This window comes from Theobroma cacao, chromosome 5 (genome assembly GCF_053813885.1).
Source record: "Theobroma cacao isolate CCN51 chromosome 5, ASM5381388v1, whole genome shotgun sequence".
Taxonomy (NCBI): Eukaryota; Viridiplantae; Streptophyta; class Magnoliopsida; order Malvales; family Malvaceae; genus Theobroma; species Theobroma cacao.
The window spans coordinates 30338730-30401844 of NC_142643.1; the positions used below are offsets into that span (position 1 = coordinate 30338730).

At 32.7% G+C, this 63115-nt stretch overlaps 1 protein-coding gene and 3 long non-coding RNA genes across 4 annotated transcripts; 1 reads left to right on the forward strand and 3 right to left on the reverse strand.

The window, feature by feature from the left end:
• Window positions 1-7418: 7418 nt before the first annotated feature.
• Window positions 7419-8741, reverse strand: LOC148762550 (uncharacterized). The gene is made up of 3 exons (XR_016026255.1): window positions 8615-8741; window positions 7885-7958; window positions 7419-7547 (listed from the first exon to the last, which is right to left on the reverse strand). It is a non-coding gene; the product is annotated as an uncharacterized LOC148762550 (long non-coding RNA).
• A 2715-nt stretch (window positions 8742-11456) lies between these two features.
• On the forward strand, window positions 11457-13123 carry LOC148762551 (uncharacterized). Its single transcript, XR_016026192.1, has 3 exons — window positions 11457-11504; window positions 12323-12392; window positions 12960-13123. It is a non-coding gene; the product is annotated as an uncharacterized LOC148762551 (long non-coding RNA).
• Window positions 13124-44719: 31596 nt separating this feature from the next.
• On the reverse strand, window positions 44720-46541 carry LOC148762552 (uncharacterized). The gene is made up of 3 exons (XR_016026473.1): window positions 46423-46541; window positions 45690-45773; window positions 44720-44821 (listed from the first exon to the last, which is right to left on the reverse strand). It is a non-coding gene; the product is annotated as an uncharacterized LOC148762552 (long non-coding RNA).
• Window positions 46542-50791: 4250 nt separating this feature from the next.
• AS2 (Lateral organ boundaries (LOB) domain family protein) lies at window positions 50792-53967 on the reverse strand. The gene is made up of 3 exons (XM_007028369.3): window positions 53572-53967; window positions 52423-53121; window positions 50792-51062 (listed from the first exon to the last, which is right to left on the reverse strand). Exon 2 carries the CDS (start codon window positions 53104-53106, stop codon window positions 52456-52458), a length of 651 nt encoding a protein of 216 aa, XP_007028431.1. The 5' UTR covers window positions 53107-53121; window positions 53572-53967; the 3' UTR covers window positions 50792-51062; window positions 52423-52455.
• Window positions 53968-63115: the final 9148 nt, after the last annotated feature.

The window sequence follows — 63115 nt, forward strand, 5'->3', positions numbered from 1 at the left end:
AATTTACCACTCAATGAAATAGTAGTAACATTTTTGATTAAGATATCATCAAAACTATTGAGGGATTGTATTTATAAAAATACTTCTCTTTTCCATGAAATTGTCTTCTTTTTGTAAAAAAAGAAAAACCCATGTGCCGTGTGTACTAATGGGACATACAATATGAAAATGAAATGATGCACACATATACAACAGTGACTAATGCCAATCAATTATCCTCCTTTCATTCAAATTAAGTTCAACTCAACTCCAATTAAATAAAAATAGTATAGATCCTCACATTCAAATTAGTGCAAATGTGATTCAGTCACCAAACTTTACAATATCTTTTCACATACTATGCTTTGTACCGAATATTCTTCAAAATGAAATAGCAAAAGCACTTCATAAAAGAATCTGACATTAATTCAAAGATTCTTGATTTCTTGCTTGGAAAATAAGCAACACAGTATCCTTTAGAACTTAATTTTGTTCTTTCTTTGTGTCTATGCAATGACCAGAGGATTTGCAAGGAAGTTTACAGTGATTTACTAAGCTAATTTATTCATTAAATTATTTGAAGCAAAATCACAATTAATCACAAAATCACAACAATTAAATAGAAATGTTGTTGCCTGAAGGATTTGAAGCAACTACCTCCACTGTGGACGGCGGAGAGAGAGGGGCAGACCCACTGGTGAGCGGCTGAGAGAGAGGGGCGACCCACGGGCGAGCAGTTGAGAGAGAAGGGCGACCCACGGGCGAGCGGCTGAGAGAGAGGGGCGACCCACGGGCGAGCGGCTGAAAGAGAGGGGCGACCCACGGGCGAGTGGCTGAGAAAGAGGGGCGACCCACGGGCGAGCGGCTGAGAGAGAGAGGCGACCCACGGGCGAGCGGCTCAAAGAGAGGGGCGACCCACGGGCGAGCGGCTGAGAGAGAGAGGCGACCCACGGGCGAGCGGCTGAGAGAGAGGGGCGACCCACGGCTGAGAGAGAGGAAGATGACCAGCTGAGAGAGGAGATGAAGAAGGAAGAAGGATGACTGGCTGAGAGAGGAGATGAACAGGAGGGAAGGGTGGCTGATAGAGGAGAGGAAGACGGTCGGCTGAGAGAGAATATTAATTGGGGGAAGGTTGAATCTGCTGAGGAAGATGGGGGAAGGAGGAAGAGAGAGAAAAAAATAGTTTTTATAGGGATAAAGTGGTGATTTAATTAAACAGTTGAGGGTATTATAGTCAAAATACAATTTAAACTTATTCCCCCGGTCAGAGAATAGATAATACCGGGGGGAGAGCGGGTATTAGCCATTCCCACCGATTCAGCCATAGTTGAGGAATTTCTATTCCTCAGAATGCCTATTCCGCCCTCTTGTTTGACAACCAAACAAGGGAAACGGAATGGCATGGGAATAGAGGGGGAATGGCTTAGCCATTCCCCCAACCAAACATGCAGTCAAGACTTTATCTTTAGCTAGTGGATATGCACCACTTTACATTAGTTACATTTAATTCTTGAAAAATAGAATATATAATAAGTCAATCTCTCACAAAACCTCATCTTTAGTTAGCTGAAATGCAACCTTTTACATTAATTACATTTAACACTAAAAAATAATGAGAGTAATAAATAACGAAATAAAAAAATTATTTTTTATAAATACTCATATAAAAAGTCAAAAAAATCTAGAACATCAACCGTGACAAGAAATAAATGTAATCCAAACCCAACCCAGACTTCAAAGACCCAACTACAAACCAATTCCATTAGACCTTAAGTCCATGCCCCCAACAACCACGTGTCAAACCAAGAACCCTATCAAGTGTCAAGTCAAAAACCCTTTGGGACTTCTTTTAAATATAACAAATCTTTTTTGATCATTGATAATTTTCAATACCCAATTTGTTGTAAAAAGCTTACATAAGATTATTTATTAGCTTAAATAAGGCGCCTACATGCACGTAAGTGTTTTTTTTTTTTTGCATAGTCAAGTTGATTTAGTGATCTAAAATGCATGTAAGTGTTTTATTTTTTTTTTCATAGTCAAGTCGATTTAGCTATATGAGGTTGTATAATCAGTTATGTACTTGTTTGCTGATGATGAAACAAAAGAGTGTATCTATACAAATTATAATACTTCTTTTTATTATTCATTTTTCTCTTAACTTTTTTCTCTTACCTTTTTGTCATAAATTTTAGATGCTAAGGTAGGCTTGAAATGGGGTATTATAGTAATATCAAATTTTATACATGTTTAAGAGAAAAAATTTTAGATGATAAGATATACTTGAAATGGGGTATTTCAATAATATCAAATTTTACGTGTGTTTAAGAGAAAATATATTTTTTAGTTATTGAATAAAGTAAAAAACTTTGAAAACACTCATTTTAAAAAATTTATAAGACTGATAGAGCAATTAGCCTTATCAAATAGTTAAACTAGTATAAATATGGATTTTACTTATAACTGAACCTCTTACAAAGTAATTGGCTATTGGATTTGGGCTTTTTAGTTGATTTACTCCTTTGGCTTCCTTTACATTGCCAAGTGTCAAGCATATACGTTAATTATTGAATTACTTAACTATACATATAATTGCAATTAATAAAATTATACTATAAATTAAGTGCTCTAGTGCAATTAGTAATAAGAAAAGAAAGCATATACAGTAATTAATAGATTGAATCTTGTGAACTAATATATTCTTTTCGTTTCATTTTCTTTATTTATATCTTTTAGGAATATAGCATAAGTACGTTTATTTTATTTTTTAAATATTTAAAATTATTTTTCATGATTTTCTTTTATATTTTGACATTAAAATTTATGGAACATCAAAATTATAAAAATATAAAAATATAATACTAACTACATTAAAATAATTTTTTTACATTTCTCGGAAGTCAAATAAAAAAATAATTTTAAAACTTAACTGATTCAATATACTAATGAATGAAACAGAAAAAGAAAGAAGAAAAGAAAGAAACAAAAAATAAGGTAAGTTTGCTGGTGAATGAATTAAAAATTAAAATAAAGAGTATGAGGAAAACACGTGAACCATGCCAACTTAGACAAAAAACCAAAGCAAAATTAATGATAATAAAATCATTAATTGAAGTTTGAGTGGTGATGTAACAAAAATCACCAATGCATGATGGAAGCAAAACCTCCTGAGACATAAAACAATACTTTACATTGCCAAGTGACAAGCAAGGAAGCCCTTTGGGGCTTCCTTTAAATATAGTTATAGATGAGAATGATAGTAATCAAAAGGGGTGAACTGAAATTAATTTTGCTTCGTGTTGAGTTTGGTTAAATGTATATAATAGCAATAATCTTTGTAAGCTGCTTACAAATTGGGTGACGTCCACACTTTGTGTTAGATAGTTTGTTAATGTTGGGGAAACTTGTGACTAAAGAATTATAAATAATCACCTCATTAAAATATAACTTTTGAAAAGTTATTAGATATAATTATTAAATAGTTATATTGTGAAAGGAAACAACTGTTTAAAAAGTTATATTATAAAAGGAAACAAGTCTTTTCATATTATTTGAAGAGTCATATTATTAAAGGTTACAAGTCTTTTAATTGAAAGACATATAGGTTGGTTTATTATATAAACAATGTTCTTATTCTGTCAATTTCACAATTCTGATAAGTGTGTTAAGGATTTTCTTGTATCTTGGAGGTTGAAAAAATATCTTAAGGAAAGTGTTAATTCACGCCCTCAACGTCATATTCTTCCTTCTTCTCAAAATATTCTTCTTCTTCTTCTTCTTCTCAAAATTTATAACAATCTTAAGGTACTTTTTTTTTCAACCTTTTTCGTAATTATTTCGTGATGAAGACTGAGTTGGATTCAAGTGTGAAGGTTCACTTCTAAAATCAGGAAGTGATCAAACTCGATAGATTCGACGGAACAAATTTCACTAGATAGAGGGATAAGATGGTATTCTTATTAACCACATTAAAAATTTATTATGTTCTTGAGACGGATCAACCATCAAATCCAAAAGAAATCACATCAATAGAAGCAACATCTTCTAAAAATATCGTTGCAACAACAACTGCTGCCGCAACCACTACTAATATTAACATGGAGAAACAAAAACATGATGAGTTTATATGTCGTGGATACATTCTTAATTCTCTCACTGATCGTTTGTATGATCTCTTCAGACATAAGACTTCAGCAAAAGAAATCTAGACTGCACTTGAGTAATGTACAAAAAGGAGAAGAAAGGTACGGATAAATTCTTGCATTGAGATACTTTGAGTTTACCATGATGGATACCAAACCAATTATGGACCAAGTACATGAGTTACGAATTTCAGCCTCTAAATTAAACGAATTGGAAATCAAAATTCCTGACTCACTTCAAGTAGGAGTAATTTTATCCAAACTTCCACCTTCTTGGAATGGATATAAAAAGAAAATTTTGCACTCTCTGAAAAGTTTTACTATTGAAGAGTTTCAAACTCGTTTGCATATTGAGGTAGAAAATCATGCTAGAGATGCACTCATTCTTAGGTTAAATATAAATTTTGCCAGTGAAAAAGAAAAGTATTCTGGAAAATTAAAAAGAAATAGAATCCAGAAAACAGACTTCAAGAAATATAAAAGTGATAAAATGTGCTATTATTGTGAAAAAAAAAGGACATTTTATCAAGGAGTGCAAGTTCAGAAATTCTGGAAATCTTAAAAACAAGATTACTGCTTTTAGTTCTGGAAACAAGGTAAACCTTGTTGAACATGATGTTAAAAAGCTTGTTGTGATGGTGACTGAAATACATATTGGAATGGTTACCATAGTAAATATGGCTACTATAACAAAACATTCATAATGGTGGTTAGATTCTGGTTTTACTATTCATGTTTGCAATGTCAAAAGACAGTTCAAGAGTTATGAAGAACTCAAGAGACCGGAAGAAATTCTAATGAGGAATCATAATCTTGCTAAGGTGCTTGGTAAAGGAATGGTTGAGTTAAAATTTGCCTCAGGGCAGAAATTAACTTTACCTAACGTATTCCATATTCCTGAAATTAAAAAAAAATCTTGTATCTGCACATTTATTGTGTAAGAATGGTTTTAAGATTGTACTAGAATTTGATAAGGTTGTAGTATCAAAAAATGCTATATTTGTTGGAAAAGGATATTCCTGTGATGGAATGTTCAAACTCAGTATCAATGAAGTGAATAATTCTTTTGTGTATAATGTTGAGCATTCTTCTAATTTATGGCATGCTAGACTAGGTCATTTAAATTTTCAGTCTTTAAAATTTATGTCAAAACATGGTTATATTTCATGTCAAAAAGATAGTTTTGAAAAATGTGAAATTTGTGTTGAGACAAAAATGACTAAGAAACCTTTTCCAAAAGTTGAAAGAAAATCATAATTATTAGAACTTATACATTTTGATATTTGTGAACTAAATGGTTTACCAATAAGGGGAGGGAAAAGGTATTTTATAACATTTATTGATGATTATTCTCGCTTCACTTATGTTTATTTAATGAAAACAAAAGATGAAGCATTTGATAAATTCAAAGAATTTAAAATTAATGTTGAAAATAAAAAAGAAAAGAAGATTAAAATTCTTTGAAGTGATAGAGGAGGAGAATATTTTCTAGACTCGTTTTCTCTATTTTGTAAAGAGAATGGAATAATTCATAAAAAAAATAGATCCTTATGCACCCTAACATAATGGATTAGTTGAAAGAAAAAATAGAATGTTAGTAGATATGGTAAATAGTATGTTGTTAAATGCCAAGGCTACTTTTAATCTTTGGAGAAAAGCACTTTTAACAGCATGTCATATAAGTAATAGAGTTCCTTTAAAGAAATTACTTATGACACCATATGAATTATGGAATAATGACAGAAAACTAAATTTGAATTATTTTAAAGTGTTAGGGTGTATAGCTTATTATAAAGTCACGAATCCTCATATGACGAAATTAGGACCTAAAGGTATTAAATGTATTTTTGTTGGTTATGCACAAAATTCAAAAGTATATAGATTATTGGATTTAAATTCTAATGTTATAGTTGAATCTATACATGCTGATTTCTTTGAAAATAAATTTGTTTTTAATTCTATTAATTTTGAAAAAGAAAAGCAAGTTGAAATGGCTCTAATAGTTGGTGAAAAAAGAAAAGAAATTAATGAATGTATTGAGCTAAGAAGAAGTCAAAGATTGAGAAAAGAGAAACATTTAGATTCTGATTATGTTTCTCCAAATTAATTATTTTCTAGTTGAAGGAGATAGAACCAAAATAATAAATAAAACACCACTTCTACTAAGTGTAGATACAGACCCCAAGCTTTCAATGAAGCAATGTCTTCAAGAGATGCAGCTTTTTGGAAAGAAGCTGTAAATGATGAAATGGACTAAATAATGTCTAATAATACATGGGTCTTAGTTAATTTACCTTCAGGTTCTAAACTAATTGGATGTAAATGGGTGTTTAGAAGAAAATTTAATACCGATGGTTCTGTACAAACCTTTAAAGCAAGATTAGTTGTTAAAGGTTTCAAACAGAAGGAAGGCATAGACTATTTTGATACATATGCTCCATTAGCTAGAATAACATCCATTAGAACTGTCACGACCCGGAACTCCCATCGAGCCCGTGACAACTGCCGCGATGTCCCGATAGGCACTCATTACCCCGAATGCCGATCGAAACCCCGCAAGGCTTAGCATCAGCTTCCGCATCTCCCCTGTGAGCGACAATTATTAAATCTCACATTTCAAGAAATTATAAGTCATTTCCAAATCAAAACAATAAAATATTACTTTATGGCTCACAAGGGCATTTTCGTCATTTTTCTTCGAAAATACCGAAACTCGCCAAAAATATGGTATAAAAGCTAAATATATTAATACATACTTTAAATCAAATAACTGAAGAATAAAATTACTTTTACAGTGACACGTGGGTCCCCAATTGACTAAGAAGATGTAGGGCTACGAACCCTTACTTTCTAGGATGTAACTCCGAGATTAATTCTCGTCTTAATCAACTATCAACAAACTGTCCTGAGCTTGAAAAATGTATAGGAAGAAGGGGTGAGATTTTGTAATCCCAGTGAGTAAACAGATACAATCTAAAGTATCTAAAGCCGAGTAAATGGAGACAATAAAATATCCCATCCCAATATGTATTTCATAACTTAGAAATTTGTTCCATCCCATGAAAACAATTATAATTCAATTAAAATGATTTTCAAGGCTTATGTTTCTCATAAAATTTGGCTCATGCCAAAATTCATCCTCGAGGATACTTGATCGTCATCAAAGCATCCACTCGAGTCCGCCAAGGCTGTTAAAACTACTTATTCATATAAAACAGTTGTCCCTTGGCGTTGGCTGAATCTCACCTTCACGTGGTGGTAAAGCGTGAAGTGGACTCAAACCCCTCCACAAGAGTTATCCTACGCGTCTCTCCCACAGAAGTAAAATAAATTAGCCGGGTTTACCGAGCCCCTTTAATAGGATGGTCTACGGAAACCCGCCACTGCAGTGTAGGTCAGCCCCACCATAATCATAAAATAGTTTAACTGCATAACAAGGTAATTTTTTTATAATAACTAATTTGCACGGCAAACCATAATTCATGTAATTTCAATACAATAAACCAGCCAAGCATGCTCACACTATCATAAGCCATTTGAATTAAAAATACAATTCATACTTAACAACCACAGTCTCCATGTACTCTATTTAAAAAAAATAACATTCATCATTAATTTCAAACAATTTATAAAACCATTTTATAAAAACACATTTATTTATAAAAAACACGAAATTTATCCTTTTTAAATCCATTTTTCATAAAATTTATAAAATTTCATAAAAACTACCTTAGATAAATTAAATGATAATAAGTTTACTCACAGTATTAGGAGTAGAAATGCTCCTATCCTACACCCTCGGGTGTAGTCTCTTACCCGAAACAATTGACTCACCACCTATCCATAATCCATGACACAAAATTCAATAAATTGTATCAATTTATCATAAATTATTTCAGGCTCTTATCCATGCGTATGCACTAGATAGGGTTTGAAATGTCTGGACAATCGCTTAATTGCGGTGTTCGACCTAACTCGCCTATACACGGTGTAAATTCCTAAAATCCCCAATTTAACTCCAATTCCATCCATTTCAATTTCAATTATCCAATTATATCCACAATACCTCAATGACTATGAATTTGGTCCAATTTATCAGTCCGAACTATAAATTACACTTTTACCCCTAGTGGGTAAAAATTTCAATTTATTGCACTGAAAATTCCCATTTAATTTCCAACCTCATAATTCATCATTTTTCCACCTAATTCTCTTAAAATAAAGTCAACCTCATCCTCACATACCATTGGCTAGATTCGGCCTAGAGAAATTCATGGAGAAAATAAATATTTTTCTTGTTGTTTTACTCCTAAACATGTTAAACTAACACTAAACACTAACATAGCTCAAAATCAAATTTATCTAACAACTTTCTCTCTCTAAACCCATATGACCAGAATTGAAATCATCCTCAAATCACATGATTCAACCATGGAAAATGATGGGAAATGCATGGGAAAGGTAAAGCACAAGACAAATTTAAGAAATGTTACCTTTTTTTCACTTGATTTTTGAATTTCCACCTATTTTCCTTTAAATTTCTTGGCTAGGGTTTTATTTTCTCCTTTCTCTCTCTTGTTTCTTTCTTGGCCGAATGTTGAAGAAGAAGAATGGTTTATGGGCTGATTTTTTTATGCCTTTTTATTAGTTTAATGAAATAATATTATTTTATTCATTTTTTTGAATATTTTATTAATTTATTTTTTTTCTAGCCATCCACTTGTCCTACTTTTTCCACCATGCATTCCCTTTGACTTATCCAAGTCTTAAGTGAAATTTTCAGATTTTTTCAAAGTTTTGGTGGAGCAAATTTTTCAAAATTACACTTTTGCCCTTGAACTTTTCAAAAATTACATTTTTACCCCAAAAATTGAAAATTTGCCATAATGCATAATTTTCACTCTTCATACTCATTTCACACTCCAAATAATTAAATTTGATCAAAATCCTTTGAAAAATTAAATTTTCGATTTCGGGTGGTAAAATTACCATTTTGCCCCTATACTCTAAAAATACCGAAAACTCATATTTTTCACTGCTAAATCTTCTTATTGTACTTCAATAATCATGTCATACTCAAACATGTCAAATGGGGCTAAGAAAATCTTTTCAAAAAATTCTCATTTTTTCCTCAAATTGCAAAATGACCATTTTTCCCTTAACCGGTCAATTTTTCGGATTGACTCCAAATCGAACCTCGAACTCCGAATTACCATTTTGAGTCATCCTCAGACTGTGACATTTTCAATTTCACCTTTAAGATCTCGATTTTATCTTGTTCGATGTTTAATCGACTTAACTGTACTTCTAGGGGCAATATTGTCTTTTGTCAATTTCTCGGGCTTTCTCAATATACAAACATTCTATCGAGTATGTGAATGACACCGTAATTACTTTATAGAGCAGGGTTTGACAAGAACACTTATAGCATTAGCTTCGATCTATAAGTTACATATTTATCAAATAGATGTTAAAATGGCCTTTTTAAATGGTGATGTAAACGAGAAAGTTTATATGGAACAACCAAAAGGTTTTATACTTCCTGGAAATGAGAAAAAGGTTTGTAAATTGGTTAAATCACTTAATGGGTTAAAGCAAGATCCCAAACAATGGCATGAAAAATTTGACTCATCCATATTATTCTATGGTTTTAAACATAATGGGGTTGACAAGTGTGTTTACTCAAAATTTACCAAGGATTATGGAGAAAAAATATGTCTTTATGTTGATGATATGCTAATATTTAGCAATAACATGATCGACATAAATGAAACAAAGAAATACTTAACCTCTACATTTAAAATGAAGGATTTGAATGAGGTTGATACCATTTTGGGTATTAAAGTTAAGAAACATAAGCTAAGTAAGTACAATGTAGATAAAGTGTGATGAATACAAATGTCAAACCTTGCTTTATAAAATAATTATTACGTCATTTACATGCTCGATAGAATGTTTGTATATTTAGGAAGTTCGAGAAATTGTTAAAAGACGATATTGCCCTTAATGGTACCATTGAGTCGATTAAGCCTCGAACTAGTTCAAATAGGAATTTTAAGGTGAAATTAAGAGTTTCACAGTTCAGGGATGACTCAAAATGGTAATTCGGAGTTTGAGGATCAATTTGGAGTCAAACCAGAATTTTCACTATCTAGGGGCAAAATCGTAATTTTTCCACTCACGGATAAATTTTGAGATTTTGAGAGAATTTAGATCACATTTGACAAATTGGAGAATGGTATGAGTATAAGGGATGAAAAATATGTCTATGGGCAATTTTTCAGTTTTTGGAGCAAAAATGTAATTTTTCACTTTACGGGGGTAAAAGTGTAATTTTTAAAAATTTACCCCACCAAAACTTTGGAAAAGTCTAGAAATTTCATGGAAGACATGGATAAGTGAAGAGGATTGAGTGGTAGAAAAATAAAGTCAAAAAGATGACTAGAAAAAAATAAAATAATAAAATATTCAAAAGGTAAATAAAATAATAATATTTTATTAAGCCTATTAAAAGGCTTGAAAATTCCAGAATTATTCATTGGGAGGGTCAGCCAAAACCAGCAGGAGAGAGAGAGAAATAAGAACAAACCCTAGAGTGAGAAAATTCAAAGAAAAAGTGTGATTTTTTCAAGGAATCAAGTGTTTAAAGGTATGATTTTTCAAGCTTAGCTTAAGATTTATCATTTCCATGCATTTCTCCTTATTTTCTATGGTTAAATTATGTGTTTTGATGATGGATTCAAATCTGATCATATGGGTTTAGAGAGAGAAAGTTGTTAGATTAATTTGATTTTGAACTATGTTAGTGTTTAGTGTTAGTTTAGCATGTTTATGAGTAAAACAACAAGAAAAATATTCATTTTCTCCATGAATTTCTCTAGGCTGAATCTAGCCAATGGTGTGTGAGGATGAGGTTGACTTTATTTTAAGAGAATTAGATGGAAAAATGATGAATTATGAGGTTGGAAATTAAATGGGAATTTTTGGTGCAAAAAAATTGAAATTTCTACCCACTAGGGGTAAAAGCGTAATTTGTGATCCGAACTGATAAATTGGACCACATTCATAGTCATTGAGGTATTGTGGATATAATTGGATAATTGAAATTGAAATGGATGGAATTGGAGTTGAATTGGAGATTTTAGAAATTTACACCGTATATAGGCAAGTTAGGTCGGACACTGTGATTAAGCAAATGTCCAAACATTTCACACCCTATCTAGTGCATACGCATGGATAAGAGCCTGAAATAATATATATTGATTTGACACAAATTATTGAATTTTTTTGTGTCATGTATTGTGGATAGGTGGTGAGCTATTTGACACGGGTAAAAGACTACACCCGAGGACCGAGAATAGGAGTATATCTACTCCTAGTACAGTGAGTAAACTTACTATCGTCTTAATTATCTAGAGTAGATTTATTTAATTGTGTGATTTTATGAAAAAATGGTTTAATTGGAAAATTATTGTGTTTTATGGTAAAATGGGATTTTATAAAATAATTTTATAATATTTTTGAAAATTTAATAATGATTTCAAAAATAGAGTAATTGGAGACCTATACTATGATTGTGTTGTTTATCCATGATTTTACATTAATGGCTTATGACAAATGTGGGTATGACTGGTTATTTTTATGATTTTAAGAATATGTGAACTGCTTTATTTGCCTTGAATGTGTTAAGTGAGCTATGTCATACTATTGTGATTTTATTGGTTGGTGGATTATAAAGTGGGCACTGCAGTGACGGGGGTTCCGTGGGCCAGCCTAATTAGAGGGGCACGGTTCCCAATTATTGAGCTTACCTCGATTGGAGAGGCGCGTAGGATAACTCCCGAGGTAGGATTTGAGTACACTTCACGCTGGCCACCACGTGAAGTTGGGACTCAGCCAACGCCAAGGAACGGCTGTGTTGTCAGAGGTGAAATGTGTTTGTGTGTGTGACAATAAACAGCCTTGGCGGTCTCGGTAAGATGCTTTCGCGAGGTATCCCCGAGAATGGATTTTTGGCAAGAGCCAAGTTTTTGAAAAGTGCATAAGCCATGTTGAGTAATTAGATGAAATCCAATTATTTATATGGGTTGAGATGAATTATTTTAATTGTCTCCTATTACTCAGCTTTAGATTATTTTGATGATGTTTGTCTACTCACTGGGATTTTATAATCTCACCCCTTCTTCCTATACATTTTTCAGGCTCAGAATAGGCAGTAGACTGTCAATTGCATCGAGAAGTAAATTTCGGAGTTGCATCCTAGAAAGCAAGGTTATAGACTTAAACCTTCTCAGTTATTTGGGGGCTCACGTGTCATTGTAATTTAAATTGCATACTCTAGTTTTCTATATTATAGTATGTATAAATTTATTTTATTTTTATGTGCAGAAAATTAATTTTTTTTTATGTTTCAAAAATATACATATATATATATATATTGTTTTACATGAAAATAGATTATTTTAATTAATATTTTTAGTTTATTTTATTATTCAAAAAAAAAAAAAGAAAAGGAAAGAGAGAGAGGAATGGAAAAACTGGTACAAAAGCCTTGCGAGGTCTCGAAAGGCGTTAGGGGGAAGAATGTCTATCGAGGCTTCGCGGCGGTTGTCACGGGCTCGATGGGAGTTCCGGGTCGTGACAATTCGATTGGTATCAGAGCTTTTGGTTAACAAAGCATGGTTTTAAAGTTTTTGATTTTTATAGTTATTTTAAGAATTCACACTGACACTGTGTGGCCCCGGGTTGAGTTAAACTAGGTTAAGTTAAGTTGGGTTAGGTAGAGTTGCATGTATGTAGAGTTTGAGATTACTTAAACTTGCCTCGTTTCCTTTTTAGATTACCATGCCTCCTCGACGTGAGCGCCCACTCCCTACTAGATCAGCTAGGAGGGGCAGAGGTCGTCTTAGGCAGGGTCAGCCAGACCTTAGAGGAGAGGAATCGACTGTGTCTCCTTTTCGAGCAACACTTGCTGCTGAACCGGTCGAGATTCCTCCGCCACCTACTAGCATTCCTGCCGTGTCTCCTGAGGTAATTCAGGCAATGGCAGCCTTCTTTACCGCAATGGCTGGTCAAGCTCAGACTAGTCAGGTCCCACCTGTAGTGCCACCAGTTACTCCTTCAATTCCATTGGCACATGATGTCTCTATTTCTAAAAAGCTGAAGGAGGCTAGACAACTGGGTTGCGTGTCCTTTGTGGGTGAGTTGGACGCCACCGCAGCTAAGGATTGGATTAATCAGGTTTCAGAGACACTCTCTGATATGAGATTGGAGGATGAGATGAAGCTGATAGTGGCTACGAGGTTATTGGAGAAAAGAGCCCGTACATGGTGGAATTCGGTGAAGTCCCGTTCCACTATTCCCCTAACTTGGTCAGACTTTCTGAGGGAATTTGATAGTCAATATTATACCCATTTCCATCAAAAAGAGAAGAAGAGAGAATTTTTGAGTCTGAAGCAGGGGAATTTAACTGTAGAAGAGTATGAGACTCAATTTAACGAGCTGTTATCTTATGTGCCTGATTTAGTGAGGACTGAACAGGATCAGGCCGATTATTTCGAGGAAGGGCTCCGCAATGAGATAAGAGAGCGAATGACTGTGACAGGTAGGGAGCCCCATAAAGAGGTAGTACAAATGGCCTTAAGGGCTGAGAAGCTCGCAAATGAAAATAGGAGAATGCGAGCTGAGTTGGCAAAAAGGAAAAATCTGAATATGTCCTCCAGTCAGCCACTAAAGAGGAGCAAAGGCTCATTTGTTTCAGGGAGTGCTCCTTCTGTTTCGGTAACATCCTCTCGACCATCATTTTCACAAATGCAGCAGAGGCCTCCGAGATTCAGCGGATCTGCAGTGACTACTTCTGAAAAAAGTTTCGGAGGTTTTGATAGATGTAGAGAATGTGGAAGATTTCATGGCGGGGTGTGTTGGGGGCCTTTGCGATGTTTTCATTGTGGCCAGACGGGTCACTTTAGAACTAATTGTCCACAGTTAGGACAGGCCACTGTAGCTGCTCTATCTTCATCAACTCGTACGGACTTGCAGATGAGAGATTCCTCTGGAGCACAACCGAGACAGGGAGTAGCTATTCGGCCTGATGTGGAGAGTAACACCCCAGTATACCCACCTTCCAAACCACTGACTCGTGCGTCAACAAAAGTTTTTACGGTAATGGAAGATGAAGCACGAGTCCAACCTAGAGAAAGTGAATGAAAAGTTAGGTGGAAATGTAAGATAATGATAAGAGATGTAAATACTAAGTTCTGAGAGTGTAAATAAAGCTTTTAAGAATAATATAATAAATGAGTTTATGTAAAATATCGCTATGAAATTTTCTTAATGTATTGTGGAAATTGGAGTTCAGAAATGCATAAGACATGAAAGATGAATCTTTGAGGCATTGATGAGAATGAAAGTGCAACCCCACATGTGTAGGGATTAGTAATATGGGTAACTAAAGTGAAGAATGATCCTGAGTGGTTCAAGATTTAAATTTCATGTATGATGAGTGATGTAGGTAGAGCAACGAAAAGAACATCTCAATAGTTAAAGGATTGTGGAAGAATGCTCAAACGAAGGAGATGACATGAGATGTTGAACATTGGATAAAAGCTAATACCCCTATCTTTTCTTGGAGTTTGATAAGTGAAATTTTAGGGACAAAATTTTTTTTTAAGGGGGGTAGTGTTGTCAAACCTTGCTTTATAAAATAATTATTACGTCATTTACATGCTCGATAGAATGTTTGTATATTTAGGAAGTTCGAGAAATTGTTAAAAGACGATATTGCCCTTAATGGTACCATTGAGTCGATTAAGCCTCGAACTAGTTCAAATAGGAATTTTAAGGTGAAATTAAGAGTTTCACAGTTCAGGGATGACTCAAAATGGTAATTCGGAGTTTGAGGATCAATTTGGAGTCAAACCAGAATTTTCACTATCTAGGGGCAAAATCGTAATTTTTCCACTCACGGATAAATTTTGAGATTTTGAGAGAATTTAGATCACATTTGACAAATTGGAGAATGGTATGAGTATAAGGGATGAAAAATATGTCTATGGGCAATTTTTCAGTTTTTGGAGCAAAAATGTAATTTTTCACTTTACGGGGGTAAAAGTGTAATTTTTAAAAATTTACCCCACCAAAACTTTGGAAAAGTCTAGAAATTTCATGGAAGACATGGATAAGTGAAGAGGATTGAGTGGTAGAAAAATAAAGTCAAAAAGATGACTAGAAAAAAATAAAATAATAAAATATTCAAAAGGTAAATAAAATAATAATATTTTATTAAGCCTATTAAAAGGCTTGAAAATTCCAGAATTATTCATTGGGAGGGTCAGCCAAAACCAGCAGGAGAGAGAGAGAAATAAGAACAAACCCTAGAGTGAGAAAATTCAAAGAAAAAGTGTGATTTTTTCAAGGAATCAAGTGTTTAAAGGTATGATTTTTCAAGCTTAGCTTAAGATTTATCATTTCCATGCATTTCTCCTTATTTTCTATGGTTAAATTATGTGTTTTGATGATGGATTCAAATCTGATCATATGGGTTTAGAGAGAGAAAGTTGTTAGATTAATTTGATTTTGAACTATGTTAGTGTTTAGTGTTAGTTTAGCATGTTTATGAGTAAAACAACAAGAAAAATATTCATTTTCTCCATGAATTTCTCTAGGCTGAATCTAGCCAATGGTGTGTGAGGATGAGGTTGACTTTATTTTAAGAGAATTAGATGGAAAAATGATGAATTATGAGGTTGGAAATTAAATGGGAATTTTTGGTGCAAAAAAATTGAAATTTCTACCCACTAGGGGTAAAAGCGTAATTTGTGATCCGAACTGATAAATTGGACCACATTCATAGTCATTGAGGTATTGTGGATATAATTGGATAATTGAAATTGAAATGGATGGAATTGGAGTTGAATTGGAGATTTTAGAAATTTACACCGTATATAGGCAAGTTAGGTCGGACACTGTGATTAAGCAAATGTCCAAACATTTCACACCCTATCTAGTGCATACGCATGGATAAGAGCCTGAAATAATATATATTGATTTGACACAAATTATTGAATTTTTTGTGTCATGTATTGTGGATAGGTGGTGAGCTATTTGACACGGGTAAAAGACTACACCCGAGGACCGAGAATAGGAGTATATCTACTCCTAGTACAGTGAGTAAACTTACTATCGTCTTAATTATCTAGAGTAGATTTATTTAATTGTGTGATTTTATGAAAAAATGGTTTAATTGGAAAATTATTGTGTTTTATGGTAAAATGGGATTTTATAAAATAATTTTATAATATTTTTGAAAATTTAATAATGATTTCAAAAATAGAGTAATTGGAGACCTATACTATGATTGTGTTGTTTATCCATGATTTTACATTAATGGCTTATGACAAATGTGGGTATGACTGGTTATTTTTATGATTTTAAGAATATGTGAACTGCTTTATTTGCCTTGAATGTGTTAAGTGAGCTATGTCATACTATTGTGATTTTATTGGTTGGTGGATTATAAAGTGGGCACTGCAGTGACGGGGGTTCCGTGGGCCAGCCTAATTAGAGGGGCACGGTTCCCAATTATTGAGCTTACCTCGATTGGAGAGGCGCGTAGGATAACTCCCGAGGTAGGATTTGAGTACACTTCACGCTGGCCACCACGTGAAGTTGGGACTCAGCCAACGCCAAGGAACGGCTGTGTTGTCAGAGGTGAAATGTGTTTGTGTGTGTGACAATAAACAGCCTTGGCGGTCTCGGTAAGATGCTTTCGCGAGGTATCCCCGAGAATGGATTTTTGGCAAGAGCCAAGTTTTTGAAAAGTGCATAAGCCATGTTGAGTAATTAGATGAAATCCAATTATTTATATGGGTTGAGATGAATTATTTTAATTGTCTCCTATTACTCAGCTTTAGATTATTTTGATGATGTTTGTCTACTCACTGGGATTTTATAATCTCACCCCTTCTTCCTATACATTTTTCAGGCTCAGAATAGGCAGTAGACTGTCAATTGCATCGAGAAGTAAATTTCGGAGTTGCATCCTAGAAAGCAAGGTTATAGACTTAAACCTTCTCAGTTATTTGGGGGCTCACGTGTCATTGTAATTTAAATTGCATACTCTAGTTTTCTATATTATAGTATGTATAAATTTATTTTATTTTTATGTGCAGAAAATTAATTTTTTTTTATGTTTCAAAAATATACATATATATATATATATTGTTTTACATGAAAATAGATTATTTTAATTAATATTTTTAGTTTATTTTATTATTCAAAAAAAAAAAAAGAAAAGGAAAGAGAGAGAGGAATGGAAAAACTGGTACAAAAGCCTTGCGAGGTCTCGAAAGGCGTTAGGGGGAAGAATGTCTATCGAGGCTTCGCGGCGGTTGTCACGGGCTCGATGGGAGTTCCGGGTCGTGACAACAAAGATTTATACAATAAATAGGAGTGATAGCAAAAAGAATTTGAAGCTCCAAAATAGCTTAAAAGCTAAGTGGAAGGATGTGTTTTGCTTGTTCTAGCTTGGTTACTCTTTCTTTTTCTTCTATCTCTTCATAAGATTTGATTCTTAAGTATTTGATGTTTTTCTCCACTCTTCTAACCTTGTAAATGTGTTGGAGAAGTCTTTTTTTATAGTTAGAGAAGCTTTGGAGCTATTGGTGAAGGTTTGGTGAAGAAAATAACCATTTTTCTTTTTATTTTCATATGTAACGTCTAGTTCTAGACCAAATGTATCGATACATTTTAGAATGTATCGATACATTTTAGAATGTATCGATACATTTTGAAATGTACCAAAATGTATCGAAACATTTTGAAAATGTATCGAAACATTTTGAAAATGTATCGAAACATTTTGAAAATGTATCAAAACATTTTGAAAATGTATCTATACATTTTGGGCATAACCATTTTGTTTAAAATGAATTGATACTTTGAACTAAAGTATTGATACCTGTAGCTTAAAACATACAAAATTTATCTTTTTGAACCCAATTTGATACCAAATACTTGAACATTTAAAAATCAAATGCAAGGGAGGTTTAAAACTAATTTAAACAAGTTTAAAAACCATTCAAACAAGTCCAAAAATCATTCAAGCAATTTCAAAACTCATTCAAGTAATTTTAAAACTTTTCACATGGAAACACGTAGGATCTTCAAAACTTAATTAAACAAGTTTAAAAACTATTCAAACAAGGTCAAAAACTCATTCAAACAACTTCAAAAATCATTCAAACAATTTCAAAGATCATTCAAGTCATTTTGATCATTTTTCACATGGAAACTTATGCATTTCAAAAGCAAGTGCATGAAAGTTTTTAACATTAATAAACTAAGTTCCAAACCATATTCAATCAACTTCAAAAATCATTCAAACAAGTTCAAGGATCACTTAAACAAGTTCAAAGATCATTGAAGCAATTTTGATCACTTTTGTCACTTCAAAACTATAATCAATTTAAAGTTAATAAAGAAAACAAAAGCCTAGAAGAAAAATGCATCTTTTCACGGTGAGTAGATATATTGTTTTAAGCATTTTAATACGTAAAGTTAGCATGGTTTCATTGAATAGGAAATTGTGAGAGATAACTTTTCTCATAAGCCTAATTCAAAAATATCATTTATCATAATTTTAACTATTTTTAGCCAAATTTTGGCATGACTTAACAACAATGCCTTTTAAATAATTTCAGACAAATTAAAATGGTTTTAATTTTCTTTACCTCGCCATTTAGACAAAAATTTCAAAATTAAATCTCGATTTCACTTTCTTGCCAAATACTGTCTATCTCACCATCAATCTCTTTCTAGCTATCCCATAGAGTAGAGATGACATCAAGGTATGTGTTTTAGGTTCTTGGGTTTATTGGTTTATATCCATAGAATCCCAAAGTTAAAGGGTTGAAATTGATTAGACATATCTGTAAATTAGAACACTATATGACTTTGGTAACTTAAACCTGGTAGTGAGCAAGCAAATCAATTAGTTATTAGATATTGCACTACTGGTTTTTAGACGTTGTGTCATTAGTTTTTAGGTATTGGGAAACTGGTTTTTAAGCATTATATGGCTTAATCATTGTGTCTTTGGTTTTGAGGCATTGCATGACTAGTTTTGAGTCATTGCATGATTGATTTTTAGGCAATGCCTAAGTCATGCAATGCCTTAGTAACTAGTCACGCAATGCCTTGCTAAATAGACATGCAATGCCTATCAATCAGTCACACAATACCATATCAACCAGTCATGCAATACCTAAAAATTAGTCATGCAACGCTTAAAAACTAATCATGCAATGCTTAAAAACTAGTTACGTACTGCTCAAAAACCACCAAAACTACTAAATTGTATTTAACAAAATCAATAATTTCAAACAACGCACCATATTCCATTTAACAATATAATCAATGAATATACCTACTTGGCAAAGAATGCTCAAAATTTTCAAATGTTTTTCTTCATGTATCAAAAACCATTCCAAAATGCTTAAAATGCTTAAAACGCTTAAAGGTTTTTCTTCGTGTATCAAAAACAATTATGAAGGGTATTTTTAAAAATGGGTTGGTTTTATTAAAGGTAATTTTGTCCAAAATTAATTTCTCTTAGCTAAAAATAGTTAAAATTATAGAAATGGTTATTTCCAAAAATACCTTATTTATGAGGGGTATTTTTAAAAAGAACCCTTTCATTGAATGTTTGACTCACATGATTTAAATGTTATTTTTATGATTTTGAACTTTAGAACAAATTAAATGTTTTGTGAACTTTAAATCCAAATTCAACGTTTTAAGAATGGATTTCAAATACACACATACACACACACATTATGTAAATATATTTATTATGTAGTAGTTTTAACAAGGAGGGACAAGGCCTTTCAAATGGTTTCCTTCAAAAAGAACCCATGATAGTATGTTTGAACATGAAATCTATGTATGTTTAAGTGGATGCAAAGATGGATGTATGCATTCCCACCCATATGAAAATGAGATTAACAAGTTAGATGCACATGAGTATGTAAAGAATGATTATGAGTTTGATATGTGAAGTAGCACTATGTACAAGATGATATAAGCATAAGTATGATTATGAGTTACAGTGAAATGTGTTGATAAGTTTATGATGTTACATGTTATGGACAATGTTATATCCTATATGATTATGAGGGCCACAATGTGGGGCGTCGTACCACACACAGTTATATATAACCATGAGTTAGGGTGGAATACCACTTAATTTATATCGTAGAAAGTAGGGCCTTACCATTATTCTTAGTTGTCCTAAATAGTGGGGACTGTACCATTATCTTCAATTATCCTTGATAATGGGGATCGTATCACTATCCTTAGTTATTCTAAACAGTAGGAATTGTACCGTTGTCCTTGGTAGATTTCATGAGAAAGTTACTATGAATACAAATGTTAGATTGGTAGAAAGACTAGGTCTAAGTTATTTATTGAATTATGTGTTGAGTAGATGATGTATGGTAATATATGGTTGTGTCCTAGTGAAATCTTAGGTTACATGATTGTTCCTAAGTATAGAAAGTTGACCAATATTGTAAGATGCAGAAATTTTCCAAGAGTTTAGGTTTTTATGGAACAAGTATCAATGCCCCAAGGGAGGAATCGAAACCTTAGATATAGTATAGTTATTTTCCTTTTTATGATGGTTCCTTACTAGCTTTGACTTTATTTTAAATTAGAACTCTTATGTGACTTGTTTTCAATTAAAAATAATTGGTTTGAGTTGGAAAACAACTTTACTTCAAGGATTTGTGAGAATATATATTATCATAGTCAAGGTCATGTTTATGTTAAATTATGGTTTATGTAACAGCTCTTTCTTTTTGGTTTGTCTCTTTTGTGTCTGTTCATGGAGTCTTTAGGACTCAAGTAAGATGAATTTTTATGATTTATATTAAATTATGGTCAGACACTCATTTAATCAATTTTAATGAGTTGAAAAAAATTAAAATCAATTCATTTTTTGAAGTTGATAAAACCAATGCATTAAATGAGTAGTATTTTAACCAATTTTAACGAATATTTATAAATACTCATTACGGATCCTTTAATTCACCCTCACAATCAGTTGTGAAGATTCTTTCAATTGCAATGACTAGATGTTGAGACAGATACTTTTAATGCACATATAGACTCGTTATTTTCTTTTTTTTTCTTTGAAATGCCTCTTTCTTATTTACAATAAAGTTTTTAATATCTCCATTTTGGTTTGAATACTTAAAGATTTAGCATACTAATGACATTTATTAAAATAATATTTACGAAATATTTTTCATATTTTTTATGATTCAATTTTATGGTTTGACTTAATATATATACTTTTCAAAGGGTAAAATACTCCAACTCTCTTAAGTTTTAATTGAAATTCTAAGCGGGTCCATTAGTTTTCAAAATGAACACTCCGCCCCAAAAATACAAACATTGTTAACAGAAATTTGGAAAAGGCTAAAATGTCTTTTTTTTATTAATTTAAAAAATTATTATATATTTTAAAAAAATTTTAAAAAAGAGAAAGGAGCATTGATCGGGCTCCCCTTGGGGAGCACCAGAGCTCCCCATCTTGGGAGGTTTTTTTTTTAATTAATAACAAATAATAAAATTATATAATAGTAATTTTAAAAATTACTCAAGAGTAAAATTATCTTTTTACGCTTGCCATATCAACAAGTTGATGAAAATAACTCTCAAAATCCCTAGTTATAAAAACCCTTTGGAGCTTTCTTTTCCAAAAAAATAAGGCTCCAAAACGACGTAGTTTTAAGAAAAGAAAGAAAAAAAAAAGAACAAAAAAGAGAGAAAAAAAGAAGAAAAGAAACACAAGCAAGATATAATTATAAATAAGCACCTAAGCATTTGGCTCATTGGTTTGTGCTCGATCCCTTACCTAAAAAGCAAGGTTCGAATGCCCCTTGCCCCAATTAAAAAAAAGATTTAATTATAAATGAAGGTTCGATGTGGTGGTAAAGATCTTGGCATACGTGTAAGAGGTCTTGGGTTCGAACCTCACCAAAAGCATATTATGTTTTTAAGAATAAAAGTACCACATGTCAATGTCTTGATGTGCCATGTGTCAGCTCAAATCCAAAAAGTGACATGGCAATGCCACGTCAGTAACCTAGACTCGAAATGTGATGTGACACTACCACGTCATCATGAGGGTGACATGGCACTGCCACATCAGCAACCAAACCCACTTTATATGTCACATCAGCATCTAGTGCCATGTCAACATCAGTGTTGATTGATTTTGTCAAGCCCGGCTCTACAATATGTTTATTATGCCATTCATACATAAGAATGCATGTTTGCTTACTTGGGTACCTCGAAAATCGTTAAAGGACGGTAATGTACCAAATGGTACAACTAAGTTGATTTAAGCCTCGAAACTAGTCCAAATAGAGATTTTAAGATGAAATTGAGAATTTTAAAACCCCAGAATGACTTAAAATGGTGATTCAGAGTTCAAAGACCGATTTGGAGTCAAATTGGAATTTTCATGACCTAGGGGCAAAATGGTCATTTTGCTACCCGAGGTTAAGATGTGAGTGTTGGATGAAATTTTTGACTAAGATTGATCATTTGGAGTATAATTTGAGTTTGAGAAGTGAAAAATTTTAATTCTGACATTTTTTGAGCATAGAGGTAAAATAGTCATTTTGCCACCCAAGGGTAAAATTGTAATTTTACATCACTCAACACTTGTCCAACACATGGATGTTACCCAATATTATCATGGATAATTGAGGAAATTTATACGGTGGAGAGAGATTGCTTAATGGGTAAGTATGACACGTGGACCAATGGAATGGTGACACATGGTAAATTTTGTCCATTTAATATTTTCCTTTATAAAGCCAATTTGAACTCTTCCACTTTCATTCTTATGGCCGGTCATAGCAAGAACAAAGGAAGAAAAGAAGAACAAAAACCCTAGAGTGAAAATTCAAGAGAAAATTGGTGGATTTCAAGTAATCAAGCAATCAAAGGTAAAATTTTTTAATTTTGACTTATGATCTATCTTTCCTATTCATTTTTTTGCATTTTTCATGGTTGAATCACATGATTTCATGATGGGTCTCTTACTGGCTGAACACTTAGAGAGAGATTTTGATGCTTGATTTGGTTAGATTTCAATGTATTTTAATGTTTTTAGTTAGTTAGTGATGTGTAGCATGAAAAGCCAACAAGAAAAATTCACTTCCTTCCATCACCCATCATTGGCCGAATTCTCCATGTGGAATATTGATGATGTCATGACCCGACACTCCCTTGGAGCCCGTGACAACCGTCGCGAAGTCTCGATAGACATTCATTGCTTGGAATGTCAACCGAAAACTCGCAAGGCTCTTGCACAGTTTTTCACTTCCCCTTTGAGCAATAGTTACTAAATATCGAGTTTTAAGAGAATAACAACTATTTTAGATCAAAAACAATCAAAATAAAATTTTTGCCACACAGGGTTATTTTGGTCATTTTTACCCGAAAATTTCGAAACCTAATAAAAATGCAACATATGGTAGAAAGATATCCATTTTCGATCAAAAATAAATTTTTGTAATCTAAATCATCCATTTGGAGTGAAAAGTTAGCTAATTAGACTAAATAAAAATATTGGATAATATATTCCATTTTCTTATAAAACAATTTTTATAGAATTATGCATAAATAATTTTTGTAGCGTAAGAGCAAAATAAATTCATACACATAGTGATACAAAAAACCAGGTATTCAAAATTATCTTACAGTGGCATATGGACCCCGAGATAACCAAAAGTGTGCAAGAATGTAGACCTATAAAACAAGATATAATAGAGTTTGTACTTTTCATCATACCATAATCCACAACATTTTGTACTTGTTTCAAATCATATAAAACAACATATTTCATTATAATACACATCACGACTTATGATTTTCTTAAAAACTTGGCTCGTGCCAAAAATCATACTCGGTGATACCTTGGCTGAGGCATTCAACCGAGTCCGCCAAGGTTATTAAGTTAACAACTACTCATAAAAACATAGTTTAGCCATCCCTTGGCATTGGTAGAGTTCATCCTCAAGTGGTGGTTCGGCGTGAAGTGAACTCTATCGTACCTTAAGAGATATCCTTCATGCCTCTCATACTAAGGTAAATATAACGGGGTTTACCGTGCCCCTTTAATAGGTTGGTCCACGAAAACCCGCCTACTGCAGTGGCTAATTAAATAACCCACCAATCAATAAAATTTTGATAGCATAACGTGGCTAACATAATACTACCCAACTTGTCAAAGGAAAACAAACAATTTATATATTTCACAACCCAAAAACCAGCCACATATGTTATCACGTATCAGTTCATAAATCATCAATTCCAAACATAGGTACGTAAACTTAAATATATAGGCAACATCAAAGGTTCGTCTCGACATACTCACATTTTCAAAAAAACATTATTGAATTGTAAAATAAGTCATAAACCTTATTCCTTAAATCGATTATTAGTCATAAAACATAAAATTCATTAGGTTCAATATTCTTAAAATCATAAAAATGATTGTAAAAATACTCTAGATAGATAAGATGAACAGTGGTTACTCACTTTGACGGGAATTTACAACACTCCTAGTCTTGATCCTCGGGTGCAATACCTTTGCCCTTATCCGAGGGCTCACCACCTATACATAATGTTCAACAGGAAATTTAATATACTTATGCTAAATTATCACAAAACTATTCTATGTTCTATATGAATGCATGCAATGAAATGGGAGGTGTTCGGCCTATCGCACACTATACACTATTAATCGGTCTAAACGTCCAATTCGATTCCAATTAATTTATTGCACTTCCAATACTCCCCAAAATTCCACACACTTCAATAAAAATCTATTCTAAGTGCAATTACCAAAATATCCCTCATTATTGTGCAAATTACTAATAGGAGTAAAATTTTTCGATACCCGTTTTCGATTTTTGGTATTCCTAAGCACCAAATACAATCTAAAAGGCATGAAAAACTACCAAATTCATCATCAAACCTCACCCATAAAATTCGGCCAAGATAGGTTCTATAATGGGCATGTGGATTTCTTGCTTAATTTTCATACTAAATGTTACTAAATACCTAAAAACACTAAGTTACCTTGCAATTCAACTAAATTCATTACTAGCTTTCTTTCTCTAAATTTGGCCAGCATATTGCCCCTCATGAAAACTTGAATTTAATTCATGGAAAATGAAAAAGAATACATGGGCAAGATGAATTTCAAGCTTAAGATTAAAAATCTTACCTTTAATTACCAATTTCTTGAAAATTCAACAAATTTTCCTTAGTTTTTCCTCCCTAGGGTTTTTCTTTTCTTTTCTTCTCTTTTCTACAGGTGCTGGTTGGCCTTCAAATTCTGAGTGGAAGAGTATGGGCTGGTTTTTAAATGGCAATATAAAAATATTTAATTTTTGACACATGTCACCTTTTATTGGTCCACTTGTTTTAACTTAATTTTTAAGCTTTTTCTCACCACCACAAATGCTCTAATACTTATCCATAGCATAAAATATTAATAGGTAAAATTTTGGAGCTTGACAAATGTCATGGTGGTGTAAAATCGTAAAATTTCAATTTTGCCCTTGTGGACCCAAAAAATGATATTTTTGCCCTTATGCTCAAAATTGAAAATTTTCACTTCTCAATCTCAAATTATACTCCAATTGGTCAAACTTGATCAAAATTTTCATCCAACTTTTCAAATTTGCCCTTAGGTGGCAAAATTACCATTTTGCCTCTATGGTATGAAAATTTCTAATTGACTCCAATTTAATCCTGGAACTCCAAATCACCATATTAAGTCATTATGGGGTTTTAAAATTCTCAATTTCATCTTGGAATTCCTATTTGAACTAGTTTGAGACTTTAAATTAACTTAGTTGCATAACTAGTTACGATAACGATTATTTAACTATTTCTAAGGCATTCTAACATGCAGATGTGTCATCAAGTATATGGATGTTGTGATGAGTATATAATGGAGTAGGGCTTGACAGATGATGATTTTGATTTTATTTCAAGTGATTTGGTTAGGAATTAGTGATTTATGATGTGGGAATCAAGCTTGAAAAATTATAGTGTTGATGCACCCACCATGGCCGAATTTTCCAAGAGAAAATGTGAGGATGATTTTGCCATATTTCAAGTTATTTAACTTGTGTTTGATGTTTTGGTGAATTGGAAGAAAAATGGAGTTAATTGGAGTTAAATTGGACGTATTGGCCAATTAATCGGGTGATAGATCGAATTAGGCCAATACCATTTTATTTATATACATAATTGAATTTATATTGAACACCGTATTTAGATAGTTATCCGAGTATTTCACATCTCATTTCATGCATTAGTATAAACCCTGAATTGGTTTTACAACGGTTTAACACAAACGTAGTAAATGGCTTATTGTGCATTATGTTTAGGTGGTGAGCTTTCTGGCAAAAGTAAAGAGAAAGTACTCGAGGATCAAGAATCGGAGTACTCAAAATTCGACTCCCGAAATAGTGAGTAACCTTATCATCATCTTGATTATCTAAAGTGGTCTTTTTATTCGATTTTGTGATTTTTATGGAAAATGAGTTTAAATGGTAAATCTTAATGTTTTATAAGCAAAATGTGATTAAATGAAATGATTTTATAAAATTGTTTTGAAATTGAATGATGGTTTTGAAAATTGAGTAATTGGAGACTAATTGATGTGTTGTAAATTATGGTTCGAATTGAATGGCTTATGATAATGTGGGCATGAGTGGCTGGATTTGGTAAATGTGTTGAAAAAGTATGAACTGTTGATTTGCCTTGAGATGTTGTAAAATAAAATAATTGTCATGTCATGCTGTTGAATTTTATTGAATTGGTGGGTTATAAATTGGTCACTACAGTGGACGGGTTTCGTGGACCAGCCTATTAGAGGGGCACGGTAACCTTATTATATTCATACCTCAGTATGAGAGGTGCGGTTAGATAACTCCTGAGGTTAAAACTTTAGAGTTCACTTCACGTCAAACCACCACTTGAGGGTAAACTCAACTAACGCCAAGGAACGACTATGTTTTCAAAATAAATAAAAAAAATGATTTATGCGTACATGACTTTTTAACAGCCTTGGCGGACTCAGTTGGGATAGCCCTCGGCCAAGGTATCCCTGATAACTGAGTATGAGAATGATTTTGGCACGAGCCAAACTTTTCAGGAAATCATAAGCCTCGTTGTTTATTTTGGTGAAATGAATCTATTTTATCTTATTAAAACGAGTTCGAAATGCTGTGAATCATTTTTATGCTAATCTATTTTATCTGTCTCCATTGATTTAGCTTTAGATATTTTAGATGGTATTTGTTTACTCACTGGGATTATATAATCTCACCACCCTCGTTTTCACCCATTTCAGGCTTAGGATAGTTGGTAGATAGCTCACTTTGTTGAAGACTACAGTTGGACTTGCATCTTCAAAAACTATAGGTTTACCGTTTTTGATACTTTTGGTCGTTCGTGGGCCCATATGTCACTGTAAATTAAATCTTATACTTTGGTTATCTGTATTATAGTATGTATGAATTTATTTAGCTTTTACGCTACAAAAATTATTTACCGGTAACTCTATAAATATTGTTTTATAAGAAAATAGAATATTTTATTGAATATTTTTATTATATTCAAATAGGTATAGTTTCACTTTAAATGAATGTTTTAGACATCTAAACTTTTTTTTATTATGAAATGTGTTTTCAACTCGCATACTACATTTTTAGCTGGTTTCGAGATTTTCGAGAAAAAATGACCAAAATGCCCCTATGAGACAAAAATCATTTTTTTATTGATTTAAGTTGGAAATAGCTTAAAATCTTTTAGGACATGATATTTGGTAACGGTTACTCACAGGGGAAATGAGAAACTGATATTAAAGCCTTGCAGGGTTCTAGTTGACATTCCGAATAATGAGTGTCGATTGGGACACCGTGGCGGTTGTCACGGGCTCGAGGGGAGTACCGGATCGTGACAGATTTAGATGAAAAATCTTAAAGGGACTAAATTAAAGCAATTCCTAAAATCAAAGGACTAAAATGTTTCAATTTTGAGTAGAGAGACTAAATTGAAGAAAATGCCCTAGTATAGGAACTTACTAGGTATTTTGACCAATTGTTAAATAGAGATACTTGAGTTTGCCAAATTTGAATGACGAAAGAAAGTAATTCCAAAAGGCAATAATCAATGACTTGGTTAACTAGCCTTGGCCCTGGAGTGCGTTAGTGCAAACATCCAAACTTCTTGTAAATTGCTTTGTATTGCATCCAAAATTTTAAGATTTTATGCATGGAAATGGAATGTTTCTATATTTAATAATGTTCACAAATTTTCAATTATATTTGATACTACCATCGTTTAAGTAAATCTTTACACTATCAATAACTAATTGCCCTCATTTTTGCTGTGCAAATTAATGGTGTATCATACTTTCTTATCATTTGAAATGGCTTTCCTAAACAAGTATTTTTTAGATTAAGGAAAATCAGGATAAATTTTGAAAAAACTATCCTAATTAAGAGGAAAAAAAGGCTAAAAAAAAGAAAATTTTTTTTGTGTTTATTGTTGGAATCTTCGATCACCGAAGACTAATGGTCAATAACTAGCGGTGGTAATTGTAGCCAACAATTGGAATTTGGGTTTGGGGGTCAGTCTTGGCTAGAGAAGTGCAAGGTAGAAAGAGAGAGGAAAGCTAGAAAGATAAGTTTTAGGCAAAGAGCAAAAGAAACAATAAAGCCCCATGGCAATTTCTTTTTACCCAATAAAAGAAATTTTATGTTTTACATGTCAGTTCCATGTCAGCATTGTTTGACACGTCAGCGCCATGTCAGCATTATTAACAATCAATTTCGATGGAGTTAATCCAATTGCACACAATGTCAAAGTACATGGACTAAATTAACTAGATTTTGGATAAAAGGACTAAACTGAACAAAACGTTATAGTGCAGGGACTTGATGGGTACTTTGACCATTTAGTTTTCTTGTCATTTTTATTGAGTAAAGCTCTTTTTGGTTCTAGAATATACAATCCAATTGAAAATAATGATCCTCTGACTTGAGATTATCAAGTTGTCTTATGTGTCAAGTACTATACTTTGACATTGCCTTTAATGGTCCTAACTAAATATGCTCATAAAAGATGAATATTGGGTATAATATGAAGCATATGAATGCATATGAATGATCAATTGAGGTTTCATCACTCTAAGTGATATTAAAAGGAATATCTCATTGCATCTTTACATGTGATAACACAAAGGTGTCCTTAGCAATGGTAGAATGATGATTTAGAAAAAAGGATTTTTTTAATCTCCTTAATAAGTTTATTACTAGCTTTAAGTGCTATTATGGTAAAAACAATATGGACTAAACATTGAATCATGTTATATGTACTCTTGTTAGGTTATTTGTTGATGAAGTGATATTAATTACACTACAAGACTGTACACTAAAGGATTGAGTCAAATCACATCGACTCTTTCTTAAAATTTGGGTGTTCATGACACATTACTAGATATTGATTATGATCTATAAATATGAACTAATCAATTTGGGAATGATGATGAATGTAAAAGAGTTTTATTCATTTCATTCTAATTGGCTTAGGATTATAGCTTATCTTCATTTCTAGCATGTTAAGAAGTTAATGGTCACTCACCTTAAAAAGTGATAACTGAAAATATAAAATGGAGAATTAAGTTGGATTTAATTATAAAGAAGTTTTGAACTTCAAGGATTTAATTGAATAGTTTAATAAAATTAAAAGTAATTTTATAATTAGTATAAGAGTTATGTTAGAACTACTAGGGTTAGAATTGCCAATAAGTGATATGTTTATTTTACAAATTTTAGAGACATGCAAACCGAAGAAGCAACAACTAAAAGAGGAAAAGAGAAGAGAAAGAAGAGGAATCAAATTCTTCTTCAAAACCCTAGATATCGCACCACTACAAAAATTGTGACCTTATATATCTACAGATTTTTTGTCGATAAATTTTGAAAATTCATCACCAAGTTAAATTACTAATAGAATGCTGATGAAAAATTTCGTCAGTATTCAATTGGAAATACCCTTGTCGGTTAAGGCCATTTCGTTGGGAAGGGGGAAATTCGTCACTAATTCTCTAATGGAACATTTTGTTGGCAAATTCAATCAACAAAGAGTCCAATTCGTCGGTATTTTGTTTGGTTGGTATGCAGTTAAATTTGTTGACAAATTCTTCTAACGAAATTACTGACAATTCACCAATGGAGTATAACGTTATGAATTTTTCTAGGTTTTGTCGGTGTTATCATTTATTCCGTTAGTTTTACAATGATTCCATTAGTAGAAAATAAGCCAAAATCCTTGGGTAATTTTAAAATCCATCGGTAATTCCATTGATATTTTGGTGAAATATAAAAAATTTTATTTACAAAAATTGAAATTGATTGTTCTTCATTTCAAATGAAAAACAGAAATACAAATAAATATTAATATAGAAAATTATAAATATTTATTAAAATTAAAAAATTACAAATTAAAATATTTTCATTCAATCACAACACAAAAATATACAAGCTATCTAGTGCCATCGTGCCTCGATTGCACCTCTTCATTATTAGAAAGGCTTGGTTGCTGTGATGAAGACTGACGTTAGTTTGACGGTGTCATGTAGTGGAGGATCTATGTGATTGTCGACTCCAATTTTATAAGATAGTTATTCTTATTGTCAAAATTGTCCTTTAGTTTTTCATAGCCTTATGGATTATATGCAGGAAGAGGGGGAGAGGCAAGAACATTGTTAATAGTGGTCAGACCACAAGCAAACTCAAACGAATGAGGGACATCAATTAATGATGTAGCTGGCAAAACTTGTAGATACGGGTCTAAGTGGTCTTCACCCTCCAATAGTGTTGGACCATGCTTGCAGATCAAACTCCAATTAGAATGATAGCTCTTGACCATACTTCTGTGATGATATGGAAGCATATGTTTCCTACAAAAAAAATTAAAGGAATGGGTATTTTAATTTTTAAATAACATAAATTCAAAGGTCAATAATGATTGTTTTTTGAAAACAATATTATATCTTATGATATTATATAATATTATATCTTAATTTAACACTGTTAAAATTATATATGTGATTTATATAATTAATTTAAAAAATTATTAGTTTACAATTAAATTGACAACACAATAACAATACAAAGACATTTATAAATTTTACAACATAATAACAACACAAACACAATAAAAATTTATAAATTATATAACAACACAATAATAACACAAACACATTTATAAATTTTATAATAATACAATAACAACACAAACACATTTACAAATTTTGTAACCACATAATAATTACAACACAGACGTAATAACAATTGTTGACTCCATGTATTTGTTATGATAACAAAACATTTCCCTTTATTGATGTCTAATTACATTACTTAAGTGTGCAGAACAAAGTTTAAAAGCCTTAATATTTGTTGTTTGCAAGCAAGTCAAGAAGCTTGCTTAATTACAAGATTAGTTAATCAGTTAAAGAAGCAAAGAAACAACGACTTAGTGAAGACAACATCTTGATAATTAATTAATATAGAGCCTTAATCAGTAAAGCCAGAACTGGGTGCTATACAAAAAGCAAATCAAAGAAATCTTAATCAGTTAGCACAAGGCTAACTGATTAAGCAAGTGTTGGACAAAGCAAAGTAGGGGCGTGCTAATCGGTTAAGGCATGGGGTTAATCTGTTAAAGCACAAGACTTGAAGAATCTCCAAGAGCCAAAATCAAGTTTAAAAGATAGTTGACTGTTTAAGGGAGCCAAATGGAGAAGTTCAAAATTTGAATAATTTCTAGTTGATTAAAGTTGATTTTAATAAGTTATGGTTGAAGGAAATAAAGCTTCAATCAATTAAGGGAAGAGTTGATGGATTAGAGGAAAACTACAGTGTAGAGAGCAATAAAAACAGAAAGTTTGTAATCGGTTAGAGCCTGTTGTAACCAAATAGAGGAAGTTTGTTGAAGAAAATAAGCTTGAAGATAGAGAACTCTTAATCGATTAAAGCCTCATGAAATCTATAAGCGTAGAGAACACAACAACAAGATAGTACAAGGTAGAGAAGTTGTAATCAGTTAGAGTTACCTGTAACCAGTTAGCCAAACATTGCCTGCTTATTTGAAAAGAGCTCAAAAAGACAAAATAACAACTAATAACGGGTAGAAATTGTCTCTAATGGCTAGAATCAGTCTTCCAAGTATTTAAAGCCTTTCTAACAATAAAAAAATCATATAAAAAAGCTACCAAGAGTGATTTTGAGCTAAAAACATTCAAAAACCTTCTCTTAACACTTGTGTTCCACTCCAATCCTTGTGAAAGTGTTTATGATGAAGCTTGTACAACTTAGATCAATTAAGTGGTCATTTGTACTTTCTTTTATCTTCTATTTCTTGTTTACTTAGAGTGTGCAATACACTCTAGGGGTTATCTAAGCTAGGGTAAGTTTGGTACTTGTTGTGAAAGGTTGAAGCTTGGGTTAAAAGCTTATCTTATAAAAGCTTGGTGAAAGCTATTAATTCCACCGATTTTAGTGAAGTTGGGTTGAAAATCCTTGATTAGGAAAATCAAGGTAGTGGATGTAGGTCAGGGGGACCGAACCACTATAAATATTATGTTTTGTCTACTTCTCTTAACCTTTGTTTGCTTGGTGTTCACTAACCTTCACAAGTTCTAAACCATCCATCCTAAATCTTCTAAAAGGTTTTCAAATTTCTGAATTTATCTTCAAAATATTTCTAAAGTGCTATTCACCCCCCTCTAACACTTTTTTTGGGATCAACAAGTGGTATCAAAGCTAACCCTTGATTTAAAGGCTTAACATCCTAAGGGGAAGATCTAATGGCTGTTCAAAATTCTAATGTCGCTCAGGGTCAATCCATAAATAGGCCTCTTCTATTTGATGGAACTAATTTCCAATTTTGGAGTATTAAGATGTTGATTTATATTAAGGTTTATGACTATGAAATGTGGGATGTCATCATCAATGGTCCCTTCATCCCTATGAAGAACAATTCGATAAATGGTAAGAAAGCTACCAAAGATGTAAATGAGCGGACAACAAATGAAATGAGGAGAGTACACAAAAAACTCCGATGCCATGCACACTCTCATTTGTGCACTTAATTATAGAGAATAAAATAGAGTATTCATGTGCAAAAGTACTTAGGAGATTTAGGAAAAATTAAAAGAGGATGAACTGTTATGCTTTGAGTGCAAAAAATCTTACCACTTTAGATCCGAATGTCCACTACTCAAGGAGGAATCCTCAAAGAAGACTAAGAACTCTGAAAGAGCAATAGTGGCTGCAACATAGTTGGACAGTGACTCCACTAGCTTAGAGGCTGAAAAAGACAACATGGAAAAAAAAGCAAATTTCTGCTTAATGGCCAAAGATGACGAATCCGAAGTAACATCTCATTTATGTGATATTTCAGATGATGAATTTCAAGTTGAGTATGATTGCCTATATGCTAAATTTGAAAAATTGGCTCTAAAGTATAAAGTTTTGAAACAGAAAGCCATATCTTTAGATGATGAATTAGAAAAGATTAAATGTGATTTCAAATCTACCTTTGATCAAAGAAATAAATTTCAAATTGAACTTGAGCATTTCAAAATAGATTTTGAATCTTTGAAGTTAGAACTAGAGAGCAAAAATAAGGCCTTGCGAAAGGCATTGGATAAGAATGTTGCTCTCAAAACTTCAATGGAAGAGAGCTCAAAATTGAAATTGAACAAAGAAGAAAAACCAAAACGAAATGTTATTTTTAGAAGAACAAATGGTACATCTTCATTTCACTATTATACTTGTAGCAAGAGAGGTCATCTCTCTTATGATTGTTGTCATAAGGGTAATAACCTCCCTAAACCAAGTTGGTTTGGGTGTCTAAAGGTTCTCATGTACTTACTAACCCCTAAGGACCCATCAAAGTATGGGTACCTTTGAAAAAGAAATGAAAAATTATTTTGTAGGTTGAGCAAGAGCAAAAGGAACAATATTTAAAAGCTCAACCAAAAGAGAGGCAACCTTGGTACTTGGGTAATGGCTGCTCAAGGCACATAATCAGAAATGAAAATTTGTTTGTCAAGCTTGATAGAAAAAAAAAGCAAAAGTGTCTCTTTTGGTTACAACTTTAAAGGTATCATCCAAAGAATTGGAACCCTTGGTAACACTTCTCAAACTAAAATCAAACATGTTTTATTTGCTGAAAGTCTAAAGCATAACTTGTTAAGCGTTAGTCAACTTTATGATAGAGGATTTAAAATTTATTTTTGATTCTCAAGTATGCCATGTGATTGACATTGACACTAACAAAATTGTATTCATTGGCATAAGAGTTGAAAATGTTTAAGTGATTTTTCTTGTTGAAATTATTATTCAAAATAAGTTTTGTCTTGTGGCCAATGGTGAGTGTGATAGTTGGTTATGGCGTAGAAGACTAAGACATGTTACCATGCACACCTTTTCAAAGATTTTAAGAATAGATTTGGTTATTGAACTTTCAAAGATTGTGATGCATGTCAATTTGGAAAACATGTAAAAAGTTCTTGTAAATCAAAAAAAGTGATTTGAACTTCTAAACAATTTGAACTATTGCACATTGACTTGTTTGGACCTATTGATGTTATTAGCATGAAGGCAAGTCATATGGTTTTGTTATTGTTGATGATTACTGTAGGTATACTTGGTTGTATTTCCTTGTTCATAAAAATGATACATTACATGCTTTTGTTGAACATTGTAAAAAAGTGCAAAATGAGAAAAGGATTGTTAACATTAGAAGTGACCATGGCGGTGAATTTGAAAATTGTGATTTTGAAATATTTTGCAATGAAAATGGTTTTGATTACAAGTTTTCAACCCCTAGAACTCCACAACAAAATGGGGTTGTCAAAAAAAAAAAAGAGAGATATTGAAGGAAATAGCAAAAATAATGCTTTGAGCAAATAATTTGGCAAAATACTTTTGGACTGAAATTGTAAACATAACCTCCTTTATTTTAAATATAGTTTCCATAAGACATATAATTTCAAAAAACCCTTATGAGCTTTACAAAGGAAAAAACCCAAACATTTCACATTTAAGGAGTTTTGGACTCAACTTCTTTGTTTTAAATAATGGAAAACACACCTTACAAAAGTTTGACACTAAAAATGATAAAGCCATTTTCTTAAGTTATGTAATTAATTCTAAAGCTTATAGATTACTTAACAAAAGAACTTTAGTTATAGAAAAATTATTCATATTCTTTTACAAGACTAATTCTACACCAACAAAATTAGTGTATGATGGTGATGCAAATGATATTAAGGAGAAAATGGAAAAAATGAACTTGAAAAACAAAGAAGATGATGAAGACAACTTTAAGAAGAGAAATAAAGAAAAATCATCATTAGAGAATTTCTAAAGAATTGAAGAACAACATAATGATCTTCCTAGAAGTTGAAAATTTGTAAGAAATCATCCTCAAGAGCAAATAATTGGAGATCCTTCGAAAAATGTGAAAACCATAAGAGAACTAAGGGAAACTTGTGAGTTTATGGCCTACATTTCACAAGTGGAACCCCAAGAATTTTGAGGAAGCTAAAAAGGAAGAAAGTTAGATGGTGGCCATGCAAGAAGAACTTGGCCAATTTGAAAGGAATAAAGTTTAAACCTTAGTTCCAAGGCCAACCAACCATCTTATCATTGGTATCAAGTGGCTATTTAGGAACAAAAATGGATGAGTTAGGTAATGTGGTAAGGAACAAGGCAAGGTTAGTTGATTAAGGCTATAATTACGAGGAAGGTATTGATTATGATGAAACTTTTGCTCTTGTAGTTAGATTAAAAGCAATGAGACTCTTACTTGCATATGCATGTTATATGAATTTCAAATCGTTCCAAATGGATGTTAAAATTGCATTTCTAAATGGATTTATTCAAGAAGAGATATATGTGCAACAACCTCTTGGTTTTGAAGATTTTGAAAAGATTGATTATGTTAATAAATTTTTTAAAGCATTAATGTAGTGAAGCAAGCTCATAAAGCTTGATATGAAAGATTTTCAAAATTCTTGATGGAAAAAAGACTTTTCAGGGGGAGTTTAGATACTATATTTTTTATTAAGAAAAATGAAAATGGTTTGATTGTAGTTCAAATGTATCTAGATGGTCTTTGGTGCTACTAATGAAAAATTTTGTGAGAATTTTGCTAAGAAAATGTAGAGTAAGTTTGAAATGATTATAATGGGAGAATTAAATTTCTTTCTTGGTCTACAAATCAAGCAATGTGAGGATGGGATTTTCATCAGCCAAGCAAAATACACTAGGGAAATGCTGAAGAAGTTTGGTGTGATGAATGTAAAGTCAGTTGAAACACTTATGCATCCTTCTACAAAGCTTGATAGAGATGAAAAGGAAAAAAGATGGAAACCAAAAGCTTTTATGGAGGTATAATTGGTTCACTTCTTTATTTAACAGCAAGTAAACCTTATATATTATTTATTGTCTGCCTATGTGCATCATTTCAATCATATTGCTGAAGGTGAATATATTTCAGTAGGTAGTTGGGCACAAATCTTATGGATTTAGGCAACAATTTAATGACTTTGTCATGTCCATGCTTAACATTTTTATCTTTTGTGACAACACTAGTGCCATTAACATCTCAAAAATCTTGTCCAACATTCTAGGACTAAGTACATTGAAATTAGACATCGTCTCATTAGAGATCATGTGCTTAAGGGAGATATTAAAATAGATTTTGTGGATACCTTGCATCAATTAGTTGATATCTTCACAAAACCATTAAGTAAGGACTTATTTTGTAAAATTAGAAGAGAATTAGGAATACTTAATGTGAATGAGCTTTGATTGATCGAATTTGATTATGTTTTTGATGATAAATTTTGTGAAATTTTGCCTAAATTTCATGTTTTAATTAGTTGAGATTACATTTTGATCAGTTGTAGGAATTTTAGAAATGAGATAAACTTGCTTTGATCAGTTAAGACTTCTTTTAACTAGTTAAAATGAGTCTGTGTGCATCATGTAAGCCCAAACCAGTAGAGTTTTAATTAGTTCTTTTAACTAGTTAAAACAATTCTATCCAACTAGAGTGTATCAAGTCAGTAAAACTTTTATCAATTAAAGCCTACTTTAATTGATTAAAATAGTTTTGTTCTCCAAAACTAAAGCACAGCCTATCAAGTCAATAACACTTTAATTGATTAAAGCTTGCTTTAACCAATTAAAGCACAAAAGTTAGGAGAAAAACTGGCATTCATATTGATATTATTAATTCTTTTATGCTTAATTGAACAAAATTGAATTGCTTAGAGCTCATGATTTTGCACAATGCATGTCCTATTCAATTTTTGCAAGTTTCAAGTGCAAAACTTTCAAAAAGAAACATCAAATCTTAATCAAATTATTTTCTTGCAAAACTTCTTGTTTCTTTTGATTGAAATTGATCTATTGACTTTTCTCAAATTCCATTCTACTTGATATTTCTCTCATGACTTATGAATTTGAGTGAAAGTATTTTCTTAAGCATAATCTTAAATGTGATAGTTTGATGGCATTTTGAATACTTGTCATTCTTGAGGGTGTAATGATTTGAACAAGCATGCCTTATGTTGAAAAATGTTGAGAATATTAGGTTAACTGCTTGTCATGCTTAACATTACCCAACATGATTATCGAACATTTTATACATCATATCTATGCTTCATGATGAAAATTGAGCATAATTGAACATATTAGAAACATGATTCTTTAAATGAGCCTTTAAACTATTAACATTTGTGAACAATGAGCAATAAAAGTCAAATTTTGAGTTCACATATTTTCCTTCAAGAATCTTAAGCTATACATGCTCAAAATAATGTTTTTAACATGGTCATTTTAAAAAATTCAATTCATGTTTACATAAATCCATGATTTGGAACCATTGCACCATATCAAATTGCATTGTCTATACCTTTTTTGGTTTTTATGGTGCAGAAATCATAATCGACCCTTAAAGTTTGGTAGTTGAATTCTAAGTGCTTTGAAGCTAAAATGGACAGTTTTTTAACTTTAAAATATATTCTTACTTCACTTTTTGTCCATTGCATTAAATCTTTTCATGCATATCTTCCAATGAGGAGTTTTTATTCTTGCAAACATGCATTGTGAACATTCTCATGATCATTTGATGCAAATACATACTTTCCTTACGTTTACAATATTAAAAATAAAAAGTGGGAAACTATTCATGAATGCTTGAACCTATGTACTTAATAAATCATCACTTAAGAATGAAATGTTCTGTCACGACCCGAAACTCCCATCGAGCCCGTAACAACCATCGTGACGTCTTGATAGACATTCATTATCCGAAATGTCTATCGAAACCTCGCAAGGCTTAACATCAGTTTTTTTCTCGCTTCCCCTGTGAGTATTAGTTACTAAAATTATGTTTTGAGAGATTATAAATATTTTCCAAATCAAAACAATAGAAAAATAATTTTTTTCTCAAATGGGCATTTTGGTCATTTTTCCTTAAAAATCTCGAAATCCGCTAAAAATATAGTGCTGGTGCAAAACACATATTTCATAATCCAAAATAAATTTGGATGTTTAAAACATTCGTTTAAAATGAAATTATGACTATTAGAATAAAATAAAAATATTGAATAAAATATTCAATTTTCTCATAAAACAATATTTTTAGAACACTGCATAAATAATTTTTACAGCATAAAAGCAAAATAAATTCATATATATCGTAATACAGTAAGCTGGAGTATTTAATTTAATTTACAGTAACAAGTGGGCTCACGAACGACCAAAAGTATTAAAAGCAATAAACCTACAATTTTTGAGGATACAAGTCCAACTATAGCCCTCAACAAAGTGAGCTATCTACCGACTATCCTGAGCTTGAAATGGGTGAAAAGGAGGGTGGTGAGATTATATAATCCCAGTGAGTAAACAAATACCATCTAAAATATCTAAAGCCGAGTAAATGGAGACAGATAAAACAGTTTAACATACTGAAATTCATCACCTTTTAACTTGTTTCAACCAAATAAAATCAATTCATATAAATCGAGTAATCAACATGGCTTATGAATTTCTTAAAACTTTGGCTCGTGCCAAAATCATTCTCATACCCAGTTACCAGGGATGCCTTGATCGAGGGCTATCCCAACTGAGTCCGCCAAGGCTGTTAAAAAGTTATGTATGCATAAATCATGTTTTTATTTTGAAAACATAGTCGTTCCTTGGCGTTGGTTAAGTTCCCCCTCACGTGGTGGTTTGACGTGAAGTGAACTTTAAAAGTTATACCTCAGGAGTTACCCTACTCGCCTCTCCAACTGAGGTAAGAATATGACTAGGTTCCGTGCCCCTCTAATAGGCTAGTCCACAGAACCAGCCCACTGGAGCAAGCTAAACCCACCATACAATAAAAATTCAACAGCATGACATGGCAATTTTATGATTATCCAGCCTATCAAGGTAAACAACAATTTATACATTTCAACACAAATACCAATTCAGCCATTCATGCCAATATTGTCATAAGCCAATCAATTAGAACCATAAATTCACAATACATCAAATGGTCTCCAATTTCTCTACTTTCAAAGCCATTATTCAATTTTAAAACAATTTTATGAAATCATTTCATTAAATCACATTTGGTTTATAAAACTGAAAAATTAATCATTTAATTCATTTCCCATGAAATTCACAAAATCGGATAAAAATCACTTTAGATAATTAAGACAATAGTAAGGGTACTCACAATGTCTAGAGTGCGGATTTTCGAAGTACTCTGACTACTGGTCCTCGGATGCAATTTCCTTGCTTTTATCGGAGGACTCACCACCTTGACATAGTACAAAATTGAGAAACTTACTACATTGGTACTAAATCAAAATTAAAATAATTTAGACTACTAATGCATGATATGGAATGCAAAATACACAGGTAACCATCTAAACTCGGTATTGGCCTAATTCGTCTTATCACCCGATTAATTGGCCAACGCGTCCAATTTAGCTCCAAATTGCTCCATTTCTTTTCCAATACCTTAATTCACCAAACACAATTCAAATAACCTAAAATTTGGCAAAACCATCTTCACTTTTCTTCTTAGAATTTTCAGTCAATAATGGTGCATTAACACCGTGATTTTTCCCACTACTTTTCCACACCATAATTCATCATTTTCTAACCAATTCTCTTAAAATAAAAATCAAATTCATCCTCACTCAATACAAGGTAGGTTTGGTCATTGATGGGTGATGGAGAAAATGAATTCTTTTCTTGTTGTTTTGCTTCTAGACATGGTAAACTAACTAAAAACACTAACATAACTTGAAATCAAATCAATCCAACATCATTCTCTCTCCATACCCATTCGGCTAGCCATGAATCCTTCATGACATCTTGTGATTCAACCATAAAAAAGGCAAAATAATGCATGGGAAAGGTAGATCACAAGTCAAAATCAAGAAATTTTACCTTTGATTGCTTGATTACTTGGAATCCACCAATTTTTCTCTTGAATTTTCACCCTAGGGTTCTTGTTCTTTCTTTTCTTCCTTTTCTCTTCTTTGGCCGGCCATATGAATGAGAAATGGGCTGATTTTAAGCTGATTTTTAAGCCAAAAAATAAAAGGATATAAATTTGACACATGTCACCATTCCATTGGTCTATGTGTCATACTTAGCCATTAAGCAATCTCTCTCCACCACTTAAATTTTCTCAATTATCCATGATAATATTGGGTAAAATCCATGTGCTGAACAAGTGTTGGGTGGTGTAAAATTACAATTTTGCCCCTAGGTGGCAAAATGACTATTTTACCCCTATGCTCAAAAAAATGCTAAAATTAAAATTCTTCACTTCTCAAACTCAAATTATACTCCAAATGATCAATCTTAGTCAAAAATTTCATCCAACACTCACATCTTAACCTCAGGTGGCAAAATGACCATTTTACCCCTAGGTCATGAAAATTTCAATTTAACTCCAAATCGGTCCTCGAACTCCGAATCACCATTTTAAGTCATTTTGGGGTTTTAAAATTTTCAATTTCATCTTAAAATCTCTATTCAGACTAGTTCGAGGCTTAATTCAACTTAATTGTACCATTTGGTACAATACCGTCTTTTAACGATTTTCAAGGTACCCAAGTAAGCAAACATGCATTCTTATGTAAGAATGGCATAATAAACATATTGTAGAGCTGGGCTTGACATGTTCATATACTTATGTTGCAAATTCTTTTCAATGAATCCTAAGATCAATTCTTGAAATATGCTTTATGATTGTACATAAATGATTGTTTCAAGATTAATTCTTTCATTCTACTTATGAAATCGATCAAGATGAACTTGTTGAACTTCATGAAAATAAATTTCAATTCATCTATTATATTGATTAAGACACATGCTTACAAGATTTTTCATTTTACTTGACCTTAAGGTTTGAAGTTTAAAACTTGACTTGAGCTATGCATTTGAATATTAATTTAATTGTCAAGTTTGATCATGATATTTATTGTGTTTTGACATGGTTGAAATTTATTTTGAATTTGCAATTGAATGTTCACTATGTCTTCATTGAGCCTCTATGTTTACATGATCTGAAGATTTTGTGCGCATTAAACTTTAGCTTATAGGTTATCATAAATAACTTCACATGTCAAATGAAATTTGGCCTATAGCTTTATTTAACAATGAATGCTTAATGTGCTTGGATTGAATATCTCTTTCTTAAATCTTGGCAAATGGTATTCACTGATGATTAAATGTTCACTTTTGACATATTCATGAGTTGAATACTTCATTTTCAATATTTCACACTCATGAATTATGAGGATTATTGAGAAATAACATGTACCACATTGAAGTTCAATGCTTGAATATTTTTAAATGGGTATATGTTTATTCTTATGAAACTAAAATCATGCTTGCATTTCATTAAACAAATTAGATTCATGGTTAATGAAGACAGTCATTTTATTCCTTATAATTATGATTGTGCATACTTGATCATAATATTCTCTTACATGATTGCAATAAGTGCAAAATGCTTTAGTAATGCTTTTTTAATAATGATGTTTTCTTGATGTGAAAATTCTCCCTAAATTGATAGGTTCATTCATGATTTAGAGAATATTTCTTAAAATACTTGCTAAATAGTGATTGAGAATAAATAATGAATGCTTGATGATGATTAATTATTGACAATACTTGATGATAATTTAGAATGATGCTTGATGACTAATGATACCTTAGACATGCCTAGGAACTACTTTGCAAATATTTCTTGACAATATGAGCATTTGATACATATATTGAACACCTATTTAAATGCTTACACTCATCTAGTTCTATGAATACTTGAGTGTTAGATGAAAATATTTAATATCTACTTATACATTCTTTTATTCTAGGCTTACGATTTCGCTCTTAACAATTTGTGTTTTAACAATTTTAAACTTATTGGTTTCATAGTTGATAATGAAGAGAAAGAACTAAGATTGTGGTTGTACGAAATTAAATACATTCTGTTGTTATGGTCATATATTTTTTAATGATGATAAAAAGAGGAAGAAGATATGAGAAAAAATAAGACGTAATGTAATGTGTTTATCTGTTGTCATATTGTTGTTATGTGTTTTTTTTTTGAACAATTGTTAGATTGGTCGTGTTATATTTATTGTTGATGGTTGTTCATAAATCTTTGCACATATGAGATCAATGTTATGTTTTGGTTAAGAAATCTTGACATTTTTTATGTATGCATATATTAAGGGGGAGCATAGATTAAGGGGGAGTAATCCCTCAACTACACATACATGTGGAGAATACATAGACATTAGACTCTTAATCATGAAGTGTTTTGTCATCATAAAAAAAAGGAGAGAATGTTGAGTTCATGTGTTTTTAATGATAACAAAACATTCTCATTTATTGATGTCTAATTACATTACTTAAGTGTGCAAGACAAAGTTTAAAACCTTAATATTTGTTGCTTGGATGCAAGTCAAGAAGCTTGCTTAATTACAAGATTGGTTAATCAATTAAAGAAGCAAAGAAGAAAAGACTTCGTGAAGACAACATGTTGATAACTGATTAACATAGAGCTTTAATCAATTAAGGTAGAACTGGGCACCATACAAAAAGCAAAATAGAGAAGTTTTAATCAGTTAGCAGAAGGCTTAACTGATTAAGCAAGTGCTGGACAAAGCAAGTAAAGGTATGCTAATCAGTTAAGGCCCAGGGTTAATCGTTTAGAGCACAAAACTTCAAAAATGTCCAAGTGCCAAAGTCAAGGTTAAAAGATAATTGATCGTTTAAAGAAGCCAAAATAGAGAAGTTCAAAATTCGAAGAATTCTAGTTCATTAAAGCTAATTTTAATCAGTTATGGTTGAAGAAAATAAAGCTTCAATCAGTTAGAGGAAAAGCTAATAAATTAGAGGAAGACTACTATGTAGAGAAAAATAAAAACAAAAAGTTTGTAATTGGTTAGAGCCTGCTGTAACCAATTAGAGGAAGTCTGCTGAAGAAGAGAAGCCTGAAGACAGAGAACTCTTAATCAATTAAAGCCTCATGTAATCGGTTAGAGCAAAGAACACAACAGCAAGACAGTGGAAGGCAAAAAAGCTGTAACCGATTAAAGCTACTTGTGACCAGTTAGCCAAATATTGTCTGCCTATTTGCAAAAGTCGCTAAAAGACAAAATAATGGCTAAAATCAGTCTTCCAAGTATTTAAAGCTTCTCTAACAATAAAAAATCATATAGAAAAGCTACCAAGAGTGATTTTGAGCTAAAAACATTCAAAAGCCTTATCTTAACAATTGCATTCCACTCTTATCCTTGTGAAAGTGTTTGTACTGAAGCTTGTACAACTTAGATAAGTTATGTGGTCATTTGCACTTTTTTTTATCTTTTATTTCTTGTTTTGTCACGACCCGGAACTCCCCATCGAGCCCGTGACAACCGCCGCGAAGCCTCGACAAACATTTTTCACCCCGAATATCGATCGAAACCTCGCAAGGCTCTCGTATCAGCTTTCGCACTTCCCCGGTGAGCAATAGTTATCAAATAATCAAAATACGAAGGATTACAAATCATTTCCAAATCATAACATAACATTTTTTTTTTGCTCATAGGGGCATTTTTGTCATTTTTGTCAAAAACCTCGAAACTTGCTAAAAATGTAGTAGGTAAGCCGAAAATATATATTTAATGATTTAAAAAAAATTAAGTATCTAAAACGTTCATTTGAAGTGAAAATTTGACCATTTGAATATAATAAAAATATTCAATAAAATAAACTATTTTCTTGTAAAATAATTTTCATAAAACTATCGATACATAATTCTTATAGCGTAAAAGATAATTATATACATATATACTATAAAACAAATAACCAAAGCATAAAATTTCTTTTACAGTGACACGTGGGCCCACATCTATCCAAAATACATCGGAAGCTAGAAACCTACAGCTTTTACCGATTCGAGTCCAAATGAAAGTCCTTGTCAAAATCAGCTAACTATGGAATTCCCTGAGCCTGAAATGTGAGGAAATGAGGGTGGTGAGATTATAAAATCCCAGTGAGTAAACAGATACCATCTAAACTATCTAAAGTCGAGTAAATGGAGACAATTAAAATAAATCATCATACTGTAATTTCATTACCTTTCAACTCATTTCAACCAAATAAAATCAATCCATAAAAATCGAGAAATCAACTTGGCTTATGAATTTCTTAAAACTTTGGCTCGTGCCAAAACTCATGCTCGGTGATACCTTGCGCAGGGCATCTAACCGAGTCCGCCAAGGCTGTTAAAATTTTGTGTACACTTAAAATATATTTTTGTTTGAAAAAAATACAGCCGTTCCTTGGCGTTGGCTGAGTTCCCCTTCACGTGGTGGTTTGGCGTGAAGTGAACCCTAAGCTATACCCCAGGAGATACCCTACGCGCCTCTCCGTTCGAGGTAATAATATAATGGAGTTTACCGTGCCCCTCTAATAGGCTGGTCCACGGAACCCCCTCTGCAGTAAATAATTAATATATAATCCACCAATCAATAAAATTCATTCTAGCATGTCATGGCAATTTATCACAACCTAGCCTCTCAAGGCTGAATACACAGTATAAATAATTATAACACCAAAATCAGTTTAGCCATTCATGCTCATTTATTGTCATAAGCCATTCAATTCAGAACCATAAATTTGCAACACAAACTAGCAGTCTCCAATTACTCTATTTTCAAAACCAATATTCGATTTTTCAGAAAATTTATAAAATCATTTTATAAAATCACAATTTCCCTTAAAACATAACAATTTACCATTTAAACCCATTTTTCATAAAATCACATAGTTGTATAAAACTACTCTAGATAATTAAGACGATAATAAGTTTACTCACAATGTCTAGAATGCAGACTTTCGAAGCACTCTGTCTACTGGTCCTCGGATGCAATTTCCTTGCCTTTATTGGAGGACTCACCACCTTGACACAGTACAAAATCGAGAATTTCACTAAGTTGGTACTAAATCAAAATTAAACTAATTTGGACTACCAATGCATGATATGGAATGCAAAAATGCACTGGTAACTATCTAAATCCGGTATTAGCCTAATTCGTCTTATCACTCGATTAAATTCCTAACGGGTTCATTTAAACTCCAATTTAATTCTTTTCAGTTTTTGTACCTCAATTACACCCAAATTAACTTAATGTCCCTCAGTGTGATGCAAATTATCAGTCCCAATAGCAAATTACAAAAATACCCCTAGTGGGTAAAAATTCGTATTTTTGCTCCGAAAATTCCCATTATTTTTCTAGGCTCATAATTCATTATTCCTTAACCAATTCTCCTAGAATAAAATCAAACTCATCCTCACTCACTACATGGTAAATTCAGCCATTAATGGTTGGGGGAGAAAATAAATTCTTTTCTTATTGTTTTGTTTCTAAATATGCTAAACTAACTAAAAACACTAACATAAATTAAAATCAAATAAATCCAACAACTTTCTCTCTCCTAACCCATTTTTTCAGAATTGAATTCATCATGAAAACATGTAATTTAATCATGAAAAATAAAGAGAAATGCTTGGGAATAAGAAAACTCAAGCTTAATAGAAAAAATCTCACCTTTTTCACTTAATTTCCTTGAAAATTCACACTTTTTCTTTGATTTTCTCTCTCTAGGGTTTTGTTTTCTCCTTTCTCTCTCTTGTTTCTTGCTTGGCCGAATGTTGAAGAAGAAGAATGGGTGGGCTGATTTTTTTTATGCCTTTTTATTGTTTAATGAAATAATATTATTTTATTCATATTTTAAATATTTTATTAATTCATTTTTTTTCTAGCCATCCACTTGTCCTATTTTTTTCACCATGCATTCCCTTTGACTTATCCAAGTCTTAAGTGAAATTTCCGGATTTTTCCAAAGTTTTGGTGGAGTAAATTTTTCAAAATTACACTTTTGCCCCCGAACTTTTCAAAAATTACATTTTTACCCCAAAAATTGAAAATTTTCCATAATGCATAATTTTCACTCCTCATACTCATTTCACACTCCAAATAATTAAATTTGATCAAAATCCTTTCAAAAAATTAAATTTTCGATTCCGAATGGTAAAATTACCATTTTACCCTTTTACTCCAAATTATACCGAAATTAAAATTTTTCACTTCTAAACCTCAAATCTTACTCCAATAACTGAAATGGGGCCAAAAATCTTTTCTAAAAATTTCCATTTTGTCCCCAGGTGGCAAATGACCATTTTGCCCCTAGATAGCGAAAATTTCAGTTTGACTCCAAATTGATCCTCGAACTCCGAATCACCATATTAACCCATTCTGGGACTTTAAAATTCTTAATTTTATTGTAAATTCTCTATTTGATCTAGTTCGAGGTTTAAATCAACTTTATTGTACCTCTAGGTACAATACCGACTTTTGTAAATTTTTCAAGACTCTCTTAGCATGTAAACATGCTATCCACCATATGTATGTCATCACAAATATTTCTGTAGAGTCGGGCTTGTCATCTTCTCCCCCACTTGGATCAACCATATGATCCTCCTTCTTGATTGACTTCGACATCCGGCTAAATATTAATATTTTAATATTATTTTATTAATAAAATATTATTTTATTCTAAAAATTTTATCTTGTGTCCTTGGTACCAAAAATACCTTATTATGCCTCACTTGACTTCCAAATCGCCTTTTATCTCATAAATTCTCCTCCGATAAAATTATTATTATTTTATTATTATTTTCTCACTTGCGAAACATTTTATCCTAAACTACTCCTTTCGTCTTTTATCACTTTTAAACATTTTAATTGACCTCAATTTGCATTCAATCAACTTTATTTATCACCATATCAAAGTATGGGGTATTTCATGTTTACTTAGAGTGTGCAAGACACTCTAGGGATAATCTAAGTTAGAGTAAGCTTGGGACTTGTTGTAAAAGGGTTGAAGCTTGGGTTAAAAGCTCACCTTGTAAAAGTTTGGTGGAAGTTGTTAATTCCATTGGTTTTAATGAAGTTAGGTTGAAAATCCTTAATTGGGAAGATCAAGGTAGTGGATGTAGGTCAGGTAGACCAAACCACTGTAAATATTATGTTTTGTCCACTTCTCTTAACCTTTTTTTGCTTAGAGTTCACTAACCTTCACAAGTTCTAAACCATCCATCCTAAATCTTCCAAAAGGTTTTCAAATTTCTGAATTTATCTCCAAAATATTTTTAAAATGCTATTCACCCCCCTCTAACACTCCTTTTAGGACCAATAATAATTTTATAAATTATATAACAAGACAACAACAACACAAACACATTTATCAATTTTATAACAGCATTATAACAACACAAACACATTTACAAATTTTACCTTCAACACAATAACAACACAACCACAACAACAATTTATATAAAAAATTAGAAATAAAATATATAATATATAAGTTGTATAAAATAAATTTAAAAACTTACATGTTTTTTTTTGGGTGGGTGGGGCAAGCGACATGCGGAGTGACAAAAGGGATCAATAGCAGTGGGGAGAGGGGGTTTGGATAGGATATGTGAAGAGATAAGAGAAAGAGCCATAGTTGAGAGGAGACAGGGGTAGAGGGAAAAAGAAGGCTTGGCGGCATAGGAGAGAAAAAAGGGAGGCGATTAGGAGCGAATAGTCAGAGGAAGGGAACGACTAGGGTTTAAAGAAAAAGGGGAAAATGAAAAGACGCCTGCGCTGGCCTTTTATTTTTTTCAATTACCAATAGAATTTCGTCAATACTTGAAAAACCTTAATTGAAATTATGGATAGAATTTTTCATCGTTAATTTAGTCGATAACTTTGACACGTCGTTAATTTTGTCATATTCTATTGATATTTTATTGTTCATCTTTTCATCGATCATTTGTCGGTGATCAATTGACAATTACCGACAAAATTTTACTGATGGATTTGTTTTCGTCGGTAAAAGCCTTATTTTTTGTAGTGCACCCCTTTTGCCAAACCTCTTGAGAATCAACAACAAGGTTTCTTCTTCCTCCTTTGTTGGTTGTTTTCGAGATTCCTTAAAGAAGAGAGAAAATCAAGAGCCACCCTCCTTAACTAGCACTAGACCTTGCAAGCATAAGTAAGCCCATCCTCTTTTTAAGTTATTCTTTGTTGCCATTCGTATAGGCTAACATTAGAGGCTAGACGCTTGGACAGTTTTGTGGTTTGCAACAACCTAAATGCACAAGAGACTTTTGGTTTTGTACTTGATTAACTTTTGATTTCAACATCAAAAGTGCTAATGTAATGAAATCTCGCTGCTCTAGCTAGGATTTCTATGTTAAATAAGTCAAAGATAATCTAGCTTGAGAAAAAAAATTTAAATTTTTTATTGCATATGTATTATGAATGCATGACTTTCACAACACTATCTTAATGAAATATCGACTAGGAACAATTTAATAATGATGCTTTGAAATAATACAAATTTCATAATTATAATAGTTTATAATTCTTTTCACAGAGCATATCACAATTTATGGACTTTATTTATGTAAATAAGTAAAATTAATTGAATGAATTGAGAAGATTTTATTAATTAAATATAATGCATGAATTGATTTGAACTTTTGTATACAACTAAATGGATTAGCTTATATATATATATATATATATATAATGTATTTGAGTTGTGTGTCTTTAATTATAAATATTGTATATAATAAGACTAATTTTATTTGCTATATTATTATTTCATGCATGCACATTAAAGAACATGTGTATACATGCATGTGCATAAAAGACGGCCTGCCTTAGCATAAGCCTGTAACTTGGAGAGAGAGAGAGAGAGAGAGAAAGTCAGTCGTAATAAACACTGGCATTGCATTTAAAGGAAAAGCCATCATTGCGAAAGTACGTCATCATTGTCATGCAAAGCAATGTCTTTATTCTTAATTTATTTACTACGTCGTTTGAATGAAGGGCAAAGTGATAGACTGATACTGATTTTTAGGCTTTGGCTTTGGATTTTGAGTTACTAAGTATTAGCAGGGCAGCAAGCAAAGTGAGAGAATTAAATGCCCTCTTCTCTCTTTCTCCCATGACAATTGACATGTATATTGACATTTCCTCTGCAAAAGGCCCTTTCGTGCTTCTCCAAGCTTAATTTTCCCACCCACCTCACCCCCCCACCCTTTTGTCCTCTTTGTCTTATTCAGTTGTCTTCTGTTTTCTTCTCCAAATGCCTTTGGCTTACCACACTCCTACCCCTCCCTCCTAACGAAATCATCTCTGCCATTTAATGCGCCATCGCCATTCCTTTTCTTTTGACATTCATATTCAAATTTTTCTGTAGGATAACCCCATCACCTCTGCGCCATCGAATCATTACTTCTCAAACTCTTACCAATTCAATATATTAAATTTATTATCACACGGTTGGTCCGCATTTCGAAACTCTTTTACCTCTACATGTATGTATACATCCTTTTAGTGAATTGCTTATCAACTTGATGCAACATCTTTGTCTAATTATATGCATTATTATTTTCCTCTCCAAAATAAAAATTATACTGAGTATACCTGTATAAAACGAATAGTACTGAGTACACTACCAAATATATACTAGAACCTAGTGCGTGAGCACTTGATTTGTTTTTGGTTAAACTTTTAATCATTAAGAATTTCAGTTGGACCACGTAACGAGATAAGATAAAGGGCCACCTATACAGACTCTCCATGGCATTACATGCTCGATATTCCGATTAAAGAGCTATGTGATGTTTTTTTTTATTCATTTGAGAAAGCTGTGTGAAAATCAATTCTTCCTGCTATCCGAACGTTATGTTAATAGGTCCATATAACATATATATATATATATATATATACACCAAAAGAGAGTAAAAAATAAAACAAAAAAACAACCAACTGTTGGATGAACTGTTTAAGGACAAAAGTTCAAAAGAGTGGAAACAAAACGAAACCATGCCTGGCTATTGGCAATGGCACATTTTAAGAGGCAAAGCCCCACGAACTAATGGTGTTACTGTAAGTCTGGAAGAGTAAGTACATTTTTGGCCCAAATATAACATGATGAAATTAAACTAGTGGATATATAGAGAAGAGTGCATCTAGCTACACATCGAGATATGGCAAAAATGTCTATGAAAATCGAAAAAAGGAGAAGAGACACTATTTTAATTATCAATAAATTAAAATAAAACAACAGTCTCCCTCTTAATTTCTCTCAAGGCTGAATCTTTAGGTGAAATTAAGACCAAGACCTGCATTACAAGCAAAAAGCAAAAATATCAATACATTGGTGCAAGGCAACCGTGCGCATTAGAGCGGGTGAATGATGAGTTTGGAGGCTCAGAAAGGGGCAGAGCTGTGCCTGTGCTGCAGCAGCAGCTGCTTCAACTGTAGACAAATTTTTTGACGCCCATTGTTGGCCAATATTTCTTTTGTTGCGTTGAACACATATTAGTTAGTAGGCCTTTTGGTCAACAATGGGAACTGTGTCTGAACCTCCTTGTCCCATCTTTTCTTATTTATTTTATTATACTTGCGATGAGACCCCCACGACAACCATCTATTTCATATCTGCGATCCAAATTTTAAATTTGGAAAATATTCTCCTACTTACCCTCGACCTTTTACGGTAAAATTTCAAACTAGGGTTTTACAACAGTCACCCCCCCCCAAATTAAAAGATGAGTCTTAAATTTAATGTTTACCCTCCTTCCATTACTTTATTATTCTATTTGATTTTCACAGAATTTTGGGTATTTTATGTTGAAATTTGAAAATATTTTATTAAATTGATTCTCCATAATTTTTAATGTTAAAAATTTAAAAGATTAACAACAATAAATTGTGAAATATAAAAACATATACGAATTAAAAAAGAAAAAAAACCTAGGTTTAAGACATCCAAAAAAAAAAGAATAAACAAAAGAAGACAAAAAAGGGTATTTTAAGAAATGATGTCCATCGTATTGAAAAAGAGATAAATCATTTATTACAAAATTATTTTTATAAATAACACGTGGTTGACATTGCCATTTAGCGTTTTTATACTATTTAATAGGAATATAGCACATGTACATAGGTAATTTGTTAAAGAAATGTAAATTTCTCTTCCTTATTTTACATATTAGAGATTAAACTTTAATTACAATCAAGTAAAGTAATCCAGTAATAATAGAATGTTTTGATGAAAAAAGAAGAAAAAAAATAGGAGTTGTAAATCAAAATGACCTGCTAGGGCTTATGCCAAAATTAATAAAAACTCCTCTTGTTTTGGTAAAAAAGAGAATGTATTCACAACTCGAGAAGTTGGGGTTTGGACCATAAAATTCAATTTTATGGAGAACAAAAATTTCTCTTGTCAGAGAGATGAGGCAAAGGGGAAATAAGAGAGAAAGGTATGCTCTTCTTATTTGAGTAAATTCCTGGTTTTAACATTTACAGCAAACTGCATAGAACCCTAGTTTGTCATTGTGACAATGAGTCATATATTTTTTTTATATTATATTGGGTACCAATTCCCTCTTCCCTCCAATTAAAACAAAACATTAAACTAGAAGGTTAAGTGGACAAGAATAAAAAGTAATACGGTGGCATGAAGAGGATGAACTGTACCTGTGATGATTAGGAAGTAAGGAAACCCTAACCCTAGGAGGGATCAATGGTACGGCGGTCATCTCCAGCGGCCGCTCTAGGTTGTTGGTACTGACTGAGTTGACCAATTCCTGCAGAAACATTCATGGCTAGAAGGCTTGCATCATAGTTACTGCCTGCATCAAAGCTCCTTATCATCTGCTGCTGATGATCCCGTGGGAAGAACTGGTGGTGGTAATGATGTTCCCGACCTCCTCCACCACCGCTGCCGATCAGATTGATCCCCAAGTTCTGATGGGTGTTGGCCGTGGCTGTGGCTGCAGCTGCTGCCGCCGCAATGAGGCCAGCGTGGCCGGTGATGCCCAAGCTCTGGTACTTGGAAAGTTCAGACTTGGCACAGCTCAGATCCATTTGCAGCTGGCGGAGCTGGTGCTGAAGGAGAGATATGACTCCAACGCAGCCATAGACAGGGTCACGGAGGCGCATATCTGCCTCGTATGCTAGTGAATTGACAGCGTCCTCACGCTGGGATGGGTGCAACTCGTTGAGCAGTTTTGTGACGTTGCTTGCGCCGAATACCTTGTGGACGTTGGCAAACTTTTGGGGCTGATCAGGTGGGAAGTAGGGTGCAAAAACGCACTCTGGCTGGCATTTTCTCCTCAAGAACTTACATGCCGCACATGGGGAATTGGATGATGATGCCATATTCCACCTTTTTCTCTGCAACATCATATCATGCACCAAAACCAAACATAAGTTTTTAGCATTTAGAGTAGAATCCTAACAAACGGGGCAAGGAAGAATTTCTAGGCTTATACAAATCAATTTTCACCATAGTGGAAAAGTTGAACAGTCAATATATTTTTCTGATTCAAGAGAGAGAGAGAGAGAAAATTGCGGGCACTTAAAGAAAATTAATTAAAAGGAAAAAAAACCATTATACTCCTAGCCTACTAAATGGAAATAGTTGAACAAAACCAATTACAAGATCAATAATGGATCTCAAGTGGCGGTGCGGCTGCAACGGGCGAGGCTTAGGGCTTGGGGGTGAATGAAATTTTTTCATCGAAGAGAGAAATTAAACCTACTACCTATCATACACAAGAAATGGAAAGTTGACGGCTTTATAAATTTCCGTGTATAAAAGACACTTAAAACTGGAAACATTACCCTTGCAGTATCTGCTCGTTAATTACTGATTCAGTCTTCCGATCCCTTCTCTGAATTGGGTTTCTAAGGAATTGAAAGCAAATCTTCCACTCTAGCTTATGATGGTTGGCTTTTGAGAGATCTAACTAAACTCTGAAGGGGAAGCCAGACCTACACCTATTTATGGAATATATTTTTTTTCTTGGCAATAATCTCAGAGATGTCTCCCTCGTCTCAAATTTTCACTCGTATGGCCGCAAGGGAATCCATTTCTGAGGATTATGCAGTATGGAGGAAGAAAGAGAGAATTTTAAGTGTAGGTAGCTTGTAGGGTTTTGAGGAGGAGAGCAGGAAAGGAGGGGAACAAGCAAGGAAGGCTGCCTGATTTTACCGGTAGGTTAGAGGGATTGGATCTCGCGAAGAAGACCTTTACTTCGCTACTTTCGATGGAAAGGGGTTTTGGGGAGCAGAACTTGCTTGAATTTCATACAAAAAATTATATTGTTGCTGGCTGCTTCATTTTCATGAAAAGTTGTGAAAGAGTGAAACTTTATTATAAGGAAGAGGGGGATCAATATTAAAATTTAGGAACAAGGATCAACTCACCACCTAATGATATACGAGTACAATATTAGAAAAACATTTTTTATAAAAAATAAAATAAAAAGAGTACACGTATCTCTATTTTTGAATGTGGGAAGAAAAAAAAATAAAAAGGATACGGTGAAAAGGAGAGATGGGAAAAGATTAAGAGGAGGGTCTCTGACTCTGACTATGGGAGATCTTGGGATGAAGAATTACCTCTTATTCTTATTCTTTTTGTCTTGGGAGTTAAAATAATAAACAGAAAAAGATGATATAGGCGAGTAGTACTAGTACTAGACGTGCGTGGCCTCGATTTCTTCAGTCAAACCTTTTTAGTATTATTTTTCCTTTTCTTTCTTCCAACTTTTCCACTGCAGTTGACGGGGCTTCGGGGGGGGTTGGATTAGATGGACGATGAGTGTTGGTGGATCCTCTAAAAAGGCCCTCTTTTCTTGTAGTATCTTTCTAGCCCTTTTTTTGGCGTCGGGAATATCCAAGAGTTCATGCAAATTTGTCTTCTCTTTTGGCTGTATGTTCGCCGGAAAATAGAGGGGCGAGGAACGTGCATATAAAGATGATGATGAGCAGCAGTCGCTGATGTGTGTAAACTATGAAGCTACAAGGCATAGGGTGGAGAAAGAGAGAGAGAGAGAGAGAAAGTGTGTGTGTGTGTGAGTGAGTGAGAAAGAGAGGGAGAGAAGAATTAAGAAACAAAGAAATAGAGAGAGAGAAATAGAGAGAGAGCGGTTTATATGGAGGAGTGATGGGTGGGACTTGGGAGGTAAAATCGGCGAAGGAGAAGAGGGAAAGTCCCCCAGGAGCAGAGGCTAAGGGGACGCGGAGAAAGCAGGCAGAGAGAGAGAGAGAGAGAGAGAGAGAGAGAGTCGGGAGTGAGGCAGGCAATGAGTGATTTGAGGGTGAGGGGACAGGGAGGCTCTCTCTCTCTCTCTCTCTTTATTAGCTATAGCTAGCTGTTTGTTTTTTCTTATTATTACTCAGACTTATCAGAGATTTGGGGCATGTTGTGTTTCTGTGACATGACCCTTCCTCCTTTTTCTCTGCTCACTGCTTGTACCATCCTCCTTCCCCCCCTCCTTGCCCCTTTTTCTTTTCAAGTTTTATTAGGCCTTCAGGTTGTCCCCATTCTGTGTGTTTTACCCACCTACCTCTGTTCAACTTCACCACGGGCCACTGCTCCACTGCTTCCGTTGGGATTCATTACATTTTGCACACAATAAACCTTAATTCTAACATCAATTTTCCTTAAATCCGAATCACTTGGTTCAGCTTCAAGTTCTTACCCTGTTTTTTGCAGACCAAATCAAATTCATGTTGTAAACCATAATAATGGTACAATAAGCAACCTCATATCTTAATTATTTACTAAAATTTTAAATATTTTTCACAATAGGCTTTAATTACAAAAGAAAAAAAATCATCATGTGATTTAAGATGTGCTAAGGGCGAATGCAATGAGCCCAAACATAAGGATCGCTGACGCTACTCCATTGACTTCATCACCATGCCCAAATTTCAGGGAAAGTGCATTGTTAGAGTTGGAAATGTCCGAAGTGATTCCAAGTAGACAGTGCTCAAAGGAGATTAATTAATAGCACTTAAAAAAGGATTTTGGAATCTTAAACTTGAAGGATTTTAAGGAACAAAACAAAATTAACAAGGTAATAGATGACCTAGTACAGAAGAGGTTAAGAGAAAAATATCATGCAAATTAATTTATAGTGGTTCAGTCACCTAGTCGAACATCCATTATTTTGACAATCTTTGTCAAAGATTTTTATTAATTGACCATACAATTTATATATTCTTATTAAGTTAGAATTTTCTATGAATGGTTACTGGTACATTTTCTAATAATGTCACAATTCACTCTAATTGGATATTTTCCTATATGATTATATCTAATGTTAATATTTATATTTATGTCCAAACAAAATAGATCTAAGAAGAAATTCTTGAATATTTGAAACACTACAAAAAAATTTATAATGACAAAAAAAATAAAAAGCACAGATGTATACTAATAGTGAGTTTATAGCATATTTAAATCTATAATATCATTTATATTTTCAAAATATTTATCAATTTTTAAAATTTCAAAATTTTCTATCACACTTTGATCTTAAATTTGTTAAATTAATCAATATTATTGGCTTGATATCTATTATAAAAAACAAACAAAAATTTTTAATGCAATCTAAATTATAAAAATGCCTATAACTTATATTAATAGTTGATAATAGCATTAAAATCTGTCGAAAGTTGTCTAAAAATCCGTCTATAAAAACCCATATGGCTCGAAATTGGTTAATAAATTCCGTCAATATTTCATCAATATTCCATCGATGTTCTGTAAAAAATAAAAATAGAGGCATTATGGTAATTTACTAGTAATTGATAATATGTAACAAATATTCAAAGGCATCGATCTAAAATATATGAACAAACATTCAAACACACAACTCAAATATCTAAACAAATACTTCATGTAAAACACATCTATACCAAAAATTATCATCCATTATTATTCAAGGGATGAAAGTTTATACATAAAGATGCAGTTCAGTGACAAAGCAATGTCATTGTCTGCTCTTGCAACCTTACCTGCATTGGCAATGCTTGCCTATTGTGGTGGAGGAACTGCAATACCTCCCTATCATTTGCATAAGTCACTCCATGAAAGTCTTAATAGTCTCATTATTCTCCTTCATTTGCTGTTGCATTTCTGGCACATTGTCATTATTATTCGCTACAAATGTCAAGAACATTTTCTTCTAGATTTTGAACTTGCTGTTTGAGAGGACCCTAATGAGAAGCATTTGCCCCCGAAGGTCCACATGCTAACTTAGACGTTGGTGCAAGTAAAGTTGTAGCAGGCACCACAGTCCCAAAGCCATACACGTCAATGATGGTCTTCGATCCTCCAATTGGTTGAGCTAAGCACGCAAGTCGAACTTCTTCTGAGAGGCTATGTTGTCACCGTACTTCAGGTGTAATGTAAAAGTATAGATTTCTTACAAAAATACGAACATGAAAGATGAAATTTTATATTTTTTATGTAACAATAGTTAACATTCAAGTATAAATCAAGCTAAGTCACTTACACTAATAATTTTGGACTTGTTATCCAAAAAATCACCAATCTTGTTCAACATTTATGTGGCCGGTTGAATACTTTTGAGAATGGGACAGGATGCTTCGACTGATATGACTACATTCATTTACAAAAGAAATAAATTATCAGTTTAATGATTATTTCTTTTTAGTTAATCAATATAACGTGCTTTGTATAAAATGATGATTAAAACATTAAGCTAAGTAAATAGTAATTCATACCGTCCTATTTGCATACATAGATAAAGGAAGTGAATAGCCTATGTGTTGGTAATGCATCACTCTTTTTTCCATTAAGCAATTCACCTTTGCTTTTTGGGATCGATTTTACCATTTATTAGGCCCCATTCTTCATAAATATGAGCATCCTAGATTTCTCTCATGATCTATTGCCTTGACATCCTTTTACAATCTTAATGATATTCACGCTAGCCTTTGCCATTGCATTTTTTTTACTCTTCTCCTAGCATGTCTTTCAATTTATCCTTACAAATCTTTGCTTAGATGTTATTGATAACTCCAAAAAATAGAGTTATTTTATCATATTTTGAACATTAAAATTGGCTAAATCCTATAGATTAAATTCGAAACATTTAGTTTTTAGTTTGTTTCTTAGGTTAGTTTTAATTATTTTAAGTCATTTGATTTTAGTTGATTTTTTTTAGGTTTTATGCTAATTATTTTTACTTTCTTTTGTTAGTAACTTAGTTGTATGTTTTTGAAGGTGCACAATCAAAAGGAGCTCCAAATGGTGAACAAAAACGCAATATGAGCCAAATTCTAGCAAGTTCAGTGCCACAGCTCTGGAAAGTTGGCATCGCAACGCCAACAGTGCACATAGCATTAAACTAGAGAGGCCAAAGCCGCAGTGCTGGAAAAGTTGAGGTTGCGGCACTGACGTGATATTTTATTATGGGAAGGACTTTAAGTAGGGTATTTGGGGTTTATAAAAGGCATCTTTGGGGCAAACAAGAGGCATTTTTTAACTTTGGTTTTTTTGGAGGAAGAGCAACCACCAAGCGTGTAAAAGAACAAGGGAGACTTTGGAAGATTGAAGACCCAGAAATCTCTAGTTTTCTTTTCTTCCTTTTTTCTTCTTAGATTTTCTTGTAATGTTAATGATGGTGAAACTTCTTTGGTTTATGTTTACAGTATTTTGCATAAATTAATTTATTTCTTTAGGATTGCAATTGAACTCAACAAGTAATTTGGATTTTTAGTCTTCTCTCTTTCTTATGATTAATGGTAATTGAGTTGTTTATTTCAATCCTGTGTTTAATGCTTCTGATTGACTGATCACCAATTCGATTGATTTGGTAGCCTAAATAAACTTGGAAAAGGGCATTTAGTCTTAGCCACGGATGGAATAGCATATGTTCAAATTTATTTAGTACATTGAATGATTTGATTTGCATGTGAGATAGGAATATACTTACATGTCATATGTAACCAATATAGAGTTTAAGCCTAATGAATCTTTCTTTAATCCAATTCTCATAGGAATATAGTGAATTGGTTGAGGAAGATATTTTTATAAGAATATCAAAAAATACTTATAATTGAATTAGAACTCCAAGTTAACCACTCAATCCATGTAGTAAGAGAAATGAGATTAGAAGAGATTCAAATGAAGTGTTGAGGGAAATTGTAATCATAGGCTTTTTCTAATTGATTTTTCCAGTTTAAATTATCATTCCTGTTTGCTAGTTTTATTCTATTTTGTAAATTTAAATTTGTGTTTGAATAAAATTAAATTGTTATAATTTTAGTAATTAACGAATTTTGGTAACAATTCCTCGTGGGAACTATACTTTACTCTTTACTATATTACTTGTTAGCAATATGTGCACTTATGTAGTAAATCCAACAACATTTACGTGCCCCTGGAGCATTTGTTAAACTCCAATTAAAAGTTTCTTATATGCAAAATATTACAAAGGAATCTTCAATCCATTACAAATAAATGAAACCATTTAAAATTTATTTATGTCATTAAAACTCTTTGTATTTATGTCATCAAAATCTATACTACTACATTAAAAGGAAGCTCCAAAGAAGCTTTCACGTTAGGCCATATCTAGGGCTCCATGGTTGCGTGCCACGCAGCCTTGCTAGGGCTAAATAAGGGTTTGGTTTGGAGAGGTCATGTGGCCTAGTTAAGACTTGAATAGGGCTGCGTTTGGAGACTTAAAGCGTGGCTTTATTGTGCATTTTGGGGGGGCGAGCTGAAGGCTATAAATGTTGGCAATTGAGGGCATTTGTAGGTATCTCTTTAGTGTTCAAAGTAGACTTCAATCTAAGTATCCATTGGTTATTCCGATGATTCTTTGACTAGCTTTCCATTCTTTCAGCATCCCTCCATGGATCCAATAGTTATTCTGATGATTCTTTGACTAGCTTTCCATTCTTTCAGTATCCCTCCATGGATCCAGTAGCTATTTTTTGTTTCAAGCAATGGGAAAATACTATGTGATTTGACATAGGTTTTTGATGAGTCATTTTTGAGATTTTTTGACGACTATATTGTCACGACCCGGAACTCCCCATCGAGCCCGTGACAACAGCCGCGAGGCCTCGACAAACATTCTTCACCCCGAATGTTGATCGAAACCTCGCAAGGCTCTCGTATCAGCTTTCGCACTTCTTTGGTGAGCAATAGTTATCAAATATCAAAATTCGAAGGATTACAAATCATTTCCAAATCAGAACATAACATATTGTTTTCTGGCTCACAGGGGCATTTTCGTCATTTTTGTCAAAAATCTCGAAACTTGCTAAAAATGTAGTAGGTAAGCAGAAAATATATATTTAATGATTTAAAAACAAATTAAGTATCTAAAACGTTCATTTGAAGTGAAAATTTGACCATTTGAATATAATAAAAATATTCAATAAAATAAACTATTTTCTTGTAAAATAATTTTCATAAAACTATCGGTAGATAATTCTTATAGCGTAAAAGTTAATTATATTCATATATACTATAAAACAAATAACCAAAGTATAAAATTTCTTTTACAGTGACACGTGAGCCCACATCTAACCAAAATGCATCGGAAGCTGGAAACCTACAGCTTTTACCGATTCGAGTCCAAATGAAAGTCCTTGTCAAGTCAGCTAACTATGGAATTCCCCGAGCCTGAAATGGGAGAAAATGAGGGTGGTGAGATTATAAAATCCCAGTGAGTAAATAGATACCATCTAAACTATCTAAAGTCGAGTAAATGGAGACAATTGAAATAAGTCATCATGCTGTAATTTCATTACCTTTCAACTCATTTCAACCAAATAAAATTAATCCATATAAATGAGTAATCAACTTGGCTTATGAATTTCTTAAAACTTTGGCTCGTGCCAAAACTCATACTCGGTGATACCTTGCGCAGGGCATCCAACTGAGTCCGCCAAGGCTGTTAAAATTTTTGTATACACTTAAAATATATTTTTAGTTGAGAAAAATACAGCCGTTCCTTGGCGTTGGCTGAGTTCTCCTTCACGTGGTGGTTTGGCGTGAAGTGAACCCTAAGCTTTACCCCAAGAGATACCCTACGTGCCTTTCCGTTCGAGGTAAGAATATAATGGAGTTTACTGTGCCCCTCTAATGGGCTGGTCCACGGAACCCCCTCTGCAGTGAATAATTAATATATACTCCACCAATCAATAAAATTCATTTTAGCATGACATGGTAATTTATCGCAACCTAGCCTCTCAAGGCTGAATACTCAGTACAAATAATTCTAACACCAAAATCAATTTAGCCATTCATGCTCATATATTGTCATAAGCCATTCAATTTAAAACCATAAATTTACAACACAAGCAGGCAGTCTCCAATTACTCTATTTTCAAAACCAGTATTCGATTTTTTCAAAAAATTTACAAAATCATTTTATAAAATCGCAATTTCTCCTAAAACATAACAATTTACCACTTAAACCCATATTTCATAAAATCACACAATTGTATAAAACTACTCTGGATAATTAAGATGATAATAAGTTCACTCACAGTTCTAGGAGTCAATGTACTCCTAATCCCAATCTCCAAGCACAATCTCTGTACTTTTACCAGTGTACTTTGCTCACCACCTAACCACAATATACAATACATAATTCACCACATCAATGCTTGACCATTATAAAATCAATTCAAGCTCAGTATATATGCATGATATGATATATAACTTATCCGACTACCGCTTAAATGCGGTGCTGACCTAATTCGGCCTATTATCTCCAATTTAACTCCAAATCAATTCTTCTCACTTTCTACACTCTAATTATACTTAAATTACCTTAGTGACTGTGAATGAGATTCAATTTATCAGTCTTGATAGTAAATTACAAAAATACCCTTAGTGGGTAAAAATTCATATTTTTTCTCCGAAAATTCTCATTATTTTTCTAGGCTCATAATTTATCATTATTCATCATAATTCCTCAAATAACCATCAACATCAGCAGCCAATATTCCCCTAGAAAATTTGACCAATAATAATAATGGAGGAAAATAAATTCTTTTCTTATTGTTTTGTTCCTAAATATGCTAAACTAACTAAAAACACTAACATAACTTAAAATCAAATTAATCTAACAACTTTCTCTCTCCTAACCCATTTTTATCAGCCATCAATTCATCATGAAAACATGTAATTTAAGCATGAAAAATAAGGAGAAATGCTTAAGGAAAATAGATTTCAAGCTTAAGTTGAAAAATCCTACCTTTTTCACTTGTTTTCCTTGATTTTTCACACTTTTTCTCTTGAAATTCCTCACCTAGGGTTTGTTCTTCCTCTCTTTCTCTCTCTTCCTTGCTTGGCCGAATATTTGGAGAGTAATGGGCTGATTTATGCTATTTTTTTAGTTAAATAAGAAAATATCCTAAGCTTGACACATGGCATTTTCTTATTAGTCAATTTTTAAAACTTTTAAAATTTTAATCCTTTTTATCTCCACCACACAATTAGTCAATGGTCAAAATGAGGATAAGGGATGACCATGTGCTGGAAAAATGTCCCGGTGATGAAAAATTACTATTTTGCCCCTAGGGTGGTAAAATTACCATTTTACCCCTATACTCCAAATTATACCGGAATTAAAATTTTTTTCACTTCCAAACCTCAAATCATACTCCAATAAGTCAAAAAGCTTTTCTAAAAATTTTCATTTTGTCCTCAAGTGGCAAATGACCATTTTGCCCTTAGATAGCGAAAATTCTGATTTGACTCCAAATAGATCCTCGAACTCCGAATCACCATATTAAACCATTATGGGACTTTAAAATTCTTAATTTCATTGTAAATTCTCTATTTGATCTAGTTCGAGGCTTAAATCAACTTTGTTGTACCTCTAGGTACAATACCGACTTTTGTAAATTTTTCGGAACTCTCCTAGCATGCAAACATGCTATCCATCACATGTATGTCATGACAAATATTTTTATAAAGTCCGGCTTGTCATCTTCTCCCCCACTTGGATCAACCATATGATCCTTCTTCATGACTGATTTCGACATCCGGCTAAATATTAATACTTTAATATTATTTCATTAATAAAATATTATTTTATTCTAAAAATTTTATCTTGTCTCCTTGGTACCCAAAATACCTTATTATGCCTCACTTGACTTCCGAATCGCCGTTTATCACTTTTAAACATTTTAATTGACCTCAATTTGCATCCGATCAACTTTATTTATCACCATATCAAAGTATGGGGTATTTCATATACTATGCTTGATTGCTTTTTCATTGGGAAGTGAAGCCTTACGTGTGTGGCTTGAAATTGATTATCTGATTTTTTTGGTGCTCGATGCCGTATTTTCTTTTGCATGTCTTTCATCTGTTTAT

What these genes read in the sequence shown, in the direction of transcription:
- AS2 (XM_007028369.3), bottom strand. Translation starts at nt 53,106, where the DNA reads ATGGCATCATCATCCAATTCCCCATGTGCGGCATGTAAGTTCTTGAGG.